This window comes from Pithys albifrons, chromosome 3 (assembly GCF_047495875.1).
Source record: "Pithys albifrons albifrons isolate INPA30051 chromosome 3, PitAlb_v1, whole genome shotgun sequence".
Taxonomy (NCBI): Eukaryota; Metazoa; Chordata; class Aves; order Passeriformes; family Thamnophilidae; genus Pithys; species Pithys albifrons.
Genome location: NC_092460.1, coordinates 33,363,046 through 33,435,134, shown reverse-complemented (window position 1 = coordinate 33,435,134; position 72,089 = coordinate 33,363,046). Strand labels below are relative to the sequence as shown.

Here is a 72,089-nt window from a genome sequence, read left to right as displayed (position 1 = left end):
AACTCCATCACACAACAGTCATCCCTACAAATCAGAGCTCTTCAAGGGGCCAAATTCAGGAACAATGGGTAAAGTGCAATATGCCAGACCCCTTTTGAGCTATTCATACCCTCTGACTGATATGCAAAGTAACACCAGGTCTCTGCAGTGGCAGAATTGACACAGGAGGGAGCTGGAAGAGACTAAACTGCAACAGCACTTTCAGTGTCAGTTTTCACCTGAGCACCCACGCACTCTCCTCTCTTCTGGCCCATCAAAATAAAACTATGATGTAGGGTCTTTTTGCAAGGCACTTTCAAGATTCACACATCAATTCTAACTGGTCATTTAGGCTTTATAGGTCAACTGCAAAATGAAGTTAGGAAATGACACCAGGGGAATAACCTGCAATCAGCTAGAGCACAGCTGCAGAAACCTGTACCACACCTTTGCGTTCTTCATTTTCAACCTGAATTGATCTGCCTGTTTTCATATCTTAATTTCAGCCTGGGATGCATACTTATCCTAGAAAGCTTTTAATAGCTTATTTTCTCTGGCCTTCAGAATGACATGTGTAGCCTCACAGCTCATCTCTGGTTCACCACAGCTGAAGGCATCTCAGTGAGTCACATCTGCAGTCTTACATGGGGCTGAACCACATGTTTGGTTTGGTGTGGCGAAGCAACCAGACAGTAAAACAAGCAGAAGAAAATACTTTGTTATTCTGCAGAGCGCGTTGCCACGAGTGTTACTGGGGCACAGATGTTAAAACCAGTATGAGTAAGCCAAGTCTTGAGGTTTGTGCCATCCATCACTCACAAGCAAGGAAGAAGAGATACAGTATATTATGGGAAGGACTGTGCAGCAATTGTCTCTTTGGGAGTTCCTGGAATTACTGCTGAAATGTCTGGTTCTTACCCAGCCATGGTAACATCCAGTGATGAATGGACTGCTGCTCAGGACCAAGCCTGAAGGTTTCTACTTTCCTAAAAATGCATCTAAAAGCTTAAAAGAACATGTTCCCAACATCTGCGCTTTTCAAAAAAATCAACACAGAACTAGTGCAAACCTTTTCTTACGAGACTGAGGTTTTCTGTACCTCTGGATCAAGTAGAATTAGAATTACTATATCACAAAGAATAGATTTCTTGTGATAGAGCACAAACTAAAGAGCATGAGTTCTTAAGGTTGCACAAACATGAACGTAAAAGAGCCTCAGCTCACTCAGTGCTTAGGTGTCTTGTTTTCAAAAACTCTTGGAGCTAGGAAATGTCCTTATTTTTTGAGAGCTGGACTAGAGACACCTGAAAACAGTGTCTCGAAATGAAGACTTTGCTGCCATAAACAGTAGTCAATGCAAGACCTAAGCAGTGACAAACTCTGGAAAATATATTGATTGTTGAAATTCAGGCAAATTAAGCAGAAAAAAAAATTGTAAAGCTTGCTCCCTAAAACTTGGGTTACATCCACTTTTGCTTCCAAGTCCCTGTATATTAAGCAGGTCATAAAAGCATACTGGGAAGCTGTTTGAATTCCTCAGATGAGAAGTGCCAAAAGCTTTCTCCAAGCTCAGAACTAGAGCTAGTTAGAAAACAGGAAATGTTTTGCATAACATTTTTGCCATCCAGGGAGCTGAACATTATTCATTATTAAGACGACAAACATGAAGCAAAGGTTTCTTACTAAAAAGACAAGCAAATGTTATGTATAGAAGCATTCCTCCAGAGTGAGACCAAGAAAGAAAAACTAACTACTGATGGCAATTAGTTTCAGATAAAATAATTGGTTTAGACCAATCTAGTCCTATCCCTTGGTAATGTATTTTTCTCCCATGTCCCTGAGTACTCAGAATGCACAATTGTTTGGTATTGTCACCTAAAGAAAGCTGAAAGGGCACAAAGCCAGGGCTTGCAAACCTCATCCACAGGCTTTGCTTGTTGCTTCTGGGTAGCAGCTCTGCCATCTTTATGAACTCTCCAGTCCTTCCAATTTCCTAACATAATTTCACATTACAAATATGTTACAGAAGGAATAATGACATAGATAATATACCGAGAACTTCGTTAAACTAAATACAACATATGGTGCTTATTTTCTGGCAGCAAGTCACACTAAGGACAGGGAGAAATTCCAGCCCCAAAGATAGTTTCATCAGCAAGGACAATGACAAGGGAACACTACAAATACCTCACTGGAAACAAGTGTCTTAATTTACAGCAGCATTATACCCTTTTTATAGTTATTCTGCCAACCACATGGAAGAAAAGGCTTGGCTGGTAAGCACAAAAACAGTGTTTGAGGTGAAGGCAAAAACTGCTCAACTTAAGCAAATAAAGTAGGAGAGAACCAATGACATGCGTGCAGTTGGCTTTTTAGGCTCATAATTTAGAGCCCTCTTTGCGCAACTAACACAAAAATGTTCAGATACATCCTGAGTTATTTGAAAATATAGAAAAACAAGTCCATGATGCCTGCTCTCAGAAGCCTCTATGTAGAGACATATTAGCAATCCAACCTTTAATGGCTTTGGGGTTTTTTCATTGGAGGCCTTTGGCTGAAGTCTGAAGGTGCAACATAAAAAATCAAAAAATTACTTGCAAAAAAGAGCTAATAGCTAAAATTCATATTAAGCATCCCATAGGCTGTGTTTAAGTGTAGAAGAAAAGGTTTGAGTACTGATTACATAAATAAGTGTTAAGTATGTAAAAAACAGGTCTCCAATTCAAATGTTCAATATTACTATTTTTATTATATAAAAATATTTTCATTATATAAAAACAACTCTATGCTTAAAATTATTTTTAAAAGCATACAGAAATGTTTTAATTCTCCAACAATGAAGCTAACCAACAATATACAGTTGTTTTAAATTTAAGAAAAGTACATCAGAAGGTAAGACTCCATGACTGGTGCACACTGTATCTACACACTGAGATGTTTGTAAAAACCAGTTTATAAATCAGTGTTTATAGGACCCTGGGCACCCCATAAGTCTGAAGTAATTTCTACCAAATGTGAAGTCATAATAAAAATCCTAAAACTGTCTAAGATACAAGAGTCCATCAGCAACAAAACAGGGGAAAATATGCCAATTTACATGTTCAAAACCTGTGTTTTTTCTCTACATTGTTCCTCTCAAATACAAAGCAGTATTTTTAAAAAAAAATAATCACACTTGAGCGCAGAATGTGCTTGGAGCATGGTTTGCAAAACGATGGGGGGATGGATGGCCTTAGCTAGTAAAGGAAAACGGAGCGGGAGGAGGCAAGCAAGAGCTTGCATATGTACGTTACCATATGGGCTCAAGAGATATTAGTTACAAGACAATTCAACCCTATAAACAGAGAAAAATAATTGTGACAAAAGAAGCTGAACCTCTGCAATCAGGTATAAAAGAGAAATTGTGTGTGCAAATTAGAACCCTAAGTTCACAGTGAGATATTTTTTACCCAAGGATAAAATCTTTTCACTAGATTAAGGATGTAAATATCAAAATTCAAAGTGATGGAACAGTTTCAGATGTAAAAAGATGCCTTTCTTCATTGTCCCTGAATGCCAGTTCTCTGCTGTCTCTCACTAGGATAAGTGCACAGGACAGCTAAGAGGTGACTTTACTGGTAAATGGGTTTGGTTGTTTTTTTTTCTCACCTGTTACATTGAAATGCCCACTACTGTTTGTGATCACAATTGTCAAGTATATAGAAATGTAGCCTAGCCAGGATGCAATAAATGACAAAGAATATTTTCAGCACAGAAGATAAATTTTCCAGTTTCTAGGCAGTACTTTAATGACTACAAAGTACATGAGAAAAGATTAGCACTATAGTACATGTTATTCAGGCTTCATTGCCAGCATTGTGTGGGTATCATCCCTGGCCATGGAGGGCATGACATGGACACAGGGCTTACACCACCCTTTCTCTTTCACTTCTAATCACACCCTGTCCACCTCCCTTTTTCTGAGCCAGTGCTGCCCAGTCCTCCCAGAGCTGCTGCAGCTGAAATTCAGGGAACTAGGATGTATGGTAGGCATGCAGTGTGTATGTGGAGTCCTCCATGCAAGAAAGCTGCAACAGCAGGAGGTCAGACTGGGACAGAGACATCCCATGCCAAAAACTCCTGTGCATAGTCAGAAAATACCTCCATTCCCAAAGTAGGTATTTGCTCAAAGACAGGCCTGCTTTGCTTACTACGAAATCACTACATATGAATCTCTCCAATTCCACTCAATAAGGAGGCAAGATTTTTTTCAAGAATTACACATGGCTTATCCTTTCTATCAGTTACACTTAAAATACCATTCACAGATAAGCAGAAGCAACAACCACTCACTTTATCATAACTAAACAGCACAGCAGCTCACATAAAATGTGTATACACTAGTTAAGGTTAGCTTTCCTAAGCTTCCCCATGATATATACAAAAACATGACAATAGCTTTTCAAGTTATAAAGCATTTAGATGTTACTGAAAGAGGCAATCATATTCTGCAGCTAAAGTGTGAAGAAGTTGCTTGATTATCTGCATAAACCTGGTATACTTTTCCTGAGCTATGAAAGGATAAAACTTCCCCTCTTCCTTTGAAGTATTATTTTTAATAACATCTTAAAGATTTTTGCATGTCTTTTACTCCCCCTGCTTTGTAAAAAGAACATAAGTATCCTAGGACTGCTGAGTTTGGAACATGTGAATTATAGAGATCTTTAAGCCTTCACAGCAGCTGTTTTTCAAGCCTTGTTCTTATATCATAAAAGATAGAATTAAATGAAAAGTAAATCAGAGCTCCAGGAAGAAAATGTATTTGATCCTGCAAGACATTTCAGGAAAGCACTTAAGAATCTTCCTAATTAATTGGATTGTTCATTTCTGTATGAAGATGTGCCTGTCTAAAAACTTAGCTGGACTAGGCTGAAATTCTAGAACATCCTAGTCCTGACATCTTCCATTACTGGTGGTCCTCATCACAAAGGAAATACTGCTGCAAAACTGTAACAGCAACATAGGATGGACAGATAATTTTTTTTATTACAAAAACTGAAATGAAACAATTTTCACTCTTACACTCAGAAATACCAGTGTGGGCAGTGCCAAGAAATTCATCTAGCCACTGGACCCAGCAGTGCTTGTGTCCAGCTATTAGGTCCAGGATCCTTTGGGGGATGCCAGGGAAGACAAGGGACACCAAGAGCTCCTTATGCCCCATAGGTTCCTTCTTTGATGTGCAACAAAGTGTTTGAAGTGTTTGTGCCTTTTTACACCCTTCTGGAGCTGACAATGATCACCATCTTCACCCTGCCCCACCTCTGCAAGTCATTAGAAATTGTTCCCACCTCTTCACCTGCACAGCTGAGTGTCCTGTGAAAGTGCAGGTAGATGTAGTGGGGTCTTAATGCACTGCTGACCTGTGAGCCACCAACACATGGGCTTGTAGAGAGAGACTAACCTACATATCAGACAGCTAAGCTGAGGCAGATCTGAATGTTTATACTTGGAGCTTCATGAGTAGAAGATGTTCTAGTCTGGCAAAAACTACCTGCTGCATTGCCTGTAGGGGACTAGAGACATATTGCCACCCTACCACAGCTACAGCAACAGGGAGCCACTCTAACCTGCATAAATTTCATTTACATCAATCATATTTCTTTACCTGACAGTTCTGCCTCAGGAATAAGATTCAATTTTGTAAGAAAAACAGTAAGTAGGAGCATGTCTCCCATAAGAACATGATGATAAGCTTGAGTGCCCTGAATTGCACCAAAAGACATATTCTAGATATACAAATGGACATACATGACTGAAAGCAATAGTAACAATAGTCTTGTAGCAAAGATGTGTATCTCACTGAGTTGGACCTCAGCCTTCCTCTTTCCTGTTTTCCTAAGTGCCAAGATTTTAGCTTTAGCACTTCATTTCTAGCTTGTGGGGGAGGATATGTGGAATGGGCTTCTCTCCCTATACAGTGAATATAGAGGAAAAGAATTTTTTTTTTACTGCTTGCTTTTCCTTTGTCCTATAAATGCAGCATGACATTTGTTGGCCTGTTACCATCAACAGCCCAAATCCCAGGGGTCTTGAAAGCAACTTGAGGAGCGTTAGCACTGAGAACAGGTCAGGGGGGCTTCCTGGAGCACAGACTCAGAGAGTGCTGGCTGTTCTGTATGCATCTACATTTAGCCTTTTTGCTTGACTTGTGATCTCAAATTCTGGGAGCCGATACATAATAAACCAAAACAGCTGGAGAAAGCTCTTTCTGGATTATGCCCAAGTGGAGCAGTCGCATGAAGGATTTCAGCAGCTTCCAAGGAAGAAGTTCAAAGACAGCAAGGCGTGTCACAACTCTGGCAAGCTGCTGCAGTCTCCTCGGTGGAAAATTATGTTGAATATGAACTGTTGGAAAAAGTGTCTCTCTCTCTCTTACATACAGAAGACAATACAATTTACCCCAGTGAGTTTAATCACACAATTCCCTCAAAGAAGCCAAATTTCCCACTTAAAAGGTCTTAATTTATCCCATTTCTAGTAAAAACTCCCAATTGTTTATGTTTGTTAAATAATATCAAGAATCTTTACACAAATTTGGTGCAAATAAGAGTAAACAGGCATAGCTCCACTGTAGTCAGGGTTACTAAACTGATGTGAAAATGCTTACTGGTTACAAAGCAAAAACATTTGCAGAAGCTCACACTGGAAACTCTACAGACAAACAGGATCAAACTCTTTTCAGCCACATGGCTGGAGACCAGATAAAATTTACTGACAGCAATACAATGACTGTGATTCACAGGGAGGTGGCATAAAGTCAGAATTTGGCCCACATAATTTTGTGGATAGCATTAAGAAATCAAATTCTTTGTTGCTGTAAATAGAAGAGAAAGTCTTTAAATAGGAATCATACAAAGGAAGTTTGTAGCATCATTGTATCAAGGAAGCCAGACCTTCTGCAAACGCAAATTAAAAGCAGCATCACTGGAAAGCATGTAGCTCTGCAAATTTATAGCTGTTGAAGGTCTGGCTCTCAAACCAAATAGAAATCTTGGCAGTGTTCTTGGCAAGGATAACAACGGAGGTAGGATTTATAAAGGAACTTTTATCTTCAGGGTGTTTTATGAACTAATTTTTTCTCCCAATATTTCTAAGGTAACCAAACCCCTCTTTGTGTTTTTACTGGTATCTCAGCTTTGAATATGAAAAGATGCTCCCAGTCCTGACAAAGATAAAAATGTGTTTGCACATATAATTGCACATGAATTCCACCCCATTCATGAGGAACAGTATTTCCTGACACAGACTTCCAGCACCTGGCCTCCACTGCAATCACCTGCTCTTTCCTAGAGTCCCATCTTCTCCAGCAAGAACCATGGAATTTCAGAATGGTTTGGAAGGGACTTGAAAGATCACCTCCTTCTAACCCACCTGCCACGGGTAGGGACACCTCCCACCAGAGAAGGCAGCTCAGGGCCTGTTCTACATGGATTTGGAACACTTCCAGGGATGTGGCATCCACAGCTTCTCTGGGCAGCCTGTGCCAGTGCCTCACCACCCTCACAGTGAAGAATTTATTCCATATATCTAAGCTAAATTCAGTTTGAATGCATTACTTTTCTTCCTATCACTACAGTTCCTGTTGAATATTCTTCTTCAGTTTCCTTGGAGGCTCCTTCAGATTCGGGAAGAAAGAAGTGACATTCATGGGCAGAGCACCCTTCTCTTCTTCAGTGCAAATATTTTACCTGTACTGACACTAAGAAAAAGTCTTTTCTCTTATTTCAGATTTTGTTTCTAGGACATGGATCCCAAAATTGCAGGGGAAGGGAAAAAAACCAAAACCCCACATTACTTTCTCCCTCCTGCCTTTCCAGGACTGCTAATGGTCCATGGCAGCATTTCTTCTCAGAGGAGGCTCCTCCTCAGAGCCAGTTCTGCTCTGCCCCCACTTTCCTCTCTCCCACCCTGCAAGCAATCCCTGCACATGCAGCCAAAGGGCAACGCTGTGCCTGTTCTCCTGGGAGAAACTCCACCCTCTGTAAGTCACTCTGTTATGTTTAAATGTCTAAAGGATTTTCAATATTTTCAGCTTAGTGGGCTTTTTCTTCCCCACCTATTTCTAAGCTAAACCATAACCATCGTAAGTGAAGATCAATTTTCTTTAAACCAAATGTCAGGTGCCTGCAAGACACAATATTCTCACATATAATTGTGTGTGAAACAACAAACACCAGAACAAAAAATTATGAACAAATTCTTAAAATGTAAATCCTAAAGATATTTTTGTATTACTTGCAGAGGAAACAAAGTATAATTCAAGCTTCAATTGGTCATAACCCAAAAAGATAAATGTAGGATATTATTATACAATGTAGGATTAATGTCTCAGTCATGTGATATTATTTTACACATACCTTAACTCTCAATGATGTAACTATATAAACCCATAAAAAGGTTGTTATTTCAATTAAATAAGGAACCCCATAATTAAGGTTCTTTCTCCAATTTTTGCTCATTTATGAGGATGTTTTAATATCTCAGGATTAAGACTACACATATTCAGCTTGCCGGGTCATGTCAGCATCCTTACACAATAACCAGAACTAGCAGTACTAATTTCTTTTCCTAGAGGTGTTCACACTCTATTTTAGGCCTTAAGGAGTTACTGAATAAACCTAAAGAGGCAGTAAATTATTTGTTATACCTATGCACAACCAGCTCCCTTCAGCAGCAAGCTTTGAGTTTTAAAGACTCAAGGTTCCAGATAGAACTTTATTGCTTTCTTGTGGTTTCTTGGTTTGGTTTTAGTTTCCCAGATCCAGAATAAACCCTCTTGACAGTAAATGTTGCAACAATGATGCTTGCTTTGATCTCTAAAAGATTTTAAGTGACTAAAGATCTCAAACAGCTTTAGGTTGTACTTGAAAGTGCGACTGGCTCAGATGTGAAGGGTTGTTTCAGAAAGTGCCATCAATACAATGGTGTTTAATTATCAAGTTCTTGCGTTATTTGTGATGATAAGGGGCCTCCTACTCCCTTTTAAGCTTTTAAACATACCACACAGGTGGAATACGGTAATATTTTGTCCCAGATTTTCACAAGTGAGTAATTAGCAGTTAACTTACTAAGGGAAGGAGAGGAGAGGTGAAGAACATTTCTCCTCTCACAGAAATAATGTACAGAAGTTTCAAAGAGCTTGAAATAACATGAAGACTCAGAAGACATGGTTCCTCCTCTACTATTGGGAAAAAGTAACTTGTAATTCCCTCTCAGAGAGTGCAAGTCCCTCCTCCTGGTGTTTCTAGCTAGAGCATGGGGAAATCTTGCTGCAAAAGGGCTTATTTTTTTCTCTTTTAAAAGAAGCAGCCACAAGGCAGAACTCTTTATTCACTGCTAAGAATGACTTAAAATTTGAGTTTTAGTTTACTCCTCTGTGAGATGGGTCTAAAAAGCATGGCCAGAGCCTTTGCCCAGAATAGCTCCACAGACATCAGTACCCACCCTGGATGACATGATAAAAGACAGAACTTTCATAGAAGAGGAGGAATACAAGATCACACTATTTTAAGTATCTTGTACTGGATTAAATTTTATGGGTAAGTCCATCATCTGACAGCACAATTTTGTGTAACCATGAAGAACAGTTCATTTGGAAGAGAAATTCAACAGAATATGTCTTTTCTTGACAAATTATGTGCCATAAGTGTTATTTTGTAGTGGCTCATCCACTAAAGTAAGAATTTATGGCAGTTTAATTCCCTGAGCTAAAGGGGAGAAAAATGTAAATGATGTTGCAAAGGTAACTAGGCTACTAAGAAGCAGATGGCTTTAATTACCTATTTACAGGATTGTTTATACTGGGAATTTGAAAGAGACACACAGCTTAGAAACAATACTCATTGTGGGAACACTCTGCACATTTTAATTAAGCCAGATTTTAAATGGGAATAAAAAGAGATTATTGACTGTTACCGAAACTCAAATTGAGACTTCAAAATCTTACATGCCTTGCACACAGTTATACCAGATGCATACAAGGGTACACAAATCTGCACATGACAAACCTCATCCTCATTTTTTCTCCTCTCTTTTCCTGCTGCTTCAGTCCTGCAAAGAGGCCATAGCTGCATGAGGCAGCATTACTGCACAGAAGACACAGGTTCGCTGGGTCAGGTTTGCTTCTGTAACTCAGTGGAATTCTCTGAGGTGAACTGACTCCCACCGCTGGACTTCAGCAGTCTGAGCTTGATCCTCCTTTCCCTGGAGATCCTTTCACAGTACCAGAATTTAAAGAAAAAAAGTACCACCAACCTTGACAGGGTGCTGAGCACCTGCTGACCTGGCCAAGCACTAACTTGGGGCAAAGGTACATTGAGTAGGTCTAGCATCTCTCTGCTGCCAACACAGGAGGATAAGCTTCCTCCCAAAAGCCTTATTGGCCTTTCTTACCCACTGCCAGATGTTGGTGTCCATTTCTCATTACTTTTGTAGGTCCTCTGACCCCTTCCAGGAGCCAGGGTGAATCACTAATCTGACAGAAAACTGACTCAGTCAAAAGAAAAAGCACTTTTTGCTAAGTACCAAGGTCTCATGAGCCCCAGAAGCAGCAGGAGGAGAGGACAGGACCACATGGGCCCAGGGACCAAGGCCTCCCCCCAGCAGATGCCAGCAAAGCTGTTGCACACAAAACCACGGTGTCAGACCAATATTCTGCAAAACAGTTTAAACAAGTGCAAAGCCCTTCAGGGCTGCCCAGTGCATTGATTAAAGTGTGGTTTCCTTCTGATCTTCTGTTCTGCTCATTCCTCACCAAGTGCTTCATGGTCCAAACATGGGCACACAGTCAACAGCTGCCAAGTTTGCAGTAGCTAAATCAAAGAGCATAAGAATATGACTTGTGCATGTTCCTTAGCATGCTAAATCCCAGGGAAAAAAGTGTTCATTTAGAGCACTTCAGCTTACACCACCTCTTTTACCTCTTTAATAGATCAGTCTAAAATTACACTTTAAATTAGGCTTGTTAATGGATGCCAAGCATTATCTACAACTCAGGGCAACAATGAGCACTTTTTTATAATCAAGATCAAACATAAGTAGCATAAACACACTAATAAATCAAGTGAGAAAATTATGTCTGCAAAGAAAATATGCATAAGGAAGGGCTATTCAGCTTCAGTGACTCAGTACAAACAAACCCCTGGGGCAAAGAATAATTAGAGTATACTGTCTACAAATGAATAGAATAACCCAATCAAGACAAAATTCAAATGTATGGCAGAGGCTCTGAGGTGCTTCAAAGTCAGAATGAGAGAAGACATATAGAAACATTTTGCATATGAGAAATCAAAAGCTGCAGAAGGACTACCTCTTTGTGCCTCCTGGAAAAACTGAAAATACTCATTACTTAACAGAGAAGAAGCCTGAGCCAAGATATACTATTAGAGAGAGAACAGTCACCAAGAATTTGCCTGGTAGTTTGTGATATAACAACATACAGTCTATGAATGATGCCTTACACGAAACAATTACATCAGCCCCCAGAACAGTAGTAAACCACCAGAAATGGGTGTTTTACTCACCAGGATTTCACAAATCTGGATTGAAATTTTTTTCTTCTCAAACTGCTATGTATTCCCAAAGCCATTATGTTAAAATCAGTTACTTCTGACTGTTGCCAGCTGAATAAACATAAGCTCATAGATACAGAGACTTCTGCCTTGCAAACTCTTTGGACATCCACATCCTTTCTCTTAGACAATGACTTTAAAGACCTTGGGAATGAGACCACATCTGTTTCCTAAGTGTGTACACTGTGAAGGTCTACACATAGATAAGGGCTGTTACACCAACCTGGATCAGAGATCATCTGTAAATTCTTTACAAATTGATATTTTTATCTCATACCTAAGCAAGGAAACAAAATTAAAAAGGAAAAGCAAGGGTAGCAAGCATTTGAAGTTTAGTCTAAGATATTTCTGTTGCCAGCAAAAGTCACTAGAGAAACAAGAGAATTTCATTTTAAGTTTGTCCTGTAAAATTTCTATGATCCAACTTCCTCTGGAAGTTGATATGAAAGTCTGCAGAAGGTGCAAAGCCTCAGACTGAATCCATTCTTCGTTGTTCAAAACATGTCATAATTCCATGAAAAACCATCAAACTGCAACAGCATGTGCCAGCTAAGGGCCTATTCCATATGAAAAATATCCTGGCCAAAAAGATGAAAGTGGCACAATTCCTACTGCATTCAACAGGACTAGATGCTGGCCTTGAGAGTTTCTTCTATTTTTTTCATCAGTGACAATTTTCCAAGGTTTATCTTTATCTTACTTCTGGATTCCAGGTACAGGTTTGCTGTCTCATTTTATTTATAGACATTGGCTTTCTATAAATTTTTTAATACTTTATCACCCCTGCCATAACAATTTTTTGGCATACTGACTGCAGCCTTCTGGACTATGCTAATCCCTGACAAGACTGAGACAGACCTAACCAAAATTGTCTAGTACAGCCAACACTGCGCTTAAAATAGTTTCCCATGTTTTTAATCTATTTTTACTGGCTAGGGCAGGATTTAATCTTTCAATCATAAGGTTGTGCCTTAGATTTTATTTTAAAATGTGTTAGAAACTTTTTAAATATCCCTTTTACTATGTGTATTTTCTGATGTGGGTTAGATAACTTCAAGCCATTATAAAATTAGGAGACACAAGTTAGTCTTCAGCAAGCAGAAATATCACATAACTTGCCTTTTCCAGAAGAGTGCCTTACACTGAAAGTCTGATTATCCTCATGCCAGTGCAGGGTTGCACCTGGAAGACATCCATGTTTTTAATGCACAGTCACTGTGCCTCTACATTGTGAATTTTTTTTTATTTTTTTCCACAAGCCAGTTGCCAACAGAACCGTTTTTGTTCACCTGATGCTGCTAGAAAAACCAAAATAATAATAGTTATTAAAAAAAATAAAATTACTCAAAAGTTTCTTCTAATTTCTGTTGACTTTCTGTTCAGCTACGGCAATTGCTGAAAGTAAAGATCTGCAGCAATCCCTCAATGGCTGTGTAATCCATTTTAACTGGAGGACAGAGCTAACAAAATTTATAGACAGTGGTAGAAATTATGCCACTCAAGTCCCTTATTGATATTCAAGAGTGCAGACTCATTCCATCTCTCTTTTTGTCTATTTTTGTCTATTCATCACAAAGCAGTGAAAATTTTGAATAATTTTATGTAGTTTGTAGTAGAATTTCAATTTCTGAAGTTTTCCCCCTGGGCATTCTAAAATGCCTTTCAAGGAGGAGACCCTGGCAAAGCTTATGAGAGCTTCTGCCTGAGCCTGGCACAACCTGTTTTATATGGGGTAACAACAGGACTGGGTCAACACAAAGCTTATAATGTCTGATATACCCCCAAAAATGGCACTTGCATTCGATGACTGGCAGATTACTAGGATGGTGGGAGTATTTTGTACTGCAGGCCTCCCAAAAGAGAATCAAGATATAAATTACAGCAAACTGAAATAAAAAATTTCAAAATCTGCTCAAATGTTACTTACAGGGCAGAGGGAAACAGGAGGCATCAAAACACCCAGAGCAGCAACCTGTCTGTGCCATTCTTCCAGTGACTTCTTGGCCCCTTCCCTACAGTCCCCCTCAATGCACAGAAGGGCAGCTTTGTGGAGACAGACTCACAAGAGGGATTTTTTCACCTCTGTCTCAATCCACCTGAGTCACAAGGGCTGGGAAGCCAAACACCTGGCTATCATCCTCCACTTCTCTATAGCCTCATCAATGAAATGATACAACTGAGGCTCATTCCCCCGTCTGATGGATTTCAGGGTGAGAAACTGTGTAACATTGGGATAACACATCAGCTTGGCCCTTTGACTAAGGAGTCTCTGATTAAACTTCTACTGGAAGTGGAGAGGGCTATAGCAAGAGGAAAGTTTGGGCCTCATGCCTGGGAAAAAGAGTGGCTGGCAAGGACTTTGGTGCTCTACTCAGCTCTGGAGTAGATTGGATTGACTTGCTAAATCACAAAGCTCACGTTTAAGATATCCTGCAAGAGGCAATGCCGGTTATTTTGGGCCTTATGTACATTAACCTATTTTCAAGAAAGTTGTTCTTAATCAGCTCAGTTTCAGTTCCTCCTCTATCAGGGCATGATATTGCCAGCCTCAATCAGAAGAGCAAGAGTGGCTTAACTAATTGTTTATAAATTCCTAGTTGATGTCGGATGTACTAAAGTATTAAAAACTTAGTTTGAGTTCCTTCTAACCTATTGGAAGGTGGAAAGTAATTTTCTCTAGATGTGAGGAATCATCTAGAAGTGATCCATGACTGAAGTTATGAGACATTACTGATAGCTACACAAGTAATATTCTGGCAAACCAGCCTACAACTTTCATTAGAGATTTACTAAGGGTTTATTAATTCATATGTATATACTCATTAGAAAAACTCCCAAACTTCTAACATCTGACAAGTACTGCCTCTAGCATAACACTGTAACTGGGACCTACGATCAAAGATATCAGCCTAAAGCATATTGGAGCCTAATAATAAAGTTAACGATTAGAAACAATACCAGCTATTGAAACAGACTTTTAAATTAATAATTTGAATATCAAAAAGTAACTTACATGTAGCATATGCATGTGTCAAATATGCCCTTTTACTGCAACATCTACAAAAAAGCAGAGCTTCTTCTGCCAGAGAAGTTAAGAAGCTTTTTGCTTTATCAAGACTGTGTGAGGCTGACTGTAATTTGGCATCTTTTTAGAATTAAAATTGTCTCTTACATTAAATTCTTTCCTGTAAAAAAGTATTTTTTTCAGGGGAGGGGAAGAGGGTGAAATGATTTTTAGTCAGGTTTTAGGGACATGGCATTTTTTCCTCTTGTGTTTTCCATTTTCCTTGTATAGTTGATAGACAGGGAAAGAGAACCTCAAGAAAACTTTTTAAACACAATTGAGTAAAAGTGCAGAGTAATTTTTTTTTTAATTATTGAAGTGAAAATAATTTTATGGTTTTAAAAAACTGACAAGAATATTTGTTCTCTTATTCACAAGTTCCAGAAGTACTGCAACAGCTGCTGAGTTGCAGCTCCATCAGAGGGGCAGCTGTAGCTAAAGATTCCTGCAGAAAATATACAGAAATAGCTACTAATTTCCATTTACAGGAGTAAGAGTAAATTTACCTGGTTATGGAAAAGTAAGCTACTCATAAAACACAGGTCACCTCTTGAAACACAGCTAATTTCTCTACTTACTCAAACAAAACAAAAAGCTGATGTTAACATGTGTGCTTTGGAAACATAAAATCTCATGTACAACTAATGCCAGGTATAAGCTTAACACTATTTATTAACAAAAAAATAAAAGAGTAACTTTTATTTTTCCTATGTTTCTCTGTGAAACTTCTGTCATTGTTTCAGGCTAACGTACTGCTTGTTTAAAAGATAGAATGCAGCTAAGGGAAACACAAACTCTATATTTCAACACTATGATTGAGATAGATATATATATATACACACACACACACACACACACACACATATATATATGTGTGTGTATAGCATTGCTTTGTGCAGAACTTTGTTCACAGCAGACAAGTAGTAGGGACTCACTTGGCATATATTTTAAAAAAATACATCCAAAGATCTCTTTATTTTACTTCTTCTGAAAAAATCTGATGTTCCCATACTAACACACCCATAACCATCCTCCCTATAAAATTACAACTTGATACTTTTATCAGTAAACTCAATCTGCAATTGTGGCTTCTAGGATCTCCCTCTTTTCTAGTTCCTAAAGTTCAGATAAGTAAGAGAGTCATGTTTTGTAAAACTAAGAAGCACCACTGTTGCTTAAAGCAACTTTTCAAAAAAACCACCTCCCTCCCCTGACTCCCTTAAAAAAAATGTACATGATTCCTCATTGGCCTGACTTAATACAAAACTAAGTTTCGAAAAACATGCATTTTTAGATGTTAATACTGTCAGAAGTCCCTGGGAATGCAGGTGCAGTGACTTCAAGGTGCCTAAATGGAGACACCCTGAAGAACATGGCTTGAAGAGCAAGGATGTGTTTAATCATCGTTACCCATTGAAAATTTTGGCCCAGGCTTTTGTTAAGGGTAACTACAGCCCATGCAATAGTAGCTGTACACTGGCTTCTGCCTGAGAAAAAGATCCCTTTAGTCTCCTATGCAGGCAGGGACTCCACCATTTCCCTGCTGCTGGAACACACCTCTATCTACTTCTATCCATAATTAAAGCTGACTTTTCTTATGTGGGCCATTCACTTTCTATTCAACGTGAACAGCCTGCAAAGATGGCTGAGGGGTTCACAGGAAGGAAGCAGTTAAATGATAAAAATGTGAAATGTTATGCAGCAAGCTGTGTACAATTAACTAGAATTCAAATATACACCTTGTTCCAATCCAAGCCATTTATCAGACAAAAATAGTCTGCTAGAAGAATGTCATGATTAATGAGGTGAGACTCCAGCTAATTACTGTTTCCTCCAGAAGTAATTAGGTTGGCATTGCTAATCAAGATGAATGAACACTCTGACCCGCTTTTTTAAATGTAAAACTATGAGCTGCAGCAGCAATAACATCATTTAGTTCAGGCAATGTAGTCTTTATTAGGCTTGTAGTTTGATTAAATTCTTTTGTTATACCAGGCTTTCCACACATGAACAGATGAATGCTGTGATGTTCAAAGAGTTTGTCACCCTTAATTAAAGACTGAAAAGGCTTGTTCAATTCACAGGGCAATACGCAGGACAGCTCTAAATTGATAGCTTTTAAGTGGGGGATAACTGAGGGAGTCACAGGGTTTGCCCATCTGCAAGAGGATCCCTCCTCCTTCCACAATTTTCTGTCATAGTAGCTGGAAAATTAATATCAGATATTTTTGTATTGATTCCATTAGGCAGCACTCATTTCATCAGAGCACCTTTTCACTCACAACTATACAACTTTACTTTTACAGAATGAATGCATTATAAATTCAGAAAAAGAAAGCCATAAGAAGTAAATTCAAAATACAAGCTAATTTACTGTGCTGTTTCTGACTGTGACCCTTTTGTACAACTGACAAGTCCCAGGATTTGTGCCCCAGAATTTCAGGAGTTCACATCATGACTACGTATGTAACTTCACACTGGGCTGGGGGGAAGGTGGAGGAAGTGTCAGAGAAGCATCTGAATGATGTAGAGATACAACACATTATAATGGAGTTAACACATAGTAATTTCCTTTTTTTACCTCTTACTATGAGATAAAGTGCTTCCTTATTACCAGGATTTAGTTCAGAAAACATGGGGTCCAAGTTTTCAGGTGAAAATTTTAATGTAAAGAACAACCTAAAATGGATAAGAAAACATCCTTCATCTCACAATAACGTTTTGGATCTACTCACTGTATGCTTAGTAAAAAACACTGCACTGGGCTCAGCACCAGGAGATGGGCCAGAGGGAGGGAAAGGGGACAACAGGCACAGAAGACCTGTCCCTCTCCATCTAACAGGTGCAGGTTTCCTTCTTTACCACTGAATACGGCACTATAAACTTAGCAATAAAAGACCAGCCTGATATTTCTCTCACACCATTTAACTGGTCACAGGCTCACTCTGCCAGCAGAGCGAGACCTGGCACTGGGGCTCTCCACCCAAGAATTCCTCCATGACATACCAGTACAGAACAGGAGGGACCTGACCTGAGCAACCTCAGGCTTATCAGTACTTGGCTAAGAAGCCACTCATGTGCCACAAGTGAAAGCCAAACCTTCACACCCAAGCACAGCACACACAGGCACCAAGTAGACAGAAGGACATAATTTCTCTCCCTCAGAGAAGCTCCACTCAGCCACTGCCCACAGCTGAGATAACACCCACCCCAACAGGTAGAAGTGGTGTGCAGCATCTCACATCTTCAGCACAGCACTTGGTAGGACCACAGTAGCTCCTCCTGAATCACACCACAGGGGAGAGGCTCTTGGTTCTCCCCCATGCTCTGCTGGCACAAGGCTGTGGAGCACCTTCTTCCTCTCCAGGTTTCTGACACTGAACAATTTAACAAAAATCCTTACCTAGACAGTGGGAATAGCATTTCTTTCCTTCCTCTGCCATCTGGTTGATATTTCCGCTAGCTAGATTGCAAAATCCTATTTTTAACCTCTTCTGCTTAATGATACTGCAACACCAGCCGCTGATTGACACGCACTTGCTCCCTGCTGCTGCTTCTTCCCATTACCTGCCCTGGACCAGGCTGGGCCAGTCCCAAACAGGGCCACTTCTGGGAATAGAACAGCAACCTGATCTTAACATGTAACAATGACCACTCCAAGCAAACTTGCAAAGGCTTTTCAGAGAAAGTCTGCAGGTGGAAACCCTGAGAGTTGATTTGGGGGTTGGTACCTGGAAGACCAGGCTATAAGGTATGTAAAACCTCTCCTGCCTTGCTGCTCCCTGAGAGGCTTCTAACTGTCTTCATCTGCTACAACTCACACCCATGACCCCCTCAGGAGATGTAGGCTCCTGTCTTGCTGCTTGTATGTGTCTGAGCCTCACAAATGTGTGCATTATGAGGGCATTTAACTTCTCTTTCATGTGTTACTTCTTTCCTTTCTGTTTTTATTTCTGGAAAGGGAGTCTGGTTTTTGATTTTTTTTTTTTTTTTAGATTCAAGACTTCCTGGAGTTGGAGCCAAGATGGTGGCACTACCATCCAACAGCTTTGACTCATTTTTGTTTTCCTTACTGAATCAACTTGCTGGTTATGGATTCCTGCAATGAAGAATTCGCTAGGAAACGAGGAAAGGAGAAACATTTGTCATTCCCAAGAGCACTTCTGATCCCTGCAGTGCCCCTTCCTGGCTGTAGGCAGGGTGTTGCAGGGTCACTCCCTGCCTTATGGCTGCACAGTGTCAACAGCAAAGCAGAGACCTTGTCTCATCTTCAGGATAAATCTGCCCTGCCTTCCTTTCAGTGCTTGAACAAGAAAGTGTAGCAAGTAAGAAGTTATTAAAAATATAAAACCAGTAAAAGATAGAAGTTTCCTATGGCTGCACACCTAGTTTCTTAGGAAGGCAGGCTGTCCTCACAAATCACAGAATCATGTAGGTGGGAAAGACCTCTAAGATCACCGAGCCCACCATTAACCCACGTTCACCAGTAAGCCATTTCCCTAAGTGCCACACCCACGTATCTTTTGAAAATATCCCTGGGCAACGAATTTCAGTGCTTTACCAAACTTTCTGTGAAGAAATTTTTCCTAATATCCAATCTAAACTTTCCCTCATGCAACTGGAGGCCATTTCATCTTGTCCTTTTCCTGGTTACTCATGGGAAGATACTGATGCCCTCCTCACAACAACCTCCTTTCAGGGAGTGGTAGACACGAGTAAGTTCCCTGCTGAGCCTCCTTTTCCCCAGGCTAAACACACGCAGCTTCCTCAGCTACTTCTCATAAGACTTTTTCTCCAGACCCTTTCCCAGCTCCATTGCCCTTCTCTGGACACTCCAGAAACTCAGCGTCATCCTTGTAGTGAGGGGACCAAAAGTGAGCACACAATTAGAGATGCAGGTGCTCTGATTTCCTCACAACCCAGGGAAAGGTGTGAAAGGAGAGACTTTAGGTACTCTGCTCTGACCTGTGCTAACTTGACTAAGCAAGGCTAAGTATTTCTTTATTATTGCAATTGGTTCACATGTCCCTGGGTTATCCATTAACACTGTAGCTCCTAAGAGTGAAGCATGTGATTTCTGAGCTGCTGCATTTTACTGAAGCAACTATAGTGACTTATTTATGAAATTTTTATTGACTAGCCCAAGTTGCAGATGCTCATACACTTTTATTAACACATACCCTTAATTCCTATCAGGAGAACATTGGTTAACTGACTCACATTAAAACAGGTGACCCCACTGAAGGAACCAACTTCTAAATTTCCTTTCTCTGGTCACAGCTGTGCCATGAAAGTGTTTTGCCTTCTCTCCATACATTATTTCCATGCATTTCTGTTGGTTGTGTTCCAGGATTTACCAAATGGTCCTACTCTCCAGAGCACAGGCAGCAGCTCTAATGCTCCTTGAACATAATCGTTTTAGTAATTTCTGTCTCACAGCCTGGTGCTACCCACCAATGCGGGGGTTGCATCAGCCTTGTTCCTTGGACACCTTCAGATGCATCACTCTAGCTGCTGTCCTGAGGAACAGTCCAGTATACAGGGACTGCTGGATTTCTTTTGGCTCTTCCCTTCCCTACATGCCATCTATGAACAGTCTCTCAGTGAGGTGTGATGTCCCCTCAAGCATCAGAAAACAGCTGTGTAGACAGAGGGTGTTGAGGATGAACTCTCATTTAATTGGGGACATATAAGATCTAATTGATTGCTTATTTTTCTTTAAAGTAATTTTGTATTAGTAGGACTACAAACATCTTTACTGCCAAAGACTGACCTCTACCCCAGCAGTGTAAGCAAAATTATTCTTAGCTCCCCTTTTTTTTTTGTAGATAATAGGACCCAAGGGTAGCTTAAAAATACTGAGAGAATTAAAATTTTGGATGGGTAAATGCAAAACTGCAGTGACAAAATGTAAGTGAAGTAAGAAAAATTAATAAGCCTATGAGGTCACTGATCATGTCCAGACCGTGTCAGGATGCAGGGAATTTGCAGTCATTCACACAGCAGCTATCACCCCCCATGGAGAAAGGAGGGTGGAGTCCAGATCTCATCAGTGAACTCATCTCCATTCTAATCCTACACTCCATACTTTTGGAGCACAACCACTGCGGTTTTAGCAGGAACTGAGCTCAGCCCTGCCAGCCAAGGGGTGCAGTGTCAGGAATTTCCAGCCCGCTTTTTGGGCCCAGCCCACTCCCCCCGCTGACGTTGTTTATAAGTCCCTGGACCCTCTGCTTAAAGAGGAATCTAGATCCACCTACTCTCTGCACATTTTGTGCTGTTCATACATGACAGGGCTGAACTTGTCCAGCTTGGGACTCTGTCCCACAAACACTGGTGCATGCACTGGCAGTGTCTGGTTGGCATGGGTTAGTTGTCAGTGGGTGTCTAAACCACAGGGCAAATAAGTAAATCAGTCACAATTCTCACACCCCAAATATATTAACATGAAATGGAGAAATACTTGTGCAGTGTTGCGGGAGAGCCCCAGTTCACTGCCCTACTAACAAGACAAAGTAGCAGATAAAGTGCTTATTATGCACCATGCATTGTACTCAGGTTTGCTCAGCAGGGATCAGAGGGAGCTGTTTTTCCTGCCTGCTCCTCATAAGCAGCTGGAAGAGCTTGTCCCCATTTACGGGCAAGGAAGACTTGTTTTTTAATATAGGCACCAGAGCTGGGTGTACAAAGGTGGGCAAAAGGAACAATGTCCTCTTCCAATGTAGTTTTTGGGTTTGTTTTTTTTTTTTTTTTCCCTCCAGCAGTTTTCCATCCATCCTCCAGAGCTTGTCAGATTTGTGAAAAGCACAACCTGGATCCCAACAAAACTGTTCTTGCACTTTCCAGAGCCCCTTGCCCATTGTGCTGCTGCAGTGACAGGTTGAGAGAGCGTGGGCACACAACCAGGCTTGTCTGCTGCGGGTTTCCTTCAGCTAATTGTTTTTAACAAACCTAATTCAGGTTTTGCAAGTCTTTTATGAGGGTTTTTGTTCCTGAAAGAGTAAAATAGAAAAGTCACTGATGATTTGTTCTTTTGCTGTATTTCAGTGCCAATGCATCCTTCAGCACTGCAGCAGCCGTCAATACCCATTCAGCCACCATCGTGCAGCTTTTCCCTGTCATTCACTGTGCCATTTAGAAAGTGATAAAAATCCCAGCTTAGCGCAGTATATTCGCTTTTGTGGTCTCCTACTTCCAGCAACCTTTAAAGGCGTTGAACAAAATTAGCAACAAATTACTTTACGAATACTGAGCCCTTTTGTTACAGTGTTCTGAGAGTTTGCAATACTGTCAGATTTCAATTAAATTTAAGAAAAATTAAGCTGCTCTGTGTGGCTGCTTGCTCAGACAGTGAAGTAATTATATATAATAAGGAGATCTGTTTAACAATCACTCCTAGTCATGGCAACGTTGCACCGTTATTGTGCTTAACATGAAGACAGACTGTTATATTGTTTTTTGGAATGTGGGAAACCAGCAATTGTAGAGGCACACCATGAATTTAGTGCATAGAGTAGAATTTTTAACACTACCAGGTGCAGTGAATTAATTGTTACTGCTCTGCTGTTCATTCAGGGAGTCTGGTTGCACATGGTTAAAAATTCTAAGATCCTCAGTAACCTGAGCCTTCAGTTGTAGGCACACAGCAAAAGTACCATTAAACCAAAGTTTTTGTTGACTAAAGCAAAATCAATTCTATGGATTCTGGGTTTTTTATTATTTTTAAAGGAAAGGAGGCCACAGCATAAAGTAGTCATTGTGCTATCCATATGTCCCAATGAGAAGTGATGGCAGGTAGCAACAGCAAACATCCTGGAAGAGCCACCTTCAACACCGAGTCCTGGTCTAGCAGTTCCTCACTGCCTTCCTTTCAGCCATGGAGCCAGATAACTGGAGTATGTACTACTGTGATTTTAGAGCATGAGTGATTCTGTGTTTGGGAAGACCAATAGATATGGAGAGTTCAGACACAGTATTTCACATGTGGCATAATGACTTTTGCTTCCTCTGAACAGCCCTAAGAGTGCACACACTGTTTATTGTGAAGGATGGAAAGGGGAATTTTACAAATAATACATTCTTTTCCTGTGACAGTAAAGTGTCTTGTCCAGGGTTAGAAGAAAGCAACTCTATTCTGGGACTGTCCTTCATGGTAGTGTGGCAGTTTGAACTTAGAGAAGCAGCTGGAAAACAAAATGTCAAATTCAGTTCTGTTCAAGATGGAGTTTTGAATCTTGGCTAAGTTTAACTAGCCAATCAAGGAATGTAAGTCAGCCTTCTGACTTGTGCCATGAAAAGGAAACAGCTTCATCCTAACAACAAACAAACTAAACAGCCATGCTTTTTCAAAGGGGACAATACACAAGTGTGTGAAGGGTCTCACTGGAGCAGGAGAACAGCTGGGAGGGAGGAAGTGGTGGGGAGGAACATGCAAGAACTCACTTGGTACCAAGAGGCTTTATGAAACATTTGAGACTCATTTCAAAACTAAGAGTGAAAACAGAGTGGAAACTTCTTGTAGGGCAGCAGAAGCCAAGTTGAGCTCCCAAACATCTCAAGTGAAGCTCCCACGCTGGGACTGTGACACAAGCCAAGCAGCACAACTATTTGGCACAGGCAGCACCTCAGAAATCCAAAGGTCCATCTGTGGGAGAAAGTTATTGGGTGAGGAGGTGATAAGGTAGCCAGGAAAAGCACATAAACACCAAAGAAAGCAGAGAACTGCGCTCAGGCATGGAGTCACTAATTATCGCTCAGGAAAGAATTTGGCATCACTGCGGATAGTGCTATAGGAACGTCGAGCCTGTGCTTCATGAAGATCGAAAAGGCAAATAGAACACTTGGAACCATGGAGGAAGGAAGAGCAAAGAGAATAGAAAGGAAAATCACTGTGCCCATGTCTGCTTCAAGACCCTGTCATTCCCCTCAAAATGGGCACCACGAATACAGAAATAATAGGGCAACAGCCACAATCACAGTTACGGAGCAGCATCCGTGCAGGGAACAGAGGTACCCTGGGACTCTATAGCCTGGTGGAGAGGGAACTTGGTGTTCAATGTGCTGGTGACTGCAGCGAAGGACAGGAAGGGAAGATTTGTGGCTGCTTCTCAGCATCTAATACCTAAAGACATGAAATTAATTATCTTGCAACAGAACTGGAATGAGCCAAGAAAGCACTTTTCTATGTGGCATGTAATTAAGCTCAAGTATAGATAACTCTGGAAGCCAAAAGTATAGTTTGGTTTAAATTGTAATTTGACTAATTAATGGAGGAAAATCTATCAAGGGCTGTTGAACACAAAGCCACAAGTCTCCAGCTCAGAAAGTCCCTGAGTAACAGGGTGGGGAAAGTTTCACGAGACATTAGACCCCTTCCTGCACTCCTTTTTTAAATTTCCACAGGAGGCAGAAAGTGTCATCTGGTAGGACATACTAATGTTATCCCAGTGTTCCCAAATCAGCCTGTACAGGCTGCAACTGCTGTACTGTCCAAAGACCCAGGTCTGTGCCTGGCTGTACCCAGTGGGATCTGTTGGGAGAACGCCATATCTCCTGTTTGTAACTGACTCCCAGAACTGCCTCTCCCCATGGTTAGAGTTTGCTGTGTGCCTTTTATATCTCAGCTATACAAAGATTTTTGTATTTCATGAGGAAGGTTGTTCACATTGTTACTGGGAAGAGCAAACAAGAAATTATTGTGAGAAAAAGAGGCACCTTGCCATAAAAACAAATTAAAATCCCTATTAAAAACTCTGACTCATGGTCTGAAGTAACACAAGGGACAACATTGGAAAAATGAAGCCAATGAAAGTAGTTCAAGAATAAAGGCTACCAGAAACATGACTGTCAGAGCAAAGAAACAGAGGAGACTGATAAAATAACACTGAGCAAGCTGCATTTCTTAGGACCCAAGTGCAAAGAAAAGGCATCAGAGCAGAGTTGATGGTTATGTAGAATGAATACACAAAATCTAGTGCTTTTATATGTCTTTAGAAACAAATAATAGTTGTTCTAATATTTTCCAAATGTTTCATTTCAGTGTATTCAGCTGATTGTTGACATGTCTTTCTGAGACAGATCAAGGCATTCAGTACTCACCTTCATTGGCACAGAGTCTCCATGGGAGTCATTCAGGAGCTCAGTGCCTCTATTTTCTTTGTGGGAATTACCTATTTGTTGTGCACCAACTGACTTGGTCACAGGAAAGTATCCATTGTGTTGTGGGAGATGTGGTCCTTTAGGAAACCTTGCTCATAGGATAGGAGAGAAATGTCTCAATAAAACAGTGGGATACAAGAGAAATGTAGTTTAGTATTTTATTGCAGAGTGAAAAATTAAATGTTCTTTGTAACATTATGCATTAACTATTTCCACTTCAATCAACTCAGCTAAAACCATACTTTGATTTTTTTTCAATCTCTTTTGCAATGAATATTTTCTTTACTTTTTAAGGTTGTATTTTGAATAAGAACTTTTTCTTTCAGAGAATAGATTTTAATAATCAGACTCAGGAAGTTTATTTTTGACTATTTTGAATAAATAGATTTTGCCATAGATATCTAAAGGACTTTTAAAAAGCTTTGTTCACACTCTGAAACAATCTACCACAGAGACTGACAGATCAGAAGAAGAATAAAATCTGTAAGAAAGTGAAGAGGAAGCACTACACATCTGATGTCTGTGTCATGAGCAAATCTACTACCAGGGTTGTGACATTGGTCAAACTCACAGAGGAAATGAACTTACCAAAAAAATCCATGTAACAACAGCATTTAGAGAACACCTCACACAAGCTTCCACAGAAAGACATCAGGCCATTCTATTTCTGGTTGTGTTTGCATATGACTTTCAACCACAATAGCTACAATGCAAAGGAATAGTTGGGAGGGGACCTGGCTGTGGACCTTTCTACACATTTGTAAGCTCAGCCCAGTTTGGAGACTTCCAGTCAAAAGATGTGTGGATGATAGGTTAGAAATGTGAATAAACCACAGAGCAAATTACTACAGTGGGGTATTAGCCCGGCACAGCCTTCCTACACACTGTTCAAGGCCCTGCAGAACACAAGCCATTAGATTGCATGGATTATGTTACATGGAGAGAAATAAAATATTAGTTAGAAAAACATGTTCAGAGTAACATCCTAAATTAAGTCGAAAGAAAGATTCCTGTCTAAATGTTGCAGACGTTTGGGGGTGGCAGCCAGTCTGCCTCAGGTTTCAGTCCTATTTTCTCCTTGAGCACATTGAACTCATCATCTCATTGAACAAGCTTTAGCAGTGAGCAACTGTGAAAAAGCCAACTCCAGAAAAGTCTGCATGGAGAGGAGGAAAAATGCCGTGTTCTTCTCCAGAGAGCAGAGCTATCCACACAAAAAGTAGAAGTAATCTAATCTTTCTTAAAAACAGACAATTGTTCAGACTGAAGAACAGAAGTTTTCTGAGTGACCTAATTGTGGCCTTCCAGTACCTGAAGGGAGACTGAAACAAAGATGCAGAGAGACTATTTGCAAGGGCCTGGAGTGGCAGGCCAAGGAGGGAAGGATTCAGGCTGAGAGAGAGTAGGTTTTGATTAGTTATCTTTTTGTCAATTTCTGTAAAATGTAGATTGAAAAGTGTGTCCTCTTTAGATACAGGAGCTTGTTAAAAAACTCTCAAGATCTGGAAAATTATCAGTCCAAACATCTTTTGACCAAAGGAATGAAAAACTCTCACTCAACATGTCAGTGAAGCCGAATACAAGTGAGAAAGTACTTCCAGACAAGACATAAACTACCTACTAAGAAAAAGCAAACTAGTCAAACCAAATAACCAAAACCTAAACAAACAAAAAAAATAAACAAAAAATGTCCCACACCCGCACACCCCCCCTCCAAAGATGAGTTGTGACATTTTTATAGAGACTGATAATCTCATGGTTAGACACGCAAATTGGGGGAGGAGAGGAAAAAGGGCCCTGGGGGTCCTGGTCAATGGTAAGTTGAGTCTGAGTCTCAGTGCCCTGGCAGCCAGGAGGGCATCAGGCACAGCATCACCAGCTGGTCAAGGGAGGGAATTGTCCTGCTCTGCTCTGCACTGGGGTGGCCTCACCTCAAGTGCTGGGGACAGTTTGGGGCACCACAGTATAGGAAGGGCATTAAAATATGAGAGTCTGACCAGAGGAGAATTTCCAAGGTGGTGAATGGTCTCGAGGTCAAGACTTAAAAGAAGCAGCTGAGATCACTTGGCTTGTTCAGCCTGGAGAAGAGAAGGTTGAGGGATGACTTCACCAAAGTCTGTACCTTCCTTAAGGTGGGCAGTGGGGTGGGAGGTGCTCAGTGGTGACAACCAGTGATGGGACATGAGGAAATGGAATGAAGCTGTAACAGGAGAAGTTCAGATTAGGAAAAGGTTCTTCACTCAGAGGGTGTTTGGTCCCTGGAACAGGCTCTCCCAGGAAGTTGTTATGGCACCAAGTCTGCCAGAGTTCAAGGAATATCTGGATGATGCTCTCAGTCATGTGGTTTAGTTTTGAGTAGTCCTGCTGGGAGGTGGACTTGATGATCCTTTTATGAGTCCCTTCAGAGTAAGATACTCTATGACTCTCTTTGCATAATATAAATAACATGCACACTATAGCATACAATATACAAGTGTAACTGTATTAGTTTTTTCATACATCCATCCTATATCTCTTTGCATATATGTACCCCACATGAGCATTTTAGCAAAACGTTTTTCACTTCTGTCTTTTTTATAATTTGTACTAAAAGTAGTTTCTCTTCCGTAGAGCAACCAAAGAAAGAAACACTGCATTTATCAACTGGATGAAGTTTATCACTAAGCTCATGTGTATTGCTGCCAGCCCTGAAGATGCCATCTGAAACACAAAGGATCAAGAATTTAGGTGCCCATCTCAAAATCTTCAGGCACCTAAATCGAACTCTAACCACTGATCCTGTCCTATCAGTGTTCTTTACTATCCAAATGCTGTAAGCACAGCATCTTCTTTATGCATCACTAACTTTAAAAGTCCTTCAAGCAAAAATTGGGTTCTCCATGTACTTTATTGAATTTGCATGGGAGAAACAGAATAAAGTTTAGTAAAATTCTCTTCCTGATGCAAAAGAGCATCTAGGTCAGTCATTGCTACTGTTTCTCTACAGTGTTAATGAGAGAAAAAGCGATAAATTTTTGTCACTTGGAATATGACTCAGAATGAGACAGAAGATCTACTGATTAGGCAAGGAGGGGTTTATTCTTTTAATTAAGTTGTTACTTAATGAAGTAAAATGGTACTCTAAATGTAAGTATCTAAGCCTGTAAAAAGTTTAGGAACTCTATAAGTGTTTGTATATCAAAAGCAGCATGGATTAAGATTATTTCTCCTTAAGAGGTGACATCTCAGTTTTACAGATGGAGGGAGGACTTTGAGTTCTAGCAAGATTAGTCATTGCCAGTAACATCACCACTGTACAGCAAGAAAAGTATATTTTTGGGTATAATGTTACTTACTGCTACATGGGGACAGTTGCACAGATGCAGTAAAAGTTTATTATTTTTTTATGGAAAATGTTGACAGGGAAGAGCTTTTTTCAAGATGTTTTCTTATATATTTTTTGTTCGACATTTCAGTCCATAAAAGTTTGGACATTTACAAACTGAAACACTGAACCTGAAAATAGCATGCACATATTTTTTAGCCAAATATTTCACTGGGTTGGATACTTAGTGGCTATTATGAAAAAGTTTTAAAGTTTAGCTGTACTTTGGAAATAAATGGCTTCTTTAAAAAAAGGCACTTGCTTAAGAAAATATTTTTTGTTGAGAAAACCAAAACAGTAACAGATTTAAGTCTTGGTGCATGATACAAAATTGAAAACAGACATTTCCCCTAGGAATGCCCACTTCATCAAATTTTCCGTTTTGACCAAACAGTTGTTTTTCTACACACAAGGTGGGCGAGGAGTTTTATGACCAATTTTCTGTTGCCTCTGTCATCATTTCTCCCCCTTTATATTATGCCTACCCTAGGCTGGGGTGGCAGTGCCCCTGGTTCCCCTCACCCCATTGGTTTAGGCACCTGCCTGCCAGTTGCTGGGAACCACAGAATGGATTAGGTTGGAATGGACCTTAAAAGATCATTTCCTTCCAACTCCCTTTCCATGGACAGGGACACCTTCCACAAGACCAGGCTGCTTGGCCTTGGACACTTCCAGGGATGGGGCAGCCACAACTTCTCTGGGCAACCAGTTCCAGCACTTTATCATCCTTGCAATAAAGAATGTCTTCCTAATATCCAATCTAAACCTACTCTTTGTCAGTTTGAGGCCATTCTCCCTTGTCCTGTCACTCCAGGCCCTTGTAAATAGTTTGTCTCTATCTTTGTTTTAGGCTCCCTTCAGGTACTGGATGGCCATAATTAGGTCACCCCGAAGCCTTCACTTCTCCAGGCTGAACCTCAGCCTTTCCTCACAGGAGAGGTGCTCCATCCCTCTAATCACCTTGGTTACCTCCTCTAGACTCAGTCCAACAGGTCTGTGTCTTTCATGTGCTGGGCACCCCAGAGCTGGATGCAGCACTGCAGGTGGGGTGTCACCAGAGCAGAAGGACAGAATGCCCTCCCTCACCTGCTGCCCACACCACTTCAGATGCAGACCAGGACACTGTTGGTTTCTGGGGGTCGTGTCCAGCCTCTCATCCACAGGCACCCCAAGTCCTTCTAGGCAGGGCTGCTCTTGATCTGCTCATCCCCAGTCTGGATTGATAATAAAAAGGCTTCACTTGAAGCTTGTTTATGACTCACTAGTTTTAAAGCAAGCTCTCTTCCACCACAGCTTGATACAAGCGATTGCTTCCTTCACACATTTATTAGCAAGCAGATGCTTTCAGCTCCTCTGCAAGAGCAAAATCTTCACTCAATTCCTAACTCCACTTGGTCATTTAAAATGCCATTTCCACCAGAAAAGCAGGTCTTGGACTGCCTCTTCTCCCCTCATGATACTTTTCCACAGAGGTAGGGCCTTAAGTGGAAAGAAAGTTATTCCTTAAGAGGCTTAATGTGATTTTTTCCAGCCGTCCCTTGCAATGTTGTGTAGTGGTAGGAGAAGAGGCGACTGGGGCTCCTTGGGCAGTGACTGTGCCTGGAGGCTGTGGGATGGGCTGCCTGCCAGAACCAGCTGCGTGGGGACTGGTTCAGACTGGGATGTAGCCATCCTACACGGACTCAACAACAGGATTATTCGTTTGTGCATGGGCAGGGACTCATCTAGGCTGCAGCAGGGGCAGGAGGAGGGGAGTGACAGAGCAAAGGTTGGGGAGAGAGAAGTTGAAATGAAGAACCTATATGCTAGCCAGAAACTGCAGGAAAAGGCAGGATTGTGCCTGACGGTCTATTTTTAAATTGGCTGACAAGAATCCAATGTGTTGTTTGGGTAAGGATACTGTGCCGGCTCATAAGCAGAGCCAGTCACAGAATGGGAGAACAGTGAAAATCCCCCTTTTCCGTATCGGTGGGCTATTTTTAATCCGCTGATACTCATCTATTCTGCTCAGGCTCCCAACCAACAACACTGGTCTCCAGCTGCTGCAAGAAGCCCAAAGCACTGGGCCTGAAATGACAGGTATTGGAACTTCAGCTGGCATGAACCTACCAGTCTCCAGGGATTTTCCTGTGGCTTGGTAGCTGAACACAAGCTGAAGACCTGGCCCTTCATTATAAAAATTATTGTGCTTTGTTAGCACAGGGAGGGAAGACATCCAAAGAAGGGGGAGGGCTGTGAGGGGATGTCAGGCGTGCCAGGCTGCCCAACGTCATCTGGAGTTGTGCCACAGGCTCCCCATTGTGCCAGAATTTGTCTTTTAATTTGTGATCCCTCATGGAGTGGGCTTTGGCAAACCACCTTCCTTTAGTGCCTCGCTTTACCCACATATAAACTGCAAAATGATAAATGCTCTTTAACTTCCAGGTCAAGGGAAGCCCACAGCTTTTAGCATCCTTGTTGATCTGAAAGTCTTTCTAGCTATTGCTATTTACTATGCAAACAGAGGCTTTACCTGGGAAATTTAGATATTCTATGAAATAACCATCAATACTTCCCAGGAATATTGTCTACTTCAGTCAATGAGTACCTTCACTCCTTTCCACAGGACTTTCATTGAAAATGGCATCCCTCTCCCTCACCTGAGCAATGTGGAATCACAACAGGAATTTCTGCCAGGGATGTCTTTGGACCACAATTTCACTACCCATGTCTATTGTTGAAAATGGAAGAATTTTTTGGAACAGTTCTACCAATTTATCCTGACCAGCTTCATTTTATTATGCCCCAAATGGAGACACACCATGGAAGAGCCAACAGAGGCACAGAAGGGGAACATAACACTCAACTTTATCATGGACCCTGCCACACAAGCAGCTCCCCAGAAGCCCAAGGGCTGCACCTGTGCTTACATAAACATACTTGACAGTTGGCTACTCTGCAGATTTCGCCTCTTCTTTGATGATAAGTCTCAAATTAATTATTTACCTGCAAAGCAAAATACTAGAACTTGCTTGTGTTTTGGTTCACATATGACTTTTTTCTGTCTTTTTTTTTCTTTTTGTTGGTCCATCTTTCATCTCTTTACTGTTACTCCATCCACTCGCATGTCTGTTTCAAACTTCTTTTCTCAACCATTCAATTTATTATCTCTTTTTTCTTTTTCTCTTCTGCTCCAGCCATGGACCACTTGCAAAAGCCACTTTTGGACAAATCATTCTCTTATTGCCCAGCTACCCATCAGTGGATACCTGATGCTGTCCCCCTGCAGTGGCCAGGAAGGTGCTGCAGCACAGCAGCAATCACCAAGACTTACAGCCCAACCCAGCCATGGGCTGCTGCCCAAAACCACAGCCTTGGTCTCACTCTGGATGCCAGTCTCCCACCATGGCCTTCCAGCTTGAGGGGTCCCATGGCCATACTAGAAGCTGAGACAAGACAATGCCCTGGCTAAACATTAGGTGCTCCCAAAAGCTGACTTTCAGGGGTCAGGCTGCCCAGGCTTGGATCTCTGTAAAGACTGTGGGGTCTGCAAACAACTTCTGACTGATGGGCTTCTGTTGGGACGAAACAGTGAGCAGCACAGCTCTAACCTTTGCTGCACATCGTTCACACATTTGCCAGGAGATTTGGAAGAAAACTCCTGAGTTTTATTGCTATGTTTCCTTGAAATGGCCCTAATTTTGCAACACCTGGTGTGTTGTGACCTGTGTAGTGTCTGTAATGTGTGAGGGCACAGCTTCAACATCTTAAACCTTCACCCTCACAGATCAGGAGCTGTAAGAAGACAGCTTGCACAGCTAACACTTTAAAAAACAAACAAACAAACAAACAAACAACCTTTAAAATATATAGTTTTCCATTTAGAAAGTGAAAAAATGAGCTCACTTTAGTAGGTGGAGCAATGTTACTACCGTTGTAGCTAAACAACTGTTACTGCTTATCATTTCTAGAGTAGATGTTAAATGGATCAAGGTTGCAAACTTACTTTGCAGAAAGTTCAGGGTTGTGGAGAGGGGCTGAAAAGGTTTCCAAATTAGGGCAAAATGTGGCGACTTCAATTGCCTTCAATTTGATTTAGAACAATGAACATGTTTCCAATAATTCATTTGGATAATGTTTATCCATCTCATTTGAGTTTCTCTTATGTTAAATATGATGTGTTAGCTGGTATATTTAATATGAAGCATGTTAAAGATACTTTAATATAGAAAGAAATTGAAATGAAAACATGGTAAAGTCAAAATAATTTTATCTTAAATCAAAACAAAATGTTTTGATATTATTAAAATAAATCAAGAAAGTAAAATGAAATGTTTTGACTTTTTCTTGTTAAAAATATTTGTCAGAATTGACACATTCTTGCAAAACATTTGGATTTTGACAAACAGAATTCTTTTTTACAGAAGAATTGTTTCACTGAGCTCTAATTAAAAACTGGCTAACTCACAGATCTCAAAAAATAGTTGTCAGTGTCAAATTATTACTGTTCTTCAAATACATGGTGAAAGGGATCAGTTCATAGGCCAGTGTTATTTAGTATTACCATCTGTGATCCTGAAAAAAATATAAAAACACTTCTGAAAAATTTCTAGGCACTAAGGAGTTTGGCAGAGTGGTCAGGGCCATCATGGTGTGATGAGGATCATCTTGGGAGACCACTGACTCAAACATCAGGTGTCAGGAAAATCCAGAGCTTGCCCAGATGAACAACAATGTCACTTTTCCTGCCTGATGGCAGGACAGGATTGAGGAGTTTTAGTCAATAAATAACTAAGCAGTAAAGGAAATGAAAGCAGGGGAGAAAGAAGCAGGATACTGAGAGGGGACCAACAGAGGAAGAAGGTGTCCTGCTCTAGTGTCAGCAGTGTAAAATTGTACGTGTGGAAAAATACATTGAGGAAAGGATAAGCCAAGTTAATGGACTTTGCTGTTTTGACTGTCAGAAAAAAGACAGAGAGAGTTATAAAAAGGAATTTAAGGCAGACAGAGGAAAAATAAAGCAATTTGTTTTACTGGCGAGTCTGACTAACCATAGAAACATAGTACCTGTCAGAGCAGTGAACTCACCATTTCAGTCTGTCTTTAAATCAAGATTGGCCGCTTTACTGAAGGCACAATCAGTTTGGTTCAGCCCAGCAGAAGTGGGGAAAAAAATTATAATATGACCAGAGTTACAGGAAAGATCAGAGTAGGTTTTTTAAATATTCAGTACATTTGCAATCTATGGGAATCCACACTAACTATTTGCACAGGGTAAGTAACCTGAAGACAGTTGGGATTTTGTAATTGAACCAAATTATGCTGAAAATCATGAATTTATCATCACTGTTGTCAACAGCTGTTGAAGGTGAATGTTTGGATTAGACATACAGTCCTGGACATCATTTCACAAAAGCATTTCCACCTTTCAAAATGTTGGTACTACATCTAATGACACTGAGCTTTTAACCTTCATTTTGGAGGCAGAAGAAAAGAGCTGATCTAGAATCACTGCACTGGTGCCAGGGAGACTAATGCAGACACAACAGGGATATCTGCTTTCCTTCTCCATTCAAAGCTTCCCTGGTGCCTCATACTTTGCCCAAGATGTGAGGAAATTTTCAGCAAACACAAAACTACTGTAGAAACATTTCATTCTCAGTGATCATTATTTCCTCAGGATAGAAATATGAAGCTTGATCTGTGTAATATCTGTGTTTAATTCCTTCTCATTCTACAAAACTCATTGTGTGAAGCTAGGCTTGTAATTTATATTTCTATTATGTTCTTCTCTATATGTAAAATGGGAATCTGACCTTCATTTCTATTGTGAGGTCCTTGGGCAGAAGACTATCTCTTTCCCTGTGTCTGTATATTTACACAGAGAGGAAGAAGCAAACCAGCTTTGGGTATCAGCTCATCTGCAACACAGATATGTTTTTTCTTCCACTGTTCTATTAAAAAAAAATAGCAAACAGTTAGAAAGTGCAACTCAGAGATATTCTTTGTCATCCATGAATTGAATATTATATATTTAAATAAAATTTGAATTATTTGAAGGAATGGGTTTATTGTATGCCATGTGTTTCTTTGCAGAACAATGTGACAACACTTGGCAATTTCAGATCATTTCCAATGGCAAGGAATTATATTTGCGAGCCAGCTGGGGTTTTTTTACTCTCTTTATTGTACAATGATAGATACTGGTTAGGACTGATGTTAGCAGAACATTGTTCACAACTAAGTCAACTGACAAAATCATAGAAAAATTTATATCAGCTTTCTACTCATGCTTTTCAGGTTTAGAAGTCTTTTACTGTTTTGCTTTAAGAGTAAGATGGCTTTTAACAAAATTATTTAATTGCATATCATTATAATATACACAATTATACAGAATATATAACAGTAATAGTATACACTATAGAATGATATTTGATGCTATATATCTAGAAGTTTAATAACATTTAATATATTTATAGGTGTGTTTACATTGTTTGTATTAGTATTTCTGTGTTTTATTTCTTGTACAGAATTATGTATCAAGAAAGGAATTTCCTTGTTTTAATTGTGACAGTAGTAGCTGTTTGTATCTCTGACACAGGGGGCATCAGCCATTACTTATCAGTTACTAGGACAAATCTAAGACTTTGGCAATTTAAATAGGCAAAAATGACGGGAAAAGAGAAATAGAGAAAAGAAAATTGGCCCAGATCAGGTTAGTTAAGAGGTTAGTAGCAGAGCAGGGTGTTAATCAGTTGCTCAGGCAGATACACATTCGTGCTAGTGAACCCAGCCCTTCAGGTGTATGTTTGTTCCCAGCCCAAAGGAAGGGTTGGAGCAGCAGTGACAACCTGTTTGGTCCAGCATTATGAAACATAACATAACAATAAAAATTATTAACTATGACACCTTATAAGGACATCTCCATTTTTTTCTCAATTGCAAGCTGATTATGTGCAGCAAATCTCTGATCTAATCTCACCATTTTTCAATAACTTCTGTCTCATCTTGGGTACTTTTATTTCACATTTCCATTTTTAAGCCCTTCACTGTCCCCCATGCCTGTACAACATTTCATTAATCACTCTTTTTTCATGCTCTTTCCCATAATCCTGTCCTCATCTTTCTCCTCCATGGTGCTACCTCCTCCTCTCAACAGAGACACACAATCTTCTTTCTGATCCCTGCAAATGAAGATTCTCTTATTTGAATATGTAAATATCCCTTATATATCAAGAAATGACTGGGTGTGGTACCAGTACACTGTTTTAGTTGACAAGGTGGTGATTGGTCAAAAGGTTGGACTTGATGATACCTTGGAGGTCTTTTCCAACCTCAATGATTCTGTGATTCTATTATTTTACTTTTCTCCCTATGCAGCACTCTCTTAGACAACTCCCCTGTTTGAACCACGAACATTAGTATTTACATAGCTTAAGATTAGAGTAAAACATTTTACTGGTCTATTTCATAAGGTACAGAATATCATTTTTCAGTGTTGTGCAGTATTACTACAGGCCATTTGATCCATTTTCTTTCTTTCTGAAATCTTGGTACGAGTCAGGAACCATAGTGAGAGACTGCATCATTTGGGTCAGAGTCAGAATCACTGAATCATTAAGTTTGGAAAAGACCTCCAAGATCATCAAGTCCAACCTTTGACCAAACACCACCTTGTCAACTAGACCATGGCACTAAGTGCCATGTCAAGTCATTTCTTGAGCGCTTTCAGGGATGGTGACTCCGTTACCTCCCTGGGCAGCCTGTTCCAATGCCTGACAACCTTTTCAGCAAAGAAATTCTTCCTGGTGTCTGACCTAAACCTCCCCTGGCACAGACTGAGGCCATGTCCTCTTGTTGTGTCACTAGTTGCCTGGGAGGTGTTGCAAGCTGTCATCGCATTCTCAGTATACACAACAGAGAAAAGCTTTTATTTATTGTAAAACTCTACTAGTCTGACACGTGCAGGACAACTTAATTCACCCACCTGTGCCCCTTAGTCAGTTCTGCTTTATTGAGAGGAAGTATGAACAAGCCCCAGGGCAGTTTGGTGCAGATAAAACGTTGCCATCAACTATTCACCGGAATTTCTAAATGTGGAGAAACGTGCAGGAACAGCCAGGAACCCAACACTCCTCCTGTAGCTTTTAAACACATCCTGTTGCACAATCCAAAGGAGTAAAGACTAGCCAGTAGATCACTAGTCATCATTTTTCCAAGCCTGAAAATAAGTTTTACCTTAAAAGCTTCACTGAATTTTGTACCAAGAGCCAAGGGAGCCCAGTGAGTCCAGCTGAAAAGGCCAATCAACATTGTGGCTTGGAGCAACTGAAGAGCTCTCGCAGTGTTACCACAGCCCAGAGAAAAGTGGGGCAGCAGCTGCTCACAAGCTGAAGCTTCAGACCAACTTTCAGAGAGCATCTTAAGTATTTAAAAGGGCAAATAAATGAGTTTTTTTGTGCCTTGCTCTCTCCACAGTCTTGTCTTGTTGTTATTTCCCTGATAAAATCTGGGGAGGACATGCTGCTGTTTTTATAGTGCAACACGACTGGCAAACCCCCACTTTAGAGAAGTGTAGGTTGTAGCACGCATGACTAACAATTAATGACGCTCATTAAAAAATGAAGTTCCGATGAAATTCATTAATGCTTGGCTTGAGTCTTGCTAACAGTTACGCAACATTAAGAGCAAGGCAATTACAGATCTTGGCTGCAACTCATTGAGAGATAAAAGAATACCCTTTTTCCTGTTTAACTCACTGTATGACATGCTGCACTACGAAAATAAGCTGCCTTGAAAAAGCCTTTTCAACAATGAGACACAGCCTGCAGCTCCATTGCCACCTGCGGGCAAGTGCTGGAGTCTGTCATCCCACTCTGTTTCCCAGGACACAGGGGAATACAGGTAACCACAGAAAATAAGGACAAAAAGTAAGAGCGTGCCTCTGACTTGCCTTGGCCAGCCATAAAGTAATTTCAAGTAAACATCACCTTTGGCTTCTTGAGTGAGTGCTAATATTTGAACAATTTTATGTATTGCTCCTTTCACACTCCTAGAAATTTAAAAATCAGATGAGTAGCTTTATTTTAAGTAGCCAGGCAAGAGAATGGGACAAGGGTGAACTGCAAACTAATTGTAGGGAATATTGACAAAGAATGGGAAAGAAAGAGATATAGATATACTTAGTATATCTATTATATAAATATAGAGATATAGATATACTTAGTATATCTATTAGCAATATAGATATATTTAATGCATCTCAACTCTTAATCCTATATACATCCTATATAAACCAAATCAGCTGTCTATTGTACTTAAGGTGAAATGTACTATTTTGAATTCACTCAAGGAAGACTCCTAGAAGTGCACACTTTATATAGCTGACATTTCCAAACATTACATATCAGAATCCACCACACATGTCATTGTTTTCCCTCCTATTGTGCATCTGTAGTTTGCTCTTTTTCTTGAGGAAAACTAGTAATCTGTTCAGGATCGTGTTTTCTGGGTTGTCCTCAAAAAAACTTCTTCATTTCTTCCCATAGACAACTTCTAACTCAGTAAGAGCTTGCTCTGCATTTTCTGGCCAATGTAAATGAAGGATTTTTGTTTGAGGAAGAAAAGAAAGATTCCACATCACCTTGGATTAGTTCATCACCACAGGAGACCTCCTTTTCACTGCAATTACAACAGTGAACAACAACTTGTCACAACTTAATGCTCCTCCAGGAAAGCTTTGAGTAGTTAGGTAGTGGATGCCAGATAAACACCATCTTTTGGCTCTAAGGAGCAATTTAGTCCAGACAAGTAACCCTAGATATCTAGTCACAACCTGAGCATTTTCTATTAAATTGAAAAACAATTCTAAACTCACCCATTCTGTAGCAGTAGCTGAACTTCAGCAGCAAAAAGCCCAATGGAATAGGACACTTACTTAGGTGTGTTTGATAATTTTGGGTTGCACCAGTTGTGAGAACAGACCATTGCTCTGTGATCATTACACTTCCAGAAAACAAGCAGAGTGAAAAGGTGGAGGTCTTGCAAATTAAGATAGAATTTTTATAAACATAAGAAACCTACTTAAGCAGATGCATGAGGCTCAAGACTGCTTGTTCTATCTGGACTTGCTTGTTCTATCTGTTCCTTACTACAGGTGCAAAAACTCTAATAACACCTTAATCAAGCCCACTACAACCCTCCCCCATATTTTGTATTCAGTGCAGGAAATGACCCTTTTTCAGATTGGCAGGTAGATAATGGAGCACAGACTTAGGCCCAAGAAACATTTTCATCCATAAATCCACAGCAGGTAATTGCATGGGATAACTGAAGCCCAAGTAAAATCAACACTCTCAATGAAATCATTTTCTTTGGGTGCACAACCATGATAGAGGAAGCAGCTTTGTTGATGTACATCAAAACATCAAATCACAGAAAGGTTTGGGTGGAAGGAAAGATCATCTCATTCCAAACCCCCTGCAATGGGCTGGGACACCTTCCACTGGACCAGTTTTCTCAGAGTCCCGTCCAACCTGGCCTTGAACGCACCCCAGGTGATTCCCAAGCAAGTATCTAACCCTGTGCCGCTAGCCCTGGATGCAGAACCTGTTTTCACCATTACAGATCAACCTGTAAAATGGTCCCCTGGAGTTACCACAGCCCTCACAGAGATAAATTAAACTTCAGAGCAGCCCAAAATTTGCACTTTCCTCCATTTCGTCAATGGTAGTGATCCTCTTGACAGTCAGGTCCCATCTCATTCCTGCCTCCCACACTTCATTTCAGTGGTTGGTGACCAAGCCTATTTAATATACAAAACTGTTAAGAGTTAACTTTGTGCAAGCCAAATAGTGACTCAAAGTATTTATTTTTAGATGAGTTGTTAATCCTAGAGAGTTATGTATTTGAGCACAAGTCAAAAGCCTTTTAGAACTCTGAAGTATTCCATATCAAGTTGTCAAACCCAGGGGAAGCAAAATCATCACAATGTATGCTAAAAGTGCAGTTAGAAACAAACTTTATTGTTGCAATTTGAAATTATTTACACAATATAAATCTTTTTGAAAGGTACATTACTTCATTTAATTAGTGGTAGAAGGCCTTAGAATAGCTTCAATCACATTTAGTTCAAAAGAAATACAATTCACTCCAATGGATAAATGATGGACCTAAACTCCACGACATACACAAAGGGTCATGAGGACTTTTGGGGGGGATATGACAGTGCTAGGACATGACAAAGGCTCTTTTATAAATTGAGCTTAATTTATTCACAGGACACAAGTGGACTCATGCTTAAAAGAACACTGAAAAATATGCAGTAACAAAAATGACACAAAATGGAATATATTCCTAATATGCTGTGGCCCTGTGTCTGCAAGTGTTTAAAGGGCTTTGGACAGCTGTGTTAAGAGGCTTAGACAGAACCAATGACTAACTTGAAGTCATATTCAAGAAAGACTGGGTACATTCTTGGCGCTGAGACTATTCAAAGCACTTGTGTACAAAGCAGCAGCATTAACTACCACAGACTGCATCTGAGATACAAATGTTAAATGGATACTTTCTATTAAAAAAGAAATCTTTCACACACTTAAGACTGGACACTTATTTTTTTGATAACATTTAATTACTACCAAAAACTTAAAAACCTATACTTATTTTTTTTTTCCAGTTCACACTGTATTTTATGTCATTTTATACAGTATTTTTCATGTTTCTCTTCCAAGGTCTCTCTCATCTTGTGTTTTGCACATGTCTCTACACAGGGAAATAAAAACCACTTAACAGAGAAAAAATGCAGTTGCAATGCCACAAAAATAGGCTGGTGCAGGACCTGAAGTTATTTCAGCATTTATGTCAGTTTGCTAGATTTTAAGTAACTTGTTTGTTTTCTAAATGTTCACGCAACTTTTCATTTCCATGAAGCTTCCCTCTGTGTCATCTCTCTATAAACATCAAATCCAACATATTTGGGAAGTCCATGGATTAAATTCCACACCAGAGGGAAACAGCAGCAGCAACTCCACAATTTTAGAAGGTTGCAGTAACAGCAAGTGTAAAACTTTGAACCAGAGATTCGGTAATCTGGTGAAGTTGGGCCATCTAAGATCCTAGTGGGCTTCAGGGCCATTCTAGTCAATCTTCTGACATTTCACAGTAATAATGAAACCCTTTTTTATAGAATCTGGTGCAGAGCACCACCTACACTATCAAATACAAAGAAAAGCCCAACACACAGTGTTGTTAACTAATCAACTACATGGGGATTGGAGGTTTTTTTTTAAAGTGATCTTTTGAACCATTTTTTCCCTCTCCCCCTATCCAAGATTGATTGGTTTCCTAATCATACTTAGCTTCCACAGAACAGACCAAATGGAAAAGTCACTAAAGAGGGAGGGCAGGTGGGAGGAATCAAACAATACCTTTTCCAGTGTCTCACCACAGCACTTGGAGGGAGCACCTTCATACAACTGGCCTGTGCAAATGTTCAACACGTTTCCCTTCCCACTCAAGGTCTCTAAGCCACAAAGAGTGGTCTAATCCATCTGGAATGGTGTGGTTTCTCACTGCTGAGAGCCCATCTTAAACCCCATGCATTTGGCTAAAAGAACACCTACTTGCACAGGACCAAAGGTCATGGCTCCTCATATCTTTCACAGCTATTGAAAATGATCATAAAAAGGGGGTAAAAAAAATCAGCTGTTCCACATCAGTTCCACATCAGCCTCGCATGTACCTCAAGGTTTGATCAAATGCTTTCTGCTCCACTACTGTGATTGCAACCGTCTGGTGTGGCAAATGACAGGAGATAGTTGTCAATTCCAGTACTTTAGCAATCTAGCACAATTTAGAACACAGTAAATAACACAAAACATTAAAACAAAGGACACACAGCCACCTCAAACAAAGACAGGTAAGATGTGGTCAACCTCCTCTGCAAACTACAGGAAGGACTGCTCCAAGCAAGAGATTATAGTCCACTGGGTTGTAAAACAAAGTTTTATTTAATCAAAAAGTTACCCAAATTTAATATTTCTTTTTTTTCAGAGTAACAAAACAGTATTTTATAAGCTTTTGTTAGCTACCTATGGCTTTAAAAAAATCTGAACTTTATTTGGAAGCAAACTTTACCCTTTACAATTTGCTCTTGTCCTTAAACCATGCAAGTAAACAAGCATAACCAATAACCTCGCTACACCAAAAGCTTAAGCTTGAGTTTCCATGTGAATGATTTCCTGTTACTTACATTTACCAAGCCCATTCCTCCTCTTGACTAGTACTTCTTGGATAAATTCACTTCCCAGGACCCTGGCAATCTGAAGTGTCACCACTGATAAGTGCAGGTAAGGCTGACAGGTTGTACAAACCTTATAAAGATCAATTTGTTAGATGGAGCATTTGCACAGCATTTTCCAGCAGAGTTATTAAACACCAGTGAGAAGAATAAACTAACAGCTTGATGGACACTATGGGGTTCAAAACAGACAGTGAAAGGCAATAGTGATGAAATACAGTCAGGGGAAAAACAATCAGGGGAAAAAAACTATGCTTCTTTATGTCTGTGTTTCCAAGGTTAAAGGCCTCTTCAGAAAGGGACTTCCTAAACAAAAAAAAATCTGATGAGAAGTTACGTACTGACAAAACAGAATGTAATTTTACTCCAAAAAGGAAATAGTGATGGCTAAGTATGGAAAGGAAGTTTTATATTCATGCTTACCCTAATGAAGTAGGGTTGTGGGCACAGGGAGGAGGAGGAGGAGGGAATGGCACACACAGAAAATACCTCAGCGAAGTTTGAAATAGTCTAAAGGAAGTTCCAAGTTCTAGCACTGAGGAAAATTGACTGGCAGAATTATTTTAGTGATTTGGACACTCAGTATAAGCATTTACAAGTTAACAACTAATCCTATTATAAGGCTCTATCCACCAAAACATTTAAGTTGGGGGACTCCTATCACTACTACTTCAATCACTGTCCCCATAGGAACACACACTTTAGGAGTGCTTCAATTCAACACATGTACATTTTGAAGTCACCAGCATTCAAGAATGTATAGGACATTTTTGGAAGTTGAAGTAAACAATTTTACCAGCTTTCCCTATCCCACAGGTACTACCTGTACCTCTGATGCATGGTTTGCCCTATTATTAGAAGATATTTTCTCTTCATCTAAGTACTGTATAAATTCCTTTATTCCCAGAATCATTCCCAAGAGTAAGTTGTCAAAAAAGCTAACAGGGAAAAAAGACACTGGATTCCCAAGGCTAGAAATGGATACCTTAACATAAAACTATTATGCTGTGTTACAGGTCAATTTAACAAAAGAAGTCCGCACACAGAGTTAGATTTCTTCTTTACATCAAAATTGCTACAAAATAGGAGAGAATACAATGCAATACACAAATCCATAAATGCAAGATACAGTACAATTCACACTAATTTACAAATGGTTATTTACACTGTTGTATATACATGTACAGTCAGACCTGGTTAATGCAAATTTGGTATGTCCTTTTAAAATGCAAATCAACAAGTGTAAATGAAGGTATTTAAAATTATGTGACAGGAGACTAGTTACCATTCAGAAATATTTAGTGTTTGGGTGACCTATGAAATTAGGCCTGGATTAGCCAGATCTGACTGCAGAAATGAGAAGAAAAAAATTCACACTATTCTGCTTTACAAAAGCAACCAGGCCACTACGGTCTATTGACTTGATGCTATTTCTGCAAGAATGCCATTACTAATAATCCTCTTTATATTTACAATATAGGCTTAACTACAGCAAGAATTATTAATTTTGGCATTCGTGCCCTTAGCTTAACATAAAGGCAACAGAGTATCTTCTTGGCAAGTCACAGTCAAAACTACTACAGGATGTTTCTAGAGCTCAGTCATTTTTGTCCTCCTTCAAATACCTTAATGTTGCTATTACAGAGACTGAGACAAATTAATCAAAACAAGTAAATGCTCTCTAGTACCTAACTTACATTCAGAATGTCCTGTATTCACAGTTTCAAGCTACCTTATCATCTGCAATGCCATTGCAGACTACTGCTTCAAACTTAATGCACCTGTAGATATTCCTCAGCAAGTGACACTATCTGAGGGTTACTGGCTCAAACAGATGTGAAACAAGGCTCAAGGTAACTGTATTTCCTTTTGAGAGACGTTTTACAGTATTTCCTCAGAACTGATCACAAATTGTTTTAATCTGCACTTGTCTTGAAAGAAAGCTGATGCAAAGCAGCATTTAAGTGTGTAAAATTAATTTAAACATGCAAAATTAAATCTTCTACCAGTACTTCAAAGTCAACCATTGTAAACTGTGACAGTCCTTGTGCTTCATCAAAGTGGCTCAGGAAAAGCTTGGAGTATTTACTATCTGCTTCAAAGTGCTTTTACAGGACTCAGTGGAACCTCACTCCACAAGGATGAGATTGAGCTGCACTCAGCAAAAGCTTTGGTTCTGCAGAAGCAAACTTCCACTTCTACAGTTATTGCTACTTGAGCTATACAAACAAAAATACTACTGACAAAAACTACGCTAACTCCCAATACAAATGGTACTGGTACCTGAAAAGGGAATGTGTCTTGCCAACCGTTGGGAAATTTAGGATCTGTCAAGTGTTGGATTTCCCAAGACCAAGTGAACTTCGATGCCTTCTTTCAAATATTTCACAAATACAAAGCAACACTGTCAGAAATAAAGCCACTGCTTGGAAGAAAATAGTAATAAAAGAGTTAAAAAATCTTTATCAATCTTCCTTCCAAGCACACTTTGCTGAACTTAAAGGAAATACAAGACTGCAGGGTATTATTCATCACGTCAGTAATGTCCACAGGGAAAAAGTACAGAAGATTAAGGTCTTCAGTGCTTTCATGAGCTCTAGCAACATCCTTGATAACTGCTACAAAGTAAATTATAAATGCCTATTTCAGCTATTTGTTTCAACTACAAAGAAAGTTTGTCCAGTATAGTAGCCTCCAGCTAATGAAAATGGTTACCTCATTTCAAGTTACAAAAAAATCCCAGTTCTCCCATTAGTATAAGAATTTTTAAGGTTTTGACTGAAGAAAATTTTAAAAAAAATCAGAGATGAATATAAACAAGAGGAAAAAAAATCCTAAACCGTGCTTTTGTAAAACAACAGAATGCCATTTGAAATGGTCTTTAAAGGTGAAAATTTTTCATTCACATGAATTTTCTTTGTCCTGAATCAATCCAAGCTTTTGTAAAGCACATATGTATATACGTGTGTACACATTATACACACATACACAGCAGTGTGCCATAAAGCAATTTTGAATAAATATCTTTGCTGGAATCTGCACAACAGACTCCCCATAATATTTACTCTTCAGGTAAGTTGTGTTTGCACGTGTACTTGAACACGCACAGACTTTGTACATGTGGGCACTTATGTGACCAAAGTGCAAAGTTTTTCAGAGTATCATCAGAGTCTAGTACATGTCTGCCCAGCTCCACACTGCATTGTTGAGTTTGACCTTTCTGTTGTGGGTTTCTTACCCTCTCATGTCCCCCCACCCCACCCCTCTTTCAGAGTTAAAGCCTCTTTTCCACACAAACTTATACATTGTTCCATTAAGTAAACATTGTCTTTTCAATTCACATTTTGTAATACAGACCATTCTTGGTATAATAGCTTCAAGAAATAAGAAAGCGTGTTTGATGATCAAAGCCCCGTTGCTCAAGTCATACATTTTTCCATACTGTCCTTCAAACCGGAGACTTCGAAAAGCAATTTGCTGACAGAAAAAAAAGAACCACCAGATACACCAGAATCTGCACAATCATGGGACCAGGCATTTAAGACTTAGAATCCAAGGTTAGAAGACGACAAAGCAGGAAGATGTCAACACATGAACTGTAAACCTGTGCCTTGCTCCCCAGTGCAACAGGATCTCTGCTCACTCATCTCCAGTTCAGCAATCTTTTCCACTAGGTCTTACTGAAGGACGTCCAATACAGACACCAGAATAGTGTTCAAATTTAGAATCGTTTCAAAAAGAATAGAGATTTGGAATAGAGGTCTTTTGCTTTTAAGAGTACACTTAAAAAACAAGCAGCTTTCCTACAGAAGTTACAGATGGTACAAAACCTCAGAGAACCCTGTGGCCACAGAACTCTCCCATTTCTACGGCTTAATGCATTAAGAAGAAAAAAAAAAATCAAAACATTAATTATAACTTCAGCAAGCTGGTTGATTCTTGTGCAAGGAAAAAAAAAAGTACCATCATATGGAAAGCTACCTTTTTCTTAAAAAACAAAGAAGAGGGAAAAATAAGATCACCCTAACCCTTCTCCCTAGTTACACTGGAGATCTCACAAGTCTATTGTCACATCTTAAAAGGGTATTATTCTCTGACACGTCTTCTTCAGCATAAGTTAATGCAACTTCCAATAAAATAAGTTTTTAAATGACTCCTTTGGAACAACTTCACTGTCTGCACCCAACTTTAACAGAAACTGATGAAAGCAGCAATGGAATCATGTTAAAGTTATAATAAATAATTCACATACAACATATGTTAAATTACAAAGAAGGATTAAATTGCCATTTCTACAACTTTTTATAGATTTAGCAAGTTTCTAATCCATTTTATATCAACAGCAGTACGTATGCTCTTCGTATTAAATTTAACATTGAAGGACTGTTTAGAGGCATTATTTATAAAGCAAGAACCACCAAGTGAGCGTTACAGCACTTCAACAAATGTTTAGCTTTTTTCCAGTATCTGTTCTCAGAAAAGATCCAGGCGTTGTCCATCCACTTGGTAAGTGTCCTCCTCTTCATTACTCAGGAAGAGTTAACGTCATGACCTCCAGTTTCATTTTGAAATACTGGTTAAACCGAACAATTGCATACCTATTCAAAGGGAGAGAGAGATTCCAAGTTGAGAGCAGGTAATTCCTTATATGAAAAGGGCTGTGCTAAGTAGGATTAGTCAAAATCCCAGTACCCTGTTTTCAACCTTGACCCTCAGCAGCTGCCAAAGGGAGAAACTCAGAACAGAGCATCAATATTTCCTCACCACCACACCCCAATCCCAGCTTGCAAAACAGGTCCTGTTTGGGGATTATCAAAAGGCAGTGGTTGTGTTTTCAATTATTCTTAATGAACTGTCCACCAAGTGAGAACTACATTCCCGCAGAAATCTGATCTTGATCATTACAGGAACGGCTTTCATGCAAAGCTGAGAAGTTCTTGGATCAGCCGTGTCTTCCCTTGGTTTGTCGCGCCCTCTCGCGGTGACTCTCGGGTACTGCCACAGCACCGCGGACTCGCTGACAAGATTACACAACCAAGGGCAGCAAATTGGCTAAGTTAGTGCGAAAAATTGTAAAGTGGGATCTTTTACCAGGCAAAACGATTACTTTTATCACCTCACCCAGGCCTCAATGGAAAAATTAATTCCTGTGCTTGTTGCTATGAAAGACCATTATAAAAAAATGCCAACAACACACATATCTACCTGAGACAGAACAACCCCAGCCAGCACCTCAGGAAATAGGATTTAACATTCACTGCTGTTACAAAGACTCTTTAAAAAGAGTAGAGATTTCCAAGATCAACACTCCATGCAAAAGAGCTTGTTTACTAAAAGAATCCCATATCTTTGACTCATGCAACTGGAAATGTAGGTCTTGCATCTGACACAGCACACCCCACTGACCAACCTGGCTTTTAAGCCTCTGTCTCTTGAACAAAAAAACACTCCATGCCCCAAAACATTATGTTCCTTGCCTTCTTACACTGAGTTTTAACCCAAGGGCACGTGGTAACTTAAAGAACTTTCAGGAACAAAGCACTGACAGGTTTTACTGTCTTGTTTTCTCTGAAAGATTAAGAGTTTTACTGTATGATCGCATAGATCAGGTCTGTCACTCAAATCCCAGCTTCTCATAGCTGAGGTGTTGGATAGATGGCCCCACAGATCCCCTCCAGACTCCGGTATTCCATGTTTGTACATAACAAGCAGACTTACCCTAGAAAATCAAAGTCAATGGTGGAATATTTGGCTTGAATTAAAGCCCACAATCCCCAAAAGAAGTGGGAAGCCTGAAAGAAAAAAATTATCAGCAAAAAATTAACTTTGTATCCAATTTAACAGGCAAATGCATTCTCACACTGAGAAAAAAAATTATCCACAAGAGAGCACTCAAAATCCAATCTTTTTGCAAAGTTATTTGATACCTCTTTACCAAACAGATTGATTAGCAGTAATATAGAATAAACTACTGGCAATCAGAGGACTAAACCTATTGGACTCCTAATTCTCCATGTATCATTTTCAATATGTTGCATTTATACAATAGATCACCTATTAAGAAGATTGTTGTACAACTACATACACCATGTTACAAAAATGCAGAGAGATTCAGCCATTATCTCTACTGCTGCTAATTATACTGTTCCACATGTACTAAAATCTAGTGCAAATATTCAACTACTTTTGAATCTTTGATTACACCCTTAGACCTCTATAACTACACTCTCTGCTAATTTGGATAAAGAGGTGATATGCAATGCTGTATGAAAACCTTTAACTCATCAGCATTTACGTAATTTTCTCATCTGTTCCGAGCTTACTTCCATTAGGAGTCCAGAGAAGTGAAGGCCTATGCTCACTTTCAGATTGAAAGTATGTATTTTATTAATGATTTGATTGTTAATACACATCAAATCAAAATGTAATGGTCGTGACAGTCTCCTTGTGGAAGACATTTCTGAACCACCCAGGTTACAAGTTACAGACTTTGAACTTTGGTAAATAACTGCTTACAGTAACCACCTAAAAAGCTTCCCAAAGTAAGCATGTAACAGTTGACCAGGAGTTTGGAAGGTACACAAATGCACATGCACTGAAAAACATCTTAAAATGGTAAATAATATATATATATATCTCCATATGAATCTTGTACCTCTAGTTTAGATAACTTTGTTAGAAAGTAGCAGTTTAGCATTTTACATCAGCATCCATTAACTTTAGGTCACATTTTCACTTAAAGCTTCCCACATGAACTGACACAAGTGTCACGCAGTATTTGTGCATGATGTGTGGTCTATAGGCAAGCCTTCAGCTATTCTCTAAACAGAACTCTGTCTTCTTAAACATTACAGTGACCATCGTTTAAAACTGACAAAACAATGCTACATATTTTAAAACAGACCACCAGCCTACTCAATTGCAGCTCTAACTTCCCTAAATGAATGGGACAGCTGAATTTAACAGTAACAGCTGATATTATAAAAGACTAGCAGCAAACAAGCTGCTGTTTTTCAAAGGCTTGTTTAATAACCACCTTCTTGTGAACAGTATTTCCTCACTGGAACCATCAGCTTTTGCCAGACAACTGAGGGTATTAGAGTAACAGAGGTGTGATTGGATCACAAGGAAAGGGGACTAAAATAAGGCAAAAGTGAGTTTTTTAGACTTAGTCCTCCTACAAACAGTTTGGCATGCTATTCTTCATAACAAAACAAAATAGAGGCATTTTTGCTGTAACATTTCTTATCACATCTTCCAGGCAAAACAAGGTCAGGCGTAGTTGAAAAACAAAAATAATGTGAACCTGTTAAGTATCTTCAGAAATCACACAGAGATAAAGCTTAGAAAAAGAGAAAGACAATTTCAAACTGCTTCTAACAGTATATATCATCATGACATTCAAAGATTCAGTTCCACACCTATGTGACTCCTTATTCTACCTCCATGAATTACATTTGATGTGGTTTGTTTCCCTGAAGGGCAAGGCACCAAAGTCAGGTCAAAATAGAACATTCTCCATCCTTTCAAAGGGAAAGATCAAGAAAGTGAAGCTTTTACATCCAAAGTCTGTAGAAGACAGAGCAGCAGAGAGGAGATAGTGTATAATGCACAGAGATACTGGAGGAACAGGGAGCAGACTCACATAGACAGCCCTCTCTCTAGAACTCAAACCACTAAGGTGTCAAAAAACAAATCTGAAAGCTACTCCCTGCTTGATAAGACACCAGAGGTAAGGAAAGTTAAGGTACTACTGAAAGACTCTAGAGTGACTTAATTATTTGTAAAAGAATAAATAAATAAATATCAAAATATCCTGGGTTTATTCTAACAGAATCTTATAATCTTTTTTTAAAAAGACTCTTAAAGTTTATGTCTTTATGAACCACCACCTTGCTCTTCTGTCTTCTTACCACTACAAATACAGACCCAAAATAAGCTCTGGCCAACTCAAAATTGCCAGACCAATAAACAGCCAATAGAAATCCTCAGTAAAAGCTCATCTCCTCATTTTCTGAAGGCCCAATTCTTCTTTCACTGAGAATACTCTACAGAGAATTTTTAACAAGTAACTCAGCAGCACATTTCCATAGAACAAGAAACTTCTACTTCTTACAGAAGTTTTTCTTTACATGCCACAGCACTCAGATTGTGAAACTGGCAATTACATTTGTCCATAGAGTGTCAGGCTTCTCCATAGTATTTAATATATTCTAATCAAGTTTTTGTCACTTACCAGTGCAAACTGATTGACTTGGACATATAGAACTTCAACTTCTTTTTCACTGACTTCTGTGCCAAATCCTTTATATTCTTTGTAGGCCTCAAGGTAAGATCTCAGCCATTGTTCCTGTAATTTTCTGTTAGGATAAAGGTTGTAGTCTACTTCATTTACTCCTGGAAGAAAAGAAAAAAACACTGATTAGAACCTTATGTTGCCTAAAAAGACCATTAGAAGTCCATTACTGGACTACTTCCCCCTTCCCAGCCCAACACAGACTGCTGTGGACAAGTATCAGTGTTTTTACTTTGACCTGACTTTATCAGTTACATGTTGTCAAGAACTCCCCACACATGAATCAGTGTTCAACATTGCAGATTTATGTTTTCAGCCACATAGAGTCTACTTGTATGCTGAGATTCAAAAACTTGGGCTTTGAGAGAAGCTTGAAGAAAAAAGTATTTGCATTATGAAACAAAAGCCCTCACAAATACATCAAATGTTACATATTTTGTAGGAAAAGGGACTTGTATGCAACAACAATCCCAGGCGAATCCAGATGTATATCCAGTTGTCACTAACTAAGCTCATGTTTGAAGAAAATTTATTACAAGTCTTCCAAAGAGTATTGGTGGAATTAGCAGTCTTATCTCCATAACCCCTTTTTATCCTATTTTTGTTCCTATACTGGAAGATGCTTAGTCACAGGCAATAGGGAGTCTGCCAGGAGCCCCAAACCTGGATCACGGCTCACTCCCACTATCACTCCCCAGAGATTTGGGAATTCTCCTTAAATCTTACATTATGAACAGTGCAATCCCATAGCACCCAAACTCTTTTGTGTGTCAGATCCACTCAAATTTAGCTTAGAAAAATAATTAATATCTTTTACTGAATGGAAAGTAAAGTGAAGCACAACTGTTCTTCAGAGGCAAAAAATATATTTGTGCATTTAGTCTTCTTGCTGATTTAGTCACATTTTGAGAAGTGCAAGACAAAAGAAATCAAACACTCTCAATTATATTTTGCAAAAGAATTTAACTCACTTTAAATCACCAGTTATACAACTTAAATTACCAAGTGTACACCTTGATTTTTTTTTAGGTTATCTAAACTTCACATTGTGAAACAACTGGTAGATTAATTCTCCTAATTTCACCACACTGTGCTTTCCATCTACACTAATCATTATGTAGGTTTTCCCTGCTGCCCCATGCTCTGAAACACCACAGCATACACATGACGTTATTTCTTTCCTATGGAGTAAGTGGAACAGGCGTTCCCTGAGAAAATTTGAACTAGTTAATAAATGAACCTATCAACACCTTATTGCTAAAATCCCACCATTTTCCTATGTCAGAGTCCCAGATTTATTTCTAATTTTAGGATAGGGCAAGTACTTAGCACACATATTCAAACCAACATAAAAAGAGACAATCCTGCCTTTTGGCACCATGGAACCAACAGAGTATTCTCAGTATGTACCTACATCATGGCATCCACAGTATTTCATTACAGTGGGCTGTCTCTGCTGTGTCACTTCACAGTAGGACACTGAAAGCTGTGGTTTCTGTATTTATCTAATTCTACCAGAACTCAGGACATGACGGTCCCATTTCTGGCTTAGCAGAGCTGCAAAGGAAGGGCATAACTGGCCTGCAAAATGAGACATCAACATATTCTGATACCACAAGCTGACAGTTTTAACATGTATTTAGATAAACACGCAATGTGCAAGAATTAGTTCGTTGGGGTTTTTCCTTCATAAAGCCAGTCAAGCCTTACCTCAGAAATCCAATTCTTACCTGCAAATTCATTGAAGTGATTTCCAATGTCATAAGCCAGGTAGTTGTATCCAGAGTACTCATAGTCTATGAACTGCACATCACCTATATGAGAGACAACAGCAGCAACATCAAAGTTCAGATCAAGTGAAGTCACAGCCCTAATCCTTTGGTGTCCTTTGAAGATTTTGAGGAAAAACAAAATCAAAACACACACCCATCATTCTCGTGCCCAGTTGTGTGCACCCAGACACTCAGGGTAAGGCTGTGATTTTTACGATATGAGATTTCCCTAAATATTCATTCAAGAAAGCTCTTAAATAATTAAAGCTTTCAACTCTCTAGGTTTAAATTCTAAATACGAGAATTTCAATTTTAACTTCTACCACACGAGGGCACCCCTTACCCTCAAAATAAGAAGAACAGCAGCAGACTGTATTTAAATTTTATATAGAAATAGCAGATCCATTTTCCCCTAACTTAAAAAAAAATAACAGTCCTGTTTATTCTCACACAAATGTGAAACCACAGTGGACTAACACGTTGCAACATGCTGATATCTCCTCTAACACATTGATATTTCCTACTTCCTCCAACCACACTTGCAAAGCAAGACTATTCTTAATTATTTCTTTTTTTATCTGTCTTAAACTGGTCTCAGAAAACTGTTGGACAATCCTCAAGTCCTCAAAACTAACAAACAAAGCAATGTTATGTAAACAAGGGCTGATAAAGCAGCAAAACACAGCCCCAAATGTTGCCAGATTATGTTTATCTGTAGTAAAACCGGGGGAAATGCTTCACTTAATTTCTACAGCACATAAAACAGTCAAAATACTAACATGATGGATTCAGTAAAAGCAGAGCTATTGTATTTTAAGGGAAACTCACAACATTACTAAAATATCAGAAAAGGAACCAACTGGTTGGCATAAGAACTTTGCACCAGAACATTAAAAAGTAAAATCTTACATTTCTCACTGCTATGCTGAAATGTTTGATTTTCGCCCTTCTCCCTCTCTATACCCATTCTTTTGATGACACAATTAATTAAGAAAAACATTCCTTCTATTAAAATGAACAATCTTCTTAACATGACTTCAAACATCTTATAGATACTAATGTTATCAGGTTTAAAAAATAATCAAGAACAATGTTAAAGTTAAGTATTTTATAAACATATTTCCTAGACTAAGGATTTTAAGTGCCTAGAATACTGCCTCCTTAAGATTCAGCAATATTGTACCTCTCAAATACAGCAGTTTCACCAATGCCCTGATCAAGTTAGCACAGAAGAACTTTGTTATAAGTGTTCCTTCCTGTGCAGTTCATCTTTATTGCATTCAAAATACTAATACATTGATGTTTTGCAGATGGATAAATCTTCTTGACTGAGCACTTACAATGAAAATTAAACTCCACAACACTAACAAAATCACAATCCTCCAAGTCAGAGTTTACCCTTACTTCCTCTGAAAGCAAGGATTGCTTACCAAAGTTATGAGATTAGACCTTTTAGGCTCTAACAAACCAGCAGGGCTGCAAAGTGACAGGCTCCTTCCAGAACATTCTGTTGGCAATGAAAAATTAAAGTTCTGTAGAACTTTGAAGGGACAAATTTAACAGCAGCTGCAGCCAAGATCTTGTAATATTGCCACAGATGAACTTCTGCCACAGCCTTACTGGCAGATTCATACATTTCCTGTTCCCACTGGTTCTTTCTTGCTATTTTTGAAAAGACACACCTCTAAGTTACCAGCCAGTCAAAACACACAGCCCAATCCTGGTTTATATTCCGCTACACAAGTGATTTGCTGAACCCCTCCAGCCCCCTCAAACATTTGTTAAGGCAGCAATAAAGGCATACCCAGTTGGAAGCAGGTGAAGAAAATCTGGCAAACTCACATTTCATAAGACAAAAGTTCAAAGGGAAAAAGTCTTGCATTTACACTGATCCCTTTCAGACTCAAGCTACTATGGAACTCAACCTTAAAGCTAATTTTTGCACGAAGGCTCAAAATAAAGATGCACAGTTCTTTCTGTGAAACCGAAAGAAAGCAAAAACTTTAAAGTTTGCTGCTTCATAAATGCACAATGCATGCAACGTACCAGCTACCTTGTCTTAGAGGAAGCAGAAGAAAGTTTTCATTAATTGTTTGAATAACCAGAGTACTAGAAGTTACATTTAAGGTTTACTGCAGCTCATATGAGAAAGCCAATTCTAAAAGATACAGCTTTCTTTAGTGGTAGCAGGTAGCTTTTGTTTTGAGGTTTCTAATAAGTACCAAGAATTTGTATATCCCTGGGAGTGGGCAGGGCAACATGAGCCAGTCGTCTAAGTGCAACTGTGCTTCACTGCAGTGAGACACGATTTAAAAATAAGCTCTACCACCTCTCTGGAGAAGCTACTGTTATGGACAAGAAGACACACATCAAGAGTGTTGAATACGGCATGTTGAAACACATTCCTTTCTTCCAGGGATCTCCTAGGGCAGACAACATGCAACATACTCTAAAAAAACCACAGAAAGATACAAAATGGAATACATGTTGTTTTCCATATACCAGAAATCAAATTTTAAAGAGATCAAGTAGTACTCAACAGAGCATCTGCAAGATCTCCTCAAGGTACTGACAGGTAGGAGCATGATGTCACCTCTCCTTCTAGCTGCTCTTCCCTTTTAATGGTTTAATAAGGGTAAGCACTTCCAATGTGCAATCCTGGCTGTAGGTACCACAGCTGAATGATGTATCCTGAGTTCCATCCCATCCTGCTCATCAGGTGAGCCAGAGTCCCTAAAAGACAGCTACAAAGACAATGATCTGTGCTATGAACATACTTGACAATTCACAAACAGGTCATATACCCAAAGAAGAATTTTAGCTATAAATACCCCGTAGAGCTCTGCAAAAAAACCCCCAGGTTTTTAGATCAAAACCAGAAGCCTTAAACATACCTCAGTCTTCAGAAGCACTGAGCACCCACAGACTCCTACTAAAGATCATAGAAAACATTGGGTAGGCAGAGGGAATAAACAGAACAAAACCAGCCATCTACCTACACACTTAACTTCCTGCCAGGTGATTTTCATACATTCAAAAAGAGCACATACAGAAACAGACAAAAGAACTCTGATACTTGATCTTGTTGAATAGCAAGTATTTGAATACACTTAAAACATCAGGTATTTTTGGAAATTCACAGGTCAAGGTAAAAAATTAATTAATTAATAAAAAACTCGGGAGCACCAGAACATAAGGTCTTTAAATAGGCACTACCAGGATTAACCATAATTTGCGTATTCTTGATGTCAAAATTGTAATTAAAAGCAACATGAAGCTCTGATCTATATCCTTCAAAGAGTAGACAACAGTGATAATTATAAGTACTGTAAAATAACACTTGCAGATTTTCATATCCTGAGTGACTGAGGACGGGCATTAACAAAACAGCAAGAGGCAGAGTTCTCTCAGCCACAGCAGGAACAAATTCAAATCAGATGAGTGAAACTCCATTAAACGAAATTAGCACTCAACACGTTATTCCAGTCTCATAAATAAAATTTAAGGACGGGAGACTGATTCTTCTTAAAAGCAGTATGTGGCACAACTATGATCTTTCAAGTCAGAAAACTTAACATGAATTTAATGCAGAGGACAAGCCTAAAGCAAAGCCCTGGGACAAGCCATATTCTTTGTAACTGCATTAGACATAATTCCTAATATCTGTTGATAGTCTGTAGCTTGGACACAAACATATCCCTCATGGGATATGGGCAAATTAAGCATTCACAAACAAAATAGATAAATGCAGTGTTGCTAAAACAAATAAATTAGTTTTTGTTTGTGCCAGCTTCTGAAAAGCTAGACAATGCTACCAGCTTTGCATAAATTTTACTGAGGAGCAAAGGAAAAAATGGGTAGTTAATACAGAAGTTCAATTCTCTCTCTCATTTCCAGTTTAGGGTCACCAAGGTCTTTTGGATTCACAGAAGCCTTTCTAGATGGAAGAGTAAATTTAGTCAGTACAGCATCACCAAAGCTGTTAATTACTTTCATACAGTTTGATGCCATTCCTAGTGAACCACAATTTAAAGTCTATTTTGTGCTCTTGCAAAATTATTTGGATACCAATAAAAGGTAAACAGAATTCGTATACAAATTTCTTAAACTCAGCTTCCACTTACTGCTCTGTAAAAAGTGCAGTGTATGAAACAGCTTTCAAATGACAAACATTCTTTCTACAGATGGCACTGAGGTTTGGTTACTATGAAAACGATACCTGCTGTACCCAGATTGCACAAGTTTTACAACACGTGCAATATCCAAACATAAGTTTAATAATATATTTATTTCATATTTTCCAGTCTTTCCCCCATCTGTTTACAGCTTTCTTAAAGCCAAAGGACTTTACCTCCCTCCTCCCCACCCTGTCCCCAAACTCTAAACACTCACACACTTGTTACTGTAGGATTGCTCACAAGTGATGCACTGCTGGCATTGTTTTTTCCTCCATTCTGTTTACAAAAAGAAAAGCATATAGCATTTGTTTTTCAATTAGGAACTTCAAGCCTATTGACCATGACAGTGAACCCTTTTAAAGAATTCCTCTGATTTTTGTCTTTTTGTTGCATGGTTCTACTACAAAAAGCAACTATAAAAATTACTTTTACCTCACAAGTCTGTTGTGGGATGCTAAAACTCAAAATATTTTCAGAACTAAAACAAACCTGCATGGTAAAAATTGATTTATTTTTGTTGCTACAGTATCACAACATGTGTAAGACCATAAGTCATTTTTTTTGTACACCTTCCAGGCTTTTCCCTCTCCCTTTAAGCAGAGCTATAATCTGTCACTGAAACTAAATAAAATCACTGAAGTTTGAATTCTTAGAACTTAAAATTTATGTTAAGAGCATTGTAAAGATACGTATACACACCAATATAAGCAAAAGTACAAGCAATTCCCTTCAAAAGTGGTATTACTCAGAGGGAAACTTGTAGACAAATTACTTAAGGAGTTTACTTCCTCAATTCACATGCATCCAATGCACATATGATGCAGAAACGTGTTAAAAATACGTGGCCACTTTTCATTTTAGAGCCAACTCCAGCTTGAGTTTTTTTCATTTTCCCTTACAACTTAAGGCACATAAGTTTAATATATCCAAGACCAATAACAACTGATGGAGAAGGCTTCAGTTCCTTCCAGTTACGGACCTCACACACTTGGGCTTACACACCAACCACCTTACCCAGCTGGCATAAACAAATAATGCAGCTATAAGAACAAGCATGTCCCCATCACTTCAAAAGAAAACACAGTAATCTGATGAATTTATGGCACTCAACCAAACACAGCTCCTTGAAATGGGAGGAAAATTGTGCTTTTTTACTGCACAACAGCCATTTCAGTGTCACAAGTTTGTCTTGTTTGTTTTAATATCTAATTGATTCACTTAGTAACTGAACCTCAAACCACTAGAATCAATAAACTGTGGGTTTAAACAGATGCTCTACACATTTTAATAACACGAATTATGAGTTAAATACAACAGAAACAAGAAAGCAATTCATCTTTGCCAAGATGCATACTGCCTACAAGTGTTTAAATAATGTACTTAAAAAATTAATCTTTTAAGATGTCTGTGTACCTAATGCATAAAATAAATTGAGCTACTGATTGTACTATTAAATATCACTGATATACTTCATTATGAAAGGGTATTCCCAAAGTCACAAACCAGAACGAAACATAAATTGCAGGAGACAATCTTCATATTATTTTTTATACTGGCATGATTTTCTTGTCTTCCTAAAAGCTTTATAGAACCAGAATAGAATTAAAATCAACAGTGACATATTTCAAAGTCTAATCGTACAAGCAAGCTGGGGATTAACAAATTCATTAGCTCATTAAAGAAAAGCAATGAACACTGATTTTCTTCCTCTGTACAGTAATACACAGATGAGGATTAGGATAATCGAGTAACTTAGTATTTGCACAAGTATCACTACCATTGTCCTGGGTCTTAAAAGCTCAAACTGAGTTCACTGCAGCAAGTCAGTAAAACAATACCACTGATGTAGCACATGCAGTTACAGCATAAACAAGGCCAACTCACTACTCACTGTATAGTTCAAGTCCTACCTCGTTTCTTGTTGTAAATAATATTCTTACACAACAGGTCATTGTGACAGAGTACCACTGGTGATCCTAAATTTGACAGTCTTTCCTTCATCCAGGCCATCTCTTCTTGAAGAACTTGAGGACTTGGAATGTCACTTAAAAACCTTTTCATGTATAAGAAGATTGGGAGTTAGTACTGTGTGTTCCATATCAAACATTTGTAATTAAATACTTTTCTCTAAATTCTTGTTGCAAATAGTGTAACAGACCCTCTCCCAAATCAGGGTACTCGCTCCCTTAGCAGTCAAATTATGACAATTATTCCTCTCTGTCCTCCCCAGAAAACAATCCTAGAGCGGTTATCTGTGATGCAAATACCACAGTGGTCCAGAAATCAGGAGTAGAACTTGAATACAGTCTTTCACATTTTAAAGGGCTGAAGATTTAAAAGTGTTATCGCAAGAATTTTTCACTTTTTGCTCATGTTACATTATTTCCTGCAAGAAGGATACACAACAGTAAGTACTAGGTACTATATACCTATACAAAAAGATTAACATTAATTTTCAGTCTAGTCACAGTAAATACATTTAGGTAGCCATTTTATCTTCTAGATTTTCAGTTAACTACTCACATTTTCTCAGTTTTCTTAGGAACTTTATGTTGTAAAAGAAAAGCAACTTTGATAAAGCATTCTTTAATTACAATGCAGCAAGTGCAGTGATTTCAAAGTTCTATGAAGAATGTTTTTAAGCTGAAATCTGTTTCCTGAGTGATACGAAGTTTGACAGTGTACAAACACTTTCAAATTAGTTTTAGCTTAAAAGTTGGATCTCCACTCTCTGAGAAACATTGTCTTCTGCTCAAGCTTTAGATTACAGCAAGAAATTTTATTTAGGTTAAACATTTTTCCCAGTATTGCATTCCTCTCATCCCAATCTCCCAGTACTGACAGTAGAACCCTTTGGAAATATTTTCTCTTTTTGTTAAGCTCCTAAGAAAAAAACGCCACAGTTTGATTTGCAACTCAAGAACTACATTGAGATGCTAAAACCAAAGTGTAATTAAACCCTTAAATCCAACTTATACAACTGTTCATACTCCATGACAGCACAGGTCTAGAGTGGCCTGTGGACACGTTTTCCTCTACTGGATAACACTCAGAACTCATCCTGTAACCCAAAATAACCTTAAACTAACTTTACTATTACGTTACCCAGTTTTGGACAGATTTATAAGCTGAACACATACAAGACAGATAAGAGGTGCAGTTTAAAATTAACAAGCAGCAGTATTCCTACAACCCCAGGAAACAGGATTTTAGAATTCATCCCATAACACAGGTCTCAGTTGGAGAGTGATGGTTCTCTTAAAGACTGTTGAGAGAACGACCTCAAGAAGTAGGTGAGTTGACCTTGGTGCTTTAAAAAGAGCAAAGAAAACTACCATTATTTAAGTATCCAATCCAATCAAGAGCTGTATGTACATATACACAGTGTACCAAATTAATTTAAAACCTCTTTATCGTATTTGCCATATATGCAGCTACTTCAGTATACAAGAGTATGACAAAACAGGATTTTACAAACTTAACACTGCATGGTAATGCAAGCTTATTTCTTGGATATTCATCTATCCCTTAACCAGAAGGACTGGGAAGCCAGGAAAGAACATAATGAAATACCCACCTTTTATTTACTTCCTCATCTGCAAATTCTGTGGGTATGAGAGAGAAGTATTTCCCCATCTTCAGCCACAGATTAGATTTAGGGATCCATCCATTGTGTGCATGAATAGTATGGATTTTAGCAAGCTGTCTAGCAATGAGTCTAAAAAATAGAAGTTAAATTAATGTTATAGTCAATGTATACCTGACAGTCTATAATATTTTTCCTAGAAATACAACAACAATACATTTAATTGAAAAAATCTAAAAAATGGAGCATAGGAATTCAAAGAGGATGTAAATAAGAGCAACACAGCCATAGGATAGCATCTTTCAGGACACAAGAGGTCATTAGCAGCACTATCTGTGGGAGGGGAAGGATTGGAGTTCCATTACAGCACACATACTTCACCTACATTTACAATCTACTCTTGCCTATCTTTAGAAGAATAGGTTCAAACTAGCTGCCATTGTCAGGCAAATACATTTCAGTGCACACATGAAAAACTAAAATCTTAAGACATCAGCACTTTCTGTTCACTGCTGATAGTTAAAAAAAATATGTCTCCATGGAAGACTCTTGAATCTATTCACAAAAGAAATGTATTGGAAACAGACTTGAAAGGACTTGCCTTAACCAAATCCAGCCCCTCTAAAACTCCACCATGTTAAATGACCTCTCCAATGGCAATCAACAGGTAAATACTCAAAATAAACACCTCTAATACAGAGTGTTCTGTGAAGACAGTAAGGATCTCTTGTTCAGCACTGAAATACTGTAACTAAGAGCATAGTGAGCTGGCAAGAGAGTGAGCATTAACTCAGTGCAGACTTAATAGAAAACGTTATGGGCAGGTTTTGCCTGCTCATAAACTATGTTTGAGATCCTTTAGGCTTGACAGAAGTCCATAAAGGCACAATGAAATGTTGAAATTGAAAATAAATAAATAAATAAATATCTTACCTAAAAATATCTGGATTGCACACATGCTCTGGATCCAGTGCTTCTCCCTGCATGAACTCGTAGCACAGGCCATTATTGAAAGTGCAGTACAGCTGAGGGGCACAGCCATGGGCCTGCAGGACACGGAAACTCTTCACTTCCTCATCTCGATCCACCAAGAGCTCGGTCTTATTTCCATAGATCCGAACCAGAACAACATCATCCGTTATGTCACCAACGTAGCAGCCAATTAATTTATTGGTGATTCCATCGGTGAACAGCTGAAAAGTAAAAGCACAAGTAAGTCAGATCTGTTTTCTCAATGTGCAGGAAGAGAATGCTGGGTTATTCTTTAGTTCCCAAAACACAATGTTTACTAGATTGAGGATTAACAAAAGAAATCTTGAAGACAGAGGAATGTCATGGAGAAAACTGCAAGGATTTTTATCAGTAATACATGGGAACAGAAAAGAACAATCTGAAAACGTGCCGCAGTGAACTGCAGAAATGCTACATGTGAACAGCAATAACTAAAAGCTCAATATTTTAACATGAATTTCCACACAACCACTCTGAAGGACCATGCCCAGAGAAGGGCAATGAAGCTGGGGAAGGGTCTAGAGCACAAATCTTTTGAGAAGCATCTAGGGGAATTAGGGTTGTTTAGTCTGGAGAAAGAGGAACAGGGGGAATTTTATCACTCTGTACAACTACCTGGGAGGAGGTTGTAGTGAGGTGGAGGTCAGCCTCTTACCACAGGTAACAAGCTAAGACCAGAAAAAATGGCTTCAAGTTGCACCAGGGGAGGTTTAGATTGGATATTAGGAAAAATTTCTTCACCAAAAGGGTTGTCAAGCATTGGAATAGGGTACTTAAAGAAGTAGTGAAATCACCATTCCTGGAAGTGTTCAAAAGACCTGTGCATGTGGCACTTGGGAACATAGTTTAGTGGTGGACTTGGCAATGTTGGGTTAATGGTTGGACTTGATGTTAGAGGTTTTTTCCAACATAAATGATTCTATGAATCATACAAGATTAAAATGGCTGAAATCAAAGCCTCAACAAAGCACCAATCCTAAACCAATATGAAAACAACCATGAGTACAGGTAACATGAAAATGAGAGCAAATTTGATGCACTTCAGAAATTGAGTATTTGTCGATCACTACAAAACTAGTAACAAAGACACTTCTGGAGTTCTAAACTATCCTTTTAAAAAACAAAATTCAGGTAAGAAACAGTCCAAGTTCAGTGGTTATCACATTCCCACCAGCCTTCAGGTTTTATTGACAGAACTCCTAAAGTCACTTTGGCTCCACTAGAAGTTGGAGACTGTACTTGCAAACCAAGATCTTAGCCTTAAGTACCATTCCAAATTTAAAAGCTGCTGACAAGATCCACTTCTTCCCATTTTCCTTTATAGCTGGTATATACCATTTAGAAGGTTTAAAAAGCATTTTAATCCTTGGCATTTAGATGATGTACATGAAAGCAATTTAAAGCCCTGCACTTTACTAGACTTGACCAGTCTCATCACTAATGCTTGAACACACTGAAGACAAAGTAAGTGACCTGCTACAAAAATGAGAGCAATATTTGAGTGTTATGGTTACATCTAATTACTGCCTACTTGCTCCCTTTCAAGTAATGAGGGAGGTATGAAAACCACACATTCCCAGATAGGGAAAGGAGGGGGTGGACCAAAAAAAAAAAAACCCACATTTTAACTGCCACTTCTTTCACATGTGATGATGACACCTAAAACAGTCATCATTAGACAGGCTAAACTCCTGCAGATGCTGCCTGACAATCAGGCTAGAGCTTGAGTTACCGTCTGGGCTCCTTGGATCCCATTGCATGTAATCAGGCATTGGACATCACTCAATGCCTGCAAGGGTCACACAGCAGTTCTTAATCTCCTGCAATCAGGGACAGTTTTACAGTTTAGAAAACAGATGTTTGGCACTTTCAAACTCTTTGCACTCTGTCAACTCAGCCTGAATGCTTAAAAACTTGCTAGATGAGCACTAAGCACGCTACCTCTAGCTGTTATGTAAGTGACTGAATGACAATTAATATTCTCACAACACCACAAGCAAGAACACCAATGTTTTCATAGCTATTCGAAGTTGCCTGCAGTCTTAAGTAGTTAAGAATTTTAAGTCAAGGTTCTCACAGCAACTGTAATTTATATTCAAGGGGCTTTTTTAAGTGTTTAAAGTTATGCCTCTTCCACTCTGTTGCCCTCAAAACCCTCAATAAAACTTAATTAAAAAGAATAAACCCTTCCACAAAATATAAAACATCCATTCAGGACTGCACAGTAACACACACAGTAGCAAGAAGTAGCTTCAACTTGGTAAACATACACAGCTAGACAGAAACAATTTATCCTGGGGTCCTGCAAGTTTTAACACCTTTATTAAGGAATGCTTTCATCATTACTTCTCATTTAGTTCTCTCTCTGGTTTACACCAAGAGACAACTATTAGAACTTTTTCTAACTATGCAGGTCTTTGAAGCTACAAGCAGCTTTTATTGTAAAGCAACAGGAAGACCACAGATTATATTATTATTATTACTGTTGTTTTATCATTTTATTATTTTTTATTATTATTGTTATTAATTGTAATAAGCCAGAAATCAGCTGAAAAATACTAAGATTCCAAACAGAATTGGAATACTGAGTATTCAATGAAAACAGTTTGAATTCCTTATTTACTGATGCCCATTGAGGGATCCTCCGATATGGCTTCTGCCTCAAGTACTAAGTCAGGCCTAGAACAAAATTACAGACAAATGCAGTGATCTGTTGCATTTCAAACCTGGTACTGAACCTTGTAATTTAACAAAAAAGTACTTTTACTAGAAACACATGATAACAGGCAACTTCTCTACAGACATCACCATTCCTTAGAACCTTGGAGGGACTGGGTGCTGGCTTTTTGTATTACGGTCTTGAGGCTTTTTAGTTTGATTTTTATGTTTGGGTTTGCTTGTTTTTTTAAAGCAAATATGTTTGTTTGGTTTGGGTTTTTTAAAGTAAAAGTCAATTCAGAAACTGACTTCTTTTCCCTCCTTTTCAAGAGGTAGCCTTTATTTTGAAAAGTAAAGTAGTATCACTTCAGTACAAGCAACAGCTTATTTCCAAATCTCAGGGGTTTAGGGAAATCAAGCATAAGGAACACTTGTTTTTTAACTGCTAAAGAAACAAATTCTGAACTTGGCTGAAGACTCCCTATTTAGGAAAAAAACCAAGACTTTTGCAATAGAAGATGTGGTTCAGCTATTATACCTTGTTTTCTTCAACAGCCCTATGCGATGAGGTGCGCAGATTCATCAATAAAAGCAGAAAAGGACTGGGAAAGCTGCAGTTGTAATCACAAATAACAATAAAGAGCTCAAGTTCCTGAGGAAAGATGCAGAATAGCAGAAGAGAGGAAGGTACTCCATTTTCCTGAACAGTTACAAACACCCAATCTTGCAGAAGTAGCTTCAGCAAATTACAGAACTTTCATCTATTCACTGAAACCATAAATTCAAATAAACCTACTTACAAAGCCTCCTTGACTGACTCAAAATTAAGACTTCACAGTTTATGGGCACGTTTTATTATTAGCTATTATTTTAATAACTCAGGAGACAAATAATGAAGAATCTTAAACAGTCTTCATAGCAACTAAATGTTACTGTTCATCAAGAAAACTGTTCCATTTAGCACAATAGACACTGGGCTTAGCAGTGTTGCCTAATTTGAACAGGCAGTACTTAAATGTCTTTCTAGTATGGCTTGTAAGAAAAATTGTACTATGAAAAAGACAGATCTAAGGACATCAGAAAGAACGATACTATGAAAAAACTCCAACAAATGTTAATAGTGATGATGCAAAGAAACAGTAAGAATTTGAGTTATGATGTTGAACAGAAACTGCTGGGCACTGTACAGCTTCTGTCACAGGGCTATTATCCCCTTCAAACAAGTCTCATTAGCACTAATAAAAAGAAATCTGCAACAAGGAAATTGGACTCCTTCAACTGATAATTTAGGAACTCTACTTATTAACATCTATTTGTAACATGCTGCTACAAGTAATTATTTACAGCCAGGAGCAATTTAGTTATTCCTTCTTAAAAAGGCAGAAGGGCTTGCTTACTTTTCTAATAATGTTATTCAGAGCAGATAATTTCCATATTCCATCATAAGAAACCATCTAGTGTTTTCTGCCAGTAAAAGAACATAATAGTCACTTTATTCTTTTATTCAGAATGTCTTTACTGTAGCATTTAAAGAACCAGCTTAGAAGCCCTTACTCAAAACATAACCTGAGACAGACTGAAGCAAAGCAGGTGTTCTATAACAAAAGCATCAGGTGAGCAGCTTAAGCAGAGAACAGACTCTGATGACATGGATAAGAATCAGTAAACTCTCAAGGCCACATGGAAGAAGATGGAACAACCTACAGAATGTAATTACAGCACTCTGGGAATAAATCAATAAGCACAAAGAGACAACAGAAGCCAACACTATTCAACACAAAAAAAAAAAAAAAAACGGCAGCAAGATTCTGATACTCCTGTAATCTGCAAATATTTAATTATTGTGATATTGATTTATCACATTGTAATACATACCCTCAGGTGAGGTGACACAAAGCTAAAACTAAATTCTGGAAACATTTCTGGAAATTGCATTTATACTGCGCACAATCAGAGATCTAGTTTGAATCAAAGGCTTTCTAGCCTTGGGAACAAATAAACTGTTTACTGAAATGCAGACAAGGCAAGAAAGCTACAGATAAGCTTGAGTTACTCAAATGCAGTCTCAGAGAGCAGCACATGGTACAAACAAGACAGGCTGTGTGAGCCAGGAAGAGCAATCTCAAGCAAGACAAGAAGCATCTTTAAGACAGAGTTTACCCCAAAGCACTATCAGGTTATTAGAGTCCTGAAAAGGGCACATGATGGATTTGCTCCCACCTCATAAGCAGGTGGTTCATGAAAAGCTTGGATCTAATCCTATTGTTTCAGGTGTTCAAAAGAATGAGAAGAATGAGAACAAAATTGCAATCACATGTAACAAGCATGCACAGCTAGAAATAAAAGTGTCATGGGGCAAAGTAGAAAAAAAACTTATGACTCAGAAGAGATGTAAAACCAAGTAGAATTTTTCCTCCTAGACCATGTTATTACATCCATGGGAGGAGAATATCAGAAACAGTATCATACTGCTGTAACAATAGAACAGTGAGGTGAAGTTTCAGCAGAAGTAAATAGGAATTTCCCAGATCCTGCTGCTGAATCCCAGATTGACATTCAGATCTCTGTAAAGGAATAGACTTTAATAATACGCCTCTTTACTGCTCACAAAACTTCCAAGTTTTTACTGTAAGATCTAACTATTTTGTCCTGGAAAAGTATAGCCTACAGAGACACATGTACAAGTATACAAGACAAGAACTTAATTTCCAGAAACAAGGTGAGCTATTTCCCTCTCTCTTCTTTCTGTAGCTATTTATAAAGGAGGGCAAAGTACAACTACTGGAAAATGCCTTTGGTAAATTCTCATCTGCTCAGCATGGCTTACAAGAAACATCATTCAAAGGTCTCCAGGCTCTGGAGCCATATCCTCTAGTTCATTACACTCAGCATCTGAAAGCCACTGTCTGCATGATTTTAATGGTCAGATGATCAGGAACAAGATCATCTGGCATTAAGAATACCAAGGCAAGCAGGAAGACAGTAAGTTAAGGGCACTATTCTACAGTAAGTTTGGCCAGAGGCTGAACTAGTAGTTTTCTGAACTCTTGGGATGCTCTGTGTGACAGCAGTGTGGAGAAATCAAGGCTGTATTGCATAGATACTGGTGGTATCACTTTAGTTTTTTCTTTTTCGGCTACTGAACCATCTATGCTTCAGCTTCAATGTGTGTGTGAGGTTTGTTTAGGGCATTTTTTAATTGCTTTTTTTTTCTTAAGGTCTGAACTGAAGATTTGCCTCCTCCATATTGTCTATATAAATACCATTTAAAATTACATTCTATAGTCTATTATAAACGCTACAGATACGTCACCCTTGCAAGGGCTGGTTCTGATCTAAATGCATGACAAGATGTGAAAACTTTTTTTTTAGAGTCAGGGGAAAAAAAGCAAACAAAGAAGTTATTTATTTTTCATCTTATTTCTGAAGAATATGCTCCTCCCTGAAAACAGTCAATGTTAGGTAACTAGCTAACACTTCTAAAATGCTGAATTATTTTACAAATTTTGTGATACTGATAGGAACAATTACAAATACATTATAATAGGGGAAAAAAGTAAGAGAAAAGGAGTCTATCTGAAGTATTCTAACTTAAAAAATTAAATTGCTTCTCTTTCCCCTGGAATATTTTGTTGTGAAATAGCCATGTAACAGCATGGGGGAAAAAACAGGAACTAAATCATCTTGGAGAGCTCCCTTCCTATTCAATGTTACAAGCCTATAGCATAAGTTATATGCCTTTACACAGACACAGCCAAGCTGTGCCTAAGCAAATATTGATTCTCTGTAATTAGAACCACAGTCATCAACAAATACACCTCTATCATGCACAGCTGGGTTACGTCACACACTGTGATGTGGCACATCGAGTACATAAAATGCCATCAGAATTTCTGCCCCACCCAGATACCACGAAAACCCTTAAAAACAGGAGATTATCATTATCAATCTTCATCAGAAGCTTTAAAAGAATGGAAAAACCAATCCGGCCTCAGAGGACATCCAATACTGCCCACATTTCCCACTTAACTGTGACATTGTGCTCAAGGCACCCCTCAAATTACAGTTTTTCCAAAACACATCAGCAATGCAGCCCATTCTGCAACTTTAACTTGTCTTATTCTTTCCTTTCTTAACTTCTCCATTTGGAGGTATTAGCACTTCAGCACAGTTCTCTGTGAACTCAGCCCTTCCTCTTTACATGGTGATTATTTTCCCAAGTGCTGAAGAGCACGATGTGCCAAAACCAGCTAAGCAACAAACATTTCTCCTGAAAAAATGGAACAACACAACAAAATAAATAATTTACTTACTTTCTCAGAGACTAACATTTTGTTTTTCAATTATTTCAATGCTTTAAAATCCCATGCTCTGTTTAAATAAACTTTGATGTATTTCAACTAGTTCAGAAATCTGAACCAACTAATAGTTTGTTATAAAGAGAATACCAAGATCAACACAAGCAAATAAATTAGAGTAGCAGCCAGAAAATACTGCCTGAAGAAAACCTATTGAGTGCAAGTCAGAAAGAAAAAGCAAAGAGACAAGGACAAAAGCTAATCTGGTATATATAAAAATAGAGGTTGTTTTGCTGATTAAAGTACAATTTTTATAAGCATGGCTCTGTCCCCTGTGTTCACATTTCACAGCTCCAGCAACAACTATTGGCAAAGAATTATAAAATGTTGCAGTAGCCGAGTCATGCAAAGCACTGATAAATGCAAAGACATGTAAATCTAGCAAAGAAGACACAGTATCAGAAAACAAGCAAGGTCTAATTATTTCAGAGAATTAAAAAAGTAAACCTAATCACAGTTATTTGGAGATGACAGCTGCTTGCAGGAGGGTTGTGAAGTGCCTTATTGAAGAATTTGATCCCATTTGCAAAACAGATTTTTTCCACCTCTCCTCAGGTTTCAGTCAGGACAGGAGCACTGTTTGTCAGCCTAACTTTTTTACCATTTTAGGTCTTTGAATGGCTTTTCAGCCGATTTTTTTTCATACATATCATTCTGGTCTACCCAAATAGTTACAGAAATTCACGCTATTATTATTAAGCCTTTTCACCAATAAAAAAAGGCAGCCTTTATGCTCAATATTAAATATTACTTCAGAATGGTAAACAATAGAGACTGCTTTTCCTGCATCAAGACATTACACTGGAAATTGTGTGTTAACCTACTGAATCTTTCATTAGAACCAGACTTACAAGAAGTAGAATAGGTCATAGCATAAAAGAATCCTAAACCTGCACTTACTGCAGTGGTAACTAACCTTCCCATACTGTATTTTTTCATTAGGAAGGGTGATACAACCTCTTTAAAACAGTAAAGAGAGTCAAAACAACTAATTTTTTATATTTCATTAATAAAAACTCTTTAAAGCATAAAAATAGGAATGTTCACTGTCACAATTCAAGTTGCTTACAAAACTCAGAGACCCTGTTTTGAATAAGAAGAGTAGTTTTGCTTATGAAATTAAAAAACACTGTTTCTCATTATCACCACAGCTAGTTTCTGAATTTAGCAAGCAGTGAGTTTTTCAGCAGGAGGCTGAGAGGCCTCCAGAGATTCTTTTCAATCTGGACTCTGAAAAATATTATTACTAAAAACAGACATTTCAGAATCAAAAGTAACTACTACAAGAAGCAGAAAAATAAAGAATTTAAGTGTCAGAAAATAAAACAAGTTCTATGCAGTTCCTAATACATCTTCAGGTTACAACTGCAGAAAGTACCTACATGAAGATGAGTGTTGAAACAAAAAAAAATTGTTTCTCCTTACCAAAGCATAATAACTTAAATATTTGTACTGCCCTGTAAGGATAAAATTCACACCTAACTTGAAATAGAGGAGATACCTTACAGTATAGCTGCTTCCAATTCAGCAAATAATCAGCAATGCTTCTGGATGCTATAGACTGTCTGACAAATACTGCAGTAAAAGAATAATTTAAGCACTGAAGGTTTTAATTATTTCCATCCTCTATCCAACACTTCTGTTCTATGCTATGGTGCAAAAACAAAAAAAAATTAAATGTTAAAATACATTCCTGATTCTAATTACTTATAAATCTTAGAAAAAGTGGGGACTAAGCATTACCATTTTCTAACTACTCTGTTTCAAAATTGTTTAGCTGACTAAACAATTTAACACACTACAGTAAATTTTTATGAGAGAAGTTAATTAACTTTTTCAAGTGAAGCTCTGGACTCTTCAACTTCTTACTAGTTGTTCTGACCCAAGAATTATTAAGGTCAAAGGTAACTAACAGCAGAGTTTACCAGAGGAAGCAGCAGTTTGTTCCACCTATCACTGTTCTTTGTCCACTTTGCTGTTTCAGATTAGTCAGGTCTATTCTCTATGCTGTACGACTCTCATTTTCATCTCCCTCCTAAACACACACCATGTTAAAGAGAGGACTTCAAGGCATCCTTCTGCTCACTCCACCCTCTTCACAAAAACAGCCATCTTTCATTTCAGCATCTTTCTGTGTGATGCATGTGTAACATGTACGTGTAACAGCTTCCAGAAGCAGGGATGGCAATAGAACCAGTTTCAAATCACAGGCATTCTTGCTTGTTAAGCACTCACAGCATCTTAAATACAAACTAAAGAGTTAAAAATAAAAGGCCACTGAAGGGCTCTGTGAATAGAATGTTCTTCCGCTGTGCAAAAGGAAAACAGTGAGTTGAAAAGTTTTGGTCTTAGTAACTTGATTAAAATGAAACTCAAGACATTTTTAGACAGGAACCTCTAACCACAGACACTAATCTACTACTGCATGACCAGTCAAAGGAGACCCTGTTCCACACCAATGGTACCACTGGGTTTTATTCCGTTAATTGCTTTTTGTAAAGGGGCTGACAGAAGGAGGAAGCAGCATTTTTTTTTTTCACTTAAACTTGCTAGAACTTTCTCCAAAGGTTAGAGTCATCCCTCCTTAATAGCAAAATATTTTGGTTCTATTTATTAGCATTCCTGCATGAAAGAGGATAAATATTCTGTTGAGAACTGCCCTCATCAGAGAACTAAAAAAATAAAAACATGTTGAACTTTATGTAGTCCTGCAATGAGCAAGGAGTTGGATTATCCTTATGGGCCCCTTCCAGCTCGAGATATTCTGTGAACTCCAACAACTTTGTTTAGGATTATATGTTGTAAAGGTACTTTCATTGCACCTCAAGATGCTGGAACTGTGCTTAACTTACGGCCACTGCTCATTAGCTTTATTTTCATACTAACTGCAGTGGCACGTGTCAAGTCTCATTTCCCTTTCAAGACACGTCAGAAAATTTCAGTCAAATCATGAGCCATTACCTCAACGTGCTCAAATTTCTATACAAATTAGTTCAGCAGCTCTCTTCAGAGGAACTTCACGGAAATAAGACACCTCCACATAATAACTGCTGAATAACACAGTTTAGGAGCATATATTCAAATGCTCAGCTAAGCACAGGCTGCAACTGAACTGTTATTTCAGCCAAATAAACTGGCTGAAGACTTGTATGGGGCCACGTTAAGCATATTCTAGAAGCACAAAAGCAGCCAATCCTCGGGCGGATGACTCGTCATAAACACAAATGATTGCTCACCTAGAGAACACTAGGGACCAAGTGACGGTAATTCTGCTAAGAGAAGGAAGCAATGACCTTAGCGGGGCTGGTACGTACAGTGATCCCCCCAGCCTAAAACCCAGCCCTGCTGCGAATACATGACACGTATTATATTTATTGCTTACGGAGAGAGCCCAGCAAGAGAGAGCCCGGCAGGGGCTCCACCGCCCACGGCGCCCGGGGGAGCGCTCCCCCCATATCCCCCTCCTTCTCCGGCGGCCTGAGCCCTCCTCTGTCCCCAGTAGGAGCGAGGTCCCCGACCGGTTTACAAACACTCCCTTCTGGGCATGGGCACGGCGAGGGTGCTGCTCCGCGATACCTGCCCTTCCCCTTCCCTCCCTCGCCCCCGGTGTCAGAGCTCTGCCCGCCGCCACCGCGGGCAGCCGAGCTCCAGCGGGGAGGCCGCGGGAGGAGGCAGAGGGAAGCGGACGATGGGAAGGAGGAGCGCCAGGAAGGCAGGAGGGAAGGAGGGGGCCGGGGATGCTGCCGCACCGCCCCGCCCCGCCGCCGGGCTGCCTGGCAAATGGGGCTCCGCGCAGGGGGCTGCGGCGGAGAGCGGGGGAGGGAGGGCGGGGGAGGAAGCGAGGCGGCAGCTCCCCCGCACAATGGCCGCCCGCCCTCCCCCCTTCCTTCCTCCCTTCCCCTGCCTCTCCGTTCCCTCCCCGAGCTCCGGCTGCCGCATCCCCCGCGGGCCCCGGGCCCCGCCGTACCTGCAGCGTCACCTCCTCTGGTCTCCAGTGCGGGCGCAGCCGGCGCAGCAGCTCCAGGGCGCCCTGGCGGTACCCGGGCCCCTCCTGCTCGCTGACAGTGATGTCCAGCTTGGGCACCTCCGGCGAGCCGGGCGGGACGTGGATGTAGTTGGACATGACGGCGGGGAAGGACACGGGCGGGCGGATCTCACTGGCGTCTCCTCCGCGGCGCTGCCGGCAACTGAGGGGGAAATTTCCACTTCAGCTCCCGATAAAGCGGCTCCACCTCCCCCGGCGGCAGCGCAGAGCAGCCTGGGAGAGCGGGAGGAGCCGGACACAGCCCTGCCCTCCGTTCCCCAGCTCTCACCTGCCCGCCTGGCCCCTCGCACCTCCCACCCGCGGCCTTGGGACACGGACCAAACCCCCTCGGGGCGGAGCGGGACAGCCCCAGACGTGAAGGAATGCGGGGCGGGAGCTGCCGCGGCACCGCCCGGCCAGTCCCGGGCAGGCGGCTGATCCGCATCGCGCTGTGCGGTTATCGGCGGCGCTGGTTTGCCTTGCCTTTCATTTGCCTGACAGCCTTCGTGTAACACCTCCCCTCCTTTCCCGGGATGTTGCTCCGCTCCCCAGGTCCGGCCGACCGCAGTTTGGCAGCGCTTGTGGTCCCTCAGGGCACCTGATTCTTAGTGGTGATCTAAACATCCTGACAGAGATCCTTTCCGTGTGCAGCACAGAACAGTTACATTCTTTCCTTTAACAGAAGAGTTACGTTCTTTCCTCCTACAGAACAGTTACAATCTTTCATTTAACTGAACAGTTACATTCTTT

At 39.4% G+C, this 72,089-nt stretch overlaps 1 protein-coding gene across 1 annotated transcript; it reads right to left on the bottom strand.

Annotated features, from left to right (window-relative positions):
- Window positions 1–39,159: 39,159 nt before the first annotated feature.
- ETNK1 (ethanolamine kinase 1) lies at window positions 39,160–71,570 on the bottom strand. Its single transcript, XM_071551292.1, has 8 exons — window positions 71,283–71,570; window positions 60,222–60,481; window positions 59,280–59,420; window positions 57,613–57,755; window positions 51,483–51,566; window positions 49,693–49,853; window positions 47,175–47,248; window positions 39,160–46,054 (listed from the first exon to the last, which is right to left on the bottom strand). The coding sequence occupies exons 1-8, from the start codon at window positions 71,436–71,438 to the stop codon at window positions 45,982–45,984; spliced, it is 1,092 nt and encodes a 363-aa protein (XP_071407393.1). The 5' UTR covers window positions 71,439–71,570; the 3' UTR covers window positions 39,160–45,981.
- Window positions 71,571–72,089: the final 519 nt, after the last annotated feature.

Bases quoted from the DNA above. Each gene is read 5' to 3' on its own strand.
- ETNK1 (XM_071551292.1), bottom strand. From the start codon at position 71,438: ATGTCCAACTACATCCACGTCCCGCCCGGCTCGCCGGAGGTGCCCAAG. The intron at 59,421-60,221 runs GTAAGATATTTA...TCTATTTTTTAG, and splicing joins TGCAATCCAGATATTTTTAG to ACTCATTGCTAGACAGCTTG. The intron at 51,567-57,612 runs GTAGGACTTGAA...TCTCTCATATAG, and splicing joins TATTTACAACAAGAAACGAG to GTGATGTGCAGTTCATAGAC.